This window comes from Drosophila subpulchrella, unplaced genomic scaffold (assembly GCF_014743375.2).
Source record: "Drosophila subpulchrella strain 33 F10 #4 breed RU33 unplaced genomic scaffold, RU_Dsub_v1.1 Primary Assembly Seq25, whole genome shotgun sequence".
NCBI classification, from domain to species: Eukaryota; Metazoa; Arthropoda; class Insecta; order Diptera; family Drosophilidae; genus Drosophila; species Drosophila subpulchrella.
In genome coordinates, this window is record NW_023665555.1 from 1,612,341 (window position 1) to 1,684,429 (window position 72,089).

A 72,089-nucleotide genomic window follows, 5' to 3' on the forward strand; every position below is an offset into this window, starting at 1 on the left:
CAGGTGGGAAAGGAAAGGTCATTTTTTATACACACCATCATACTCAGGTAGCCAATAGGGGACAGTTTGGAAAAAATCATTTCGATTTTGGGAAAAATAAAAGATTTTCATTTGTTGAATTTCGAGAATGCACATTTTTGGGTAAAAGAAGAGGAAAAATCAAAGATTTTCATTTGTTGAATTTCGAGAACGCACATTTTTGGGTAAAAGAAGAAGATGAAAACCTATATAAAATTTCCTTATAAATTGTGTAAGCATATTTAAAAGGGTAAGACGAGATTGTTGACTTAGATAGACAACATGCATTCACTTAAAATAAATAACTTTCTGAATGTATTTGACGGAATTCTGTTCAATGCACACTATGTACGGCTGCAGTTCATACAATCAAAACTCTTTGAGGTAATATGAAAACATCTATTCATGGAAATCATATGGACACCTGCGTGTGGAGCAATGATGCAGCCACCGAGGGAGTTGATACTTGTGTATGCCATCGAATTTCAGATTACAAAAAGGAAGCACTCAACATTATGAATATATACTATAATCTAGAAAAAAGAATGAAAAAGATTAAATAAGATAATAAAACATGTTCTAAATACCAAAATAAATGAATAAATGTATTATTATGCTACAAAATAAACTTCTGACTTTTTATTTCGAGTTAAAATAACAGGTACGGAGAATGGAAAATATTTCCTTGACTAAGATATGTCGGCTACTTGCGAGTTGTTGCGCGGTCGTGATTTCAACCCCTATTATGGGACGTATTAGAGCTAGCAGTCAGCCGTGAGGTCGTTGGCGTGAGGCCCATGATCTTGTCAATGAGCGTGCGCCTTCAGGCTTGTGCATGTGTCCCTTTTATTGCGCTTGTCAATGAGCGTGCGCCTTCAGGCTTGTGCATGTGCCCCTTTTATTGCGGTCAGGTAATGGACAGGTGCGCATGTTCGGGTAGCTCTGGCTTGAATCCCTTCTATGACATGTTTATGACCCATTTGTGGAAAGGAGAGAATCTTAGAGAATTTACCAGTTAAACGTTCTGGAGCGGAAACAAAAATGTGTGTTTGAAAATATTCCCCATCTGAGAATCATGAACTTGTGAGATTTATTTTATTGGGGTTCTTTTGATTTCTAAATTAATTTTACAATCATAGAAAATATTATTCCTCAACATGATCGGACATGTTCCTCTAAGATAACCATCTTTGAATACTTTGGGTGTGCGACCTTTCACACGTGCACAGCAACACCTGTGATAATGAGGCAAAAGGGTACGTGATCACACCTTTCCCCAACGTAATCGGATATGTTTCTGTAAGATAACAACCTTTGGATACTATGGTTGTGCGACCTTTCTCACGTGCACCTTTCTCACCTGACTATTAATTGCACATAATGAGGGGAAGGATACATGGTCAATATTGTCACATGGGGATGTGGGGGCGATGGGGGCAATTAAGTATACTCTTTATAGACATGATCGTGACATTTTTATGAGTTCAAAGTCCATTAAAATCACTTAATTTATTGGATTATGCTAATTGTCCCAGAACCCGCATACGTTAATGAGGGGGGAGGGGGGGCTTGGGGCCATTAATATGCTAATTGTCCCAGAACCCATCTTTCCCAACTACTTAGAAAGGGCTGTGGATTCTTTCTTTAGCCCTATAGTAAGGGGAGAGGAATTAAGAAGCGAAAAAACTAATTTCTCTGCTACCCAATAGACCACTATCAAATATTGATATTATACATTTTGCTAAGAAATATATCCCAAATTTTAGAGGGGTACTTTTGAGACATCTACTCCCAGAAGCACCAAAAAGTCGGGAGTTTGGTATAGTAAACCTAGATAATTCACGATCAAGTGGTACACATTGGGTTGCATATAATAAAAATAAAAATAAAAAGAAGGAAGAACGCTAGAGTCGAGTACCTCGACTATCAGATACCCGTTACTCTGCTAAAGGGACCAAAGGGAAATGGAGATATGCAAGCAGCAAAGCGAGATTAAAATGCGCCACCAACCGGCGGTAGACAGATTTAAGCGTTATGGGCGTTAGAGTGGGCGTGGTAAATTTTTTGATTAATCGATAGGTATTGACGAGACCAATACATTTCAGTTAACATTTTTTATCTAGCATGGAAATAGAGTGGTCGTGGCACTCTGCTGAAACAAACTTGCGCTGCGCAGGAATCTCAGGAATCTGCATGCATAATCCCAGTAATGTAGCTTTTATAGTTTCCGAGATCTCAGCGTTCTACGGACAGACATGGCTAGATCGACTGATCACGAATATATATACTTTCTGGGGTCGGAAACGCTGCCTTCTACCTGTTACATACTTCCCGACGAATCTAGCATACCCTTTTACTCTACGAGTTACGGGTATAATAATACACATTATTTCGATAGTTTTGGAAATCTTTAGCCACCTTGAGAAGTTGTGAAATACTATACAACTACGATAGAGTTCAAGACTTTGATACATACAACTGTGGACACCTGTGCCTTGCCTTTCTACTTTCTTTCGTAGAAGATGTGGAGTCAAAACCGGTATATTTAAATGGCTAATTTACATTTGGGGGGTTGAAAATCAATGTATAGGTACGTGTATGTGTGAACTCTCTATAGTATAAAAAGTGGACCTGCACGCGTTCAAATTCACAGTCTAAGTTTTTACGTCGTCTAGAGGACAAGAATTTTTGACCATTCTTAACAAAAAACTATAACACCTCATAACAGCTCATAAGACCTAGTGACCAGAATGTAAAAACTAGTAAACAACTAGTCAACAGCTACTAAACATATAGTAACCATCGAAAAACAGGTAGTAACAAGCTAAAACACCTAGTAAGCAACTACTAAACAATTACTGAACAACTGCTAAACAGGTAGTAAACATAAAAATACAGCTAAATACAACGTGTAACAACTGTACCAAGTCCAAAATCCTCAACCACCATCATGAATCAGGAAAACCAGATGAATATTGTAATTAAAAAGTTCAATAAATGTAATAAACAGACACTGCTATTGAAGACATTTTTTAGTATAACAAATTTATTTATTTAACGTTGATCAGCCAACTTAATGGCTATAAAACGTTGTCTTCGAAGAGGAAAAATTAACATGGAAACATAACAGAAAAGGAGATTAACAATATTTACAATAATTGAACAATTTCATTGCTGTAGGACTCGAGAGACCTGACGTCCTCTTGTCCAGAGATCACCGGGGTGCCTTCGCTTTAGTCTTCTTCTCGTTGAGATTCGGTTTGCCAGGGATGCTGCTAGGTGGTTCGTGTGGGCTTGTAGACGGTCGTTGTAACGGCTTGAGTGCATGTTAATCTGCTCTCGCACCGAGGGGATGTGAAGGTCGCAAGCCAGGACATCGTTCCTTACGTACCAAGGCGCATCCGCAATCGTACGTAGCGCCCGGTTTTGAATTCTTTGGACCCTCAAGACATTTGAGTCTGAAGCGGTACCCCATATTTGTATGCAATACGTGAATGAAGGAACCACTATCGACCTGTACAGCAACATCTTGTTGCTAAGGCTGAGCTCACTTTTACCTTTAAGCATCCAATTTAGTTTCCGCAGCTTGGAGCGACATGTTGCTGTAATTTTGGTTATGTGCTGCCTCCACGTAAGACGTTTGTCCAAAATCAAGCCCAAGTACTGAGCCTGGGCTGATTGCGGTATGAGTGTGTCATGTAATTTCACTCTGGGGAGAATTTTACTTCTAAGAGAGAAGTTGCAGTGCTGAGACTTATTTCCGTTTATCGAGATGTTCCATCGATTCGTCCATTCGCCATACAAATCCAAAAAGTTTTGTGTGATTTGGGTTGCTTCAATTCGACACGTGGAGTTGGCAATAAAGGCTGTGTCGTCAGCATATGTAGCCAAGAGGGTACCCAGTTCCCTAGGGTATGGCAGGTCAGCGGTATACAGAGTGTATAGTACCGGACCAAGAACGCTACCCTGAGGTACGCCAGCTCGAATGCATCTGATGGACGATCTTTCGCCTCTCACATCTACCATAAAATTTCGTTCTAAGAGATACGATTTTAGGAGAAGATATTGGGCAGTAGGCAGGAGAGTTTTCAACTTATACAGCAAGCCATCGTGCCAAACGCGGTCAAAAGCTTCTTTGACGTCAAGAAAGACTGCTGAGCTGTACTGCTTGTTCTCGAACGCTCCAAGGATGTGCTGCGTTACCCGATGTGCTTGCTCTGGGGTTCCATGGTGACTTCTAAAGCCGAACTGGTGGTCTGGAATGGCGTCCTGCACACTTCTTACTGCCATCATTCTACTAAGGAATATTCTTTCGAATATTTTAGAGAAGGTGGGCAGTAGACTTATTGGTCGGTAGGATGCAACAAGGTTTTCCGGTTTTCCTGGCTTGGGTATCATCGATATCACAGCACACTTCCACTGTGTGGGAAAATGGTGGATACGTAGCATGGAGTTGAAAAGAAGAACTAGGAAAAGTATACCCTTCCTAGGTAAAGCCTTGGCAATTCTGCTGTCGATCCCGTCGAAGCCGGGAGCCTTACTGCGTTGTGGGATAGGTTCAATCGCCGAGGAGGGGGCATTTAGGAATGCTAGGGTATTATCCATGTCTTCAGGCTTAGCAAGATTGAATGGCTGAAAGCGCCCTTCCAATTCCTCAGCAAAGGCCATCGAAATTTCGCTGTCTGATCTGCACCACGTGTTGTCGGCACGCTTTATTGGAATTCGGCGAGGGGGCTGTCGCTTAATATTCCTTGTTGCCCTCCAGAGATTGAAACCATACGGCTTTGTGGGATCAGCATTGCGGAGCATATCAGCAAAGTATTCACTCTTCGTTCTCAGCAAAAGTTTCTTAAGATCGTCCTCAGCACGACGATACTCTCTTTTGTCCGCAGGGTCTCGAGAACGCATAAATCTGCGGCGCAACGTCCTTTTAAGCCTCACCAAATCCAGGACCTCAGGTTTTAAAAGGGCATGAGGTGGATCAGATGGGCTGTTTGGTCTTTGGCCGCAGGTTGATGATTCGGCAGCGATGTGAATATTTCGCACAAACACTTCAGTTGCATCGTCAATGTCATCAGGAGTGTTCAGCTGCATGTTAAGGTTCACTAAGCCGTTAATCGCTTCCTGAAACTGTGGAATATTTGCATTCAGGGGCAGGACGAACGTCTTGCGGGAAAGCTTACAAGCGGAAACTCTGTAGTGTATTATTAGTGGGATGTGATCCGAGCTTAGTTCAACAATTTCAGAGATGCTTAGTGAATCAGAACGAATTCCTTTGTAAATGGCAAAGTCTATGGCTGATGGCATGCGTTGGCTGTACGGGTAATGTGTAGGCCCTCCGGTAGCAAGAACCTGCATATGAGATGCGAGTACAATATCCGCTAGAGTTCTGCCCCGAATTGTGGAGTTACGTGATCCCCAGAGACGATGATGCGCATTCCAGTCCCCTGCAATTATAAAATTTGGCCCAAGCTCACTAAGAAGCTCTTCGTAGTGGTTAGCTGTAAGAGGCGAATTTGGAGGACAATATATAGATGCAATGACGATTTCCCCTTGGTCAGTCCTGACTTTGATCGCAACGCACTGAGCCGTTTGGTGTTCTATACATAAAAATTGGTAGTATTTAAGGCACGATTTTATGATAATTGCGGATCCTCCGCGATGGCGATCAGCAGGATGGTTTGAAAGATGTACGTCATATCCCCTTAGCTGGTAGTATGATCTAGAGCAGAAATGAGTTTCGCTGACCAACATAACGTCGATATGATGTTGTTTTACAAAAAGCTCCATCTCGAGTGACTTGTTGGCCAAGCCGTCGGCGTTCCACACACCGATTTTGAGTCCAATTTGACTCATGGTCGGGCTGTAAAGGCAGAGTGGAGACCAGCGGCTGCTTGAGCAGATCCTGGCGCTATTTGTGGTAAAAGGTTGGTGATAAGGGACATCATTGACATCATCATCTGAAGCATTTTGTCAAACCGAGCAACAAGGTCAGAAAGTTGTTCTTCAGATCGTAGATACATTTGTTCTTGTCGTTTCCATTGCTGATCGTTTTGGAATTGCTCGTGATTTCGTTGATGTTGTTGCTGGAAGGACTGCTGCTGCTGATGGCGGGTCTCTGGGTATTGTTGTTGGTCTGTCGTCTGTATGGTTTGTGTCCGTAACCGAGGGAGGTCATTTGGTTTATGTTGCTGGTTAGGACTCCTATTGCTGGTTCCCAGTGGAGGGAATTGGTTCTGGTGCAGGTTCGCAGGCTGCTGCAACTTGGATCGGCCACCCTGTTGGTTTTGGTGACGAGAATGACCATTAGTGACATTTGCGTACGACAGAGCTCCCACGACATCCGATCGAACAGTAGTCCTTTTGGTAGAGGTTTTTTGGGGAAGAGCGTTACCCTGGGATGAAAGATTTTTTCGGCGTCTTACTGTCTGCTGGTAGACAACACAGCCCTTGTAGTTTGCTGTGTGATTTTCACCACAATTAACACATTTAACAGGATGAATATCACGTTCGCAGGCCTCTATGGAATGTTTCTGACCACATCTCACACAGTTATGATCCAGAAAGCAGTTGTTTTTTGTATGGTGGAAGTCCTGGCAACGATGGCATTGAACGACATCATCCTTTTTGTACGGTTATTCCACTTGAACACGCTGGCGACATAGGGTCTTAACTTCGTGGATTTCCTTGTTGGTTGGAGATGGCTCTAGTTCAACAAACACTAGGTTGACGAACTTTGATTTGTCGAAACGGCTTTTTGGTCTATTGATAAAGCGAACATTATGGCCAAGCAAGGTAAGGCTTTCTCTGATGTGTTCGTCCGGAGTGGAGTGATGAACACCTCGAATAACCACGCGATAAGATCTGTCCTCTTTAAGCTGCCAGGAGTGGAACGGGACCTTTTTTGCAATCAAATATTTACTGATTGCTCTATACGCGTCTGAGTCTGCAGAAAGGATCGAAACAGAATTGTTGGAATGACATTTTACGGAGTATTTAGACGGGTGTACGATTTTATCTATGGATCGAATAAGCCCGTTCAGATTCTCGCAGTTATTGATTACAATCGGCGGTGGCTTGTGATTGGGTGGGTGTCTGTTAGGATCATTTTCGATACTGTTGTTGTTGGATTGACTTCTGTTGCGTTCGACGTTGTTGTTGTTACCGGAGCTGCCGTGGCTTAAGCCTGTGCTGGTGCTGGCCTGATCAGGGTTGTTAACCAACTGGCTGACTGGTTGGTAAGCTTGTAGATATTCTTCGGTTGTGTCCATGTCCGAAAGCTCAGCAAATCGGTTGGCGGACTCTGTGGTTTTGGGACTAGTGGAATTTCTCTGCACTTTATTAGCAGAATTGGGAGACCTGGACTCTGGGCGGCGTTTGTTGGTCCTTGGGGTCCACCAGTCTTCATCGTCGCCGGCTATGGCTTCTAGCTCGGGTTCAATGTCATTAGATGGTAAAGGCTGGGCGTTGATGGAACTGGCTTTATAAATGCTGCTAAATTTTTGTAACGAGGAATTAAGAGCATTAGTCATAGTCTGTTGCGCCTTAACCACTTTTGAATGGATGTCGAGATCGGATTCGGAGTCCGACATTGTAGGCATATTGGAAGCTGTGCCCTGCTTTGTACTGCTTTACCGACTTCTAGTAGACAAACCCACTTAGAGTAGGTTCCACGAAAGCAGTCGTAGCCTAGAGGGCAAGGCGTGCACCTTGCAGCCGGGAGGCACCGAGTTCAGTACGGGGAGCGGATGCCTGTATTTTTGTTAAATTTTATTTTATTGAGATTATGAATAATTTGAATTCGAATTTGAATTCGAAGTAGCGGTGATTTGCCAGATCAACAAACTGCAACTGTTGCCTTTAGGTCTCTGTTTCACTTGTTTTCGCGATTCACCAGAGCTAACGGAGAGTCTGAGCACTGTCACTGCAGCTTTAGCTGCCGGATTTACAAAAACAAATTGATTTGCCACGAAGGTGGACTTGTCCATAGAATCTTCACAAAGAATTTCGCAGCAATGCAAAAACGCATCTGCACTCCACGAAAGCATGATCGAGACTGACTATTGAAGACAAGGATGCCTGAAAATTTAAGTTTTCCGATCCTCAAGGCGGAGCGCAAACAACAAAGATTGGAGAATCTATTGCTCTTAAGTTGGATGAGCACATTCTGTACATGCCGGAAAGGTACACCTCTCTTCAGGATGATATCATCAATGAAATGGTTGATGGAAAATTTAATATTCGTAAAAGTAATGACAACTTTTATTTAGAAATAAGTCAATAATCATTAAAAAAGATTGAGATTTTAAGAATATAACAATAAGTACACTTTTTTAAATTTAATGAAGAAAATGTATCGAATCTTTTTTATTCGATAATGGTATATAAATATTACAGATTATGGCGTTCCCTAAACAGAATTTGTTTAGTAACTGAGGAGTGACTACATGAATTTCGAAAATTTAAAATCTTTAAAGATGAGAAAAAGGAGATGGAAAAGAGTGAGGAAGAAAAGACAATACCTTTACTAATGTATACAGGAGAGGCCGATATGGGTGTGGATGCAGAGCTAGAAGATAATAACACTAGTTATAATAATTATTATAATTATGATTTTAATATCAGTAATTTGACCAGAGAAAATGTGTTGGATAAAGGTTATGGACCTAAAAATCTGCAAGCAATGCATTGACATTGGGAGATAAAGAATTACAAATTAAAGACAAGGGAGAACGCTATAGTCGAGTACCTCGACTATCAGATACCCGTTACTCAGCTTAAGGGACCAAAGGGAAATGGAGATATGCAAGCAGCAAAGCGAGATTTAAATGCGCCACCTACCGGCGGAATACAGATTTAAGCGTTGTGGGCGTTAGCGTTATTCAATAGAATAAGTTAGCCGCGCACTTTGCTCTCTCTGAGCACCGGCAGTGCTTTTTTCTTTGCCGCTTGGTTTGGTCGGCAACTATTTACATACATACACATACACGCGTAAAAACATTTCGCATTGTCTGGCTCTGACGTCATAGCTTTTGGTTTGTGGGCGTTAGAGTGGGCGTGGCAGTCTACTTAAAAAAACTTGCGCAGCGTAAGAAGCTCAGAAATCTGCACGCCAAATCTCAATAGCCTAGCTCATAGTTTCCGAGATCTCAGCGTTCATCCGGACAGACGGACAGACTGACAGACGGACATGGCTAGATCGACTCGGCTAGTGATCCTGATCAAGAATATATATACTTTATGGGGTCGGAAACGCTTCCTTCTGCCTGTTACATACTTTCCGACGAATCTAGTATACCCTTTTACTCTACGAGTAACGGATATAATAATGAAATAACATTTTCTAGTGGAATGAGTTGTGATCTGACTCCTGGACTGTACTCTCTTATTTTTCTTAGTAAACCTGAAAACTATGATGATCAAGATTTAAAAATTTACAAAAAAATTATTTTAGAATCGAATATACATAGGGTAGGCTTTAAACCTAATAACAGAATCAAGGGTGCATGAGCATACAAATATAGCCATATTATTAAGAAGTTGATAGGCAAAAATTTCAGTCCCACAACGTCTACTCCACTTCGCTCAAAAACGGGTTTTGGTTACATGACTCTTCAGAAATCAAATCCAAACTATGTATACTTGAATGATGTAAATGAGTTAGTCGAACAATTGGAAATTTTAGTTGCATCAAAAGGAGAGGGTAACACCAGTCACAATAATGACATTTTTTCAATATTAGAGGGATTCCGTGAGGAAAGGATTATATTTTAATGGGTATAAATAGGAAGGGCAAATAAAACATGTTCTAAATACCAAAATAAATGAATAAATGTATTATTATGCTACAAAATAAACTTCTGACTTTTTATTTCGAGTTAAAATAACAGGTACGGAGAATGGAAAATATTTCCTTGACTAAGATATGTCGGCTACTTGCGAGTTGTTGCGCGGTCGTGATTTCAACCCCTATTATGGGACGTATTAGAGCTAGCAGTCAGCCGTGAGGTTGTTGGCGTGAGGCCCATGATCTTGTCAATGAGCGTGCGCCTTCAGGCTTGTGCATGTGTCCCTTTTATTGCGCTTGTCAATGAGCGTGCGCCTTCAGGCTTGTGCATGTGCCCCTTTTATTGCGGTCAGGTAATGGACAGGTGCGCATGTTCGGGTAGCTCTTGCTTGAATCCCTTCTATGACATGTTTATGATCCATTTGTGGAAAGGAGAGAATCTTAGAGAATTTACCAGTTAAACGTTCTGGGGCGGAAACAAAAATGTGTGTTTGAAAATATTCCCCATCTGAGAATCATTAACTTGTGAGATTTATTTTATTGGGGTTCTTTTGATTTCTAAATTAATTTTACAATCATAGAAAATATTATTCCTCAACATGATCGGACATGTTCCTCTAAGATAACCATCTTTGAATACTTTGGGTGTGCGACCTTTCACACGTGCACAGCAACACCTGTGATAATGAGGCAAAAGGGTACCTGATCACACCTTTCCCTAACATAATCGGATATGTTCCTGTAAGATAACAACCTTTGGATACTATGGTTGTGCGACCTTTCTCACGTGCACCTTCTCACCTGACTATTAATTGCACATAATGAGGGGAAGGATACATGATCAATATTGTCACATGGGGATGTGGGGGCGATGGGGGCAATTAAGTATACTCTTTATAGACATGATCGTGACATTTTTATGAGTTCAAAGTCCATTAAAATCACTTAAAATTATTGGATTATGCTAATTGTCCCAGAACCCGCATACGTTAATGAGTGGGGAGGGGGGCTTGGGGCCATTAATATGCTAATTGTCCCAGATCCCATCTTTCCCAACTACTTAGAAAGGGTTGTGGATTCTTTCTTTAGCCCTATAGTAAGGGGAAAGGAATTAAGAAGCGAAAAAACTAGTTTCTCTGCTACCCAGTAGACCACTATCAAATATTGATATTATACATTTTGCTAAAAAAAATATCCCAAATTTTAGAGGGGTATTTTTGAGACATCTACTCCCAGAAGCACCAAAAAGTCGGGAGTTTGGTATAGTAAACCTAGATAATTCACGATCAAGTGGTACACATTGGGTTGCATATAATAAAAATAAAAATTAAAAGAAGGAAGAACGTTAGAGTCGAGTACCTCGACTATCAGATACCCGTTACTCTGCTAAAGGGACCAAAGGGAAATGGAGATATGCAAGCAGCAAAGCGAGATTAAAATGCGCCACCAACCGGCGGTAGACAGATTTAAGCGTTATGGGCGTTAGAGTGGGCGTGGTAAATTTTTTGATTAATCGATAGGTATTGACGAGACCAATACATTTCAGTTAACATTTTTTATCTAGCTTGGAAATAGAGTGGTCGTGGCACTCTGCTGAAACAAACTTGCGCTGCGCAGGAATCTCAGGAATCTGCATGCATAATCCCAGTAATGTAGCTTTTATAGTTTCCGAGATCTCAGCGTTCTACGGACAGACATTTCAGTCCCACAACGTCTACTCCACTTCGCTCAAAAACAGGTTTTGGTTACATGACTCTTCAGAAATCAAATCCAAACTATGTATACTTGAATGATGTAAATGAGTCGAACAATTGGAAATTTTAGTTGGATCAAAAGGAAAGGGTAACACCAGTCACAATAATGACATTTTTTCAATATTAGAGAGATTCCGTGAGGAAAGGATTATATTTTAATGGGTATAAATAGGAAGGGCAAATAAAACATGTTCTAAATACCAAAATAAATGAATAAATGTATTATTATGCTACAAAATAAACTTCTGACTTTTTATTTCGAGTTAAAATAACAGGTACGGAGAATGGAAAATATTTCCTTGACTAAGATATGTCGGCTACTTGCGAGTTGTTGCGCGGTCGTGATTTCAACCCCTATTATGGGACGTATTAGAGCTAGCAGTCAGCCGTGAGGCCCATGATCTTGTCAATGAGCGTGCGCCTTCAGGCTTGTGCATGTGTCCCTTTTATTGCGCTTGTCAATGAGCGTGCGCCTTCAGGCTTGTGCATGTGCCCCTTTTATTGCGGTCAGGTAATGGACAGGTGCGCATGTTCGGGTAGCTTGAATCCCTTCTGTGACATGTTTATGACCCATTTGTGGAAAGGAGAGAATCTTAGAGAATTTACCAGTTAAACGTTCTGGGGCGGAAACAAAAATGTGTGTTTGAAAATATTCCCCATCTGAGAATCATTAACTTGTGAGATTTATTTTATTGGGGTTCTTTTGATTTCTAAATTAATTTTACAATCATAAAAAATATTATTCCTCAACATGATCGGACATGTTCCTCTAAGATAACCATCTTTGAATACTTTGGGTGTGCGACCTTTCACACGTGCACAGCAACACCTGTGATAATGAGGCAAAAGGGTACCTGATCACACCTTTCCCTAACATAATCGGATATGTTCCTGTAAGATAACAACCTTTGGATACTATGGTTGTGCGACCTTTCTCACGTGCACCTTCTCACCTGACTATTAATTGCACATAATGAGGGGAAGAATACATGATCAATATTGTCACATGGGGATGTGGGGGCGATGGGGGCAATTAAGTATACTCTTTATAGACATGATCGTGACATTTTTATGAGTTCAAAGTCCATTAAAATCACTTAAAATTATTGGATTATGCTAATTGTCCCAGAACCCGCATACGTTAATGAGTGGGGAGGGGGGCTTTGGGCCATTAATATGCTAATTGTCCCAGAACCCATCTTTCCCAACTACTTAGAAAGGGTTGTGGATTCTTTCTTTAGCCCTATAGTAAGGGGAAAGGAATTAAGAAGCGAAAAAACTAATTTCTCTGCTACCCAATAGATATTATACATATTGCTAAGAAATATATCCCAAATTTTAGAGGGGTATTTTTGAGACATCTACTCCCAGAAGCACCAAAAAGTCGGGAGCTTGGTATAGTAAACCTAGATAATTCACGATCAAGTGGTACACATTGGGTTGCATATAATAAAAATAACAAGAAAGGAAGTTAGCTTCGGCAAGCCGAAGCTTATATACCCTTGCAGCTATAATTATTAAACTTAAAAACACAAAAAATGATATTCCCAATAGTATAAGATAATATGTCAAAAAACACCGAAGCTATAATTTGTTTCATATTATTTTCCTACCAATTTTCCGATCGTTCCTATGGCAGCTATATGATATAGTCGTCCGATTTTGATAAAATTAAATTCGAAATTCAGAACTAATTAAAAAATGTTATTTCCAAGCGTAGGAGGTTATATGTTAAAAAACACCGAAGCTATAATTTGTTTCATATTATTTTCCTACCAATTTTGCGATCGTTCCTATGGCAGCTATATGACATAGTCGTCCGATTTTGATTAAATTTAATTCGAAATTCAGAACTAATTAAAAAATTTTATTTCCAAGCGTTGGAGGTTATATGTTGAAAAACACCGAAGCTATAATTTTTTTCATATTATTTTTCCACAAATTTTCCGATCGTTCCTATGGCAGCTATATGATATAGTCGTCCGATTTCGATAAAATTTAATTCAAAATTCAAAATTATTTAAAAATTGTTATTTCCAAGCTTAGGAGTTTGTATGCTAAAAAACACCAAAGATATAATTTTTTTTCATTTTTTTGTCCGATTATTCCTATGGGAGCTATAAGATATAGTTGTCCGATCCGGCTGGTTCCGACTTATATACTACCTGCAAAAGATATAAGACTTTTGGGAAAGTTTCAGCCCGATAGCTTTAAAACTGAGAGACTAGTTTGCGTAGAAACGGACGGACAGACGGACAGACGGACATGGCTAGATCGACTCGTCTAGTCATGCTGATCAAGAATATATATACTTTATGGGGTCGGAAACGTCTCCTTCACTGCGTTGCAAACTTCTGACTGAAATCAATATACCCTCTGCAAGGGTATAAAAAAAAACACCGAAGCTATAATTTGTTTCATATTATTTTCCCACCAATTTTCCGATCGTCCCTATGGCAGCTATATAATATAGTCGTCCGATTTTGATAAAATTAAATTGGAAATTCAGTACTAATTAAAAAATGTTATTTCCAAGCGTAGGAGGTTATATGTTAAGGAACACCGAAGCTATAATTTGTTTCATATTATTTTCCCACCAATTTTACGATCGTTCCTATGGCAGCTATATGATATAGTCGTCCGATTTTGATAAAATTAAATTCGAAATTCAGAATGAATTAAAAAATGTTATTTCCAAGCGTAGGAGGTTATATGTTAAGAAACACCGAAGCTATAATTTGTTTCATATTATTTTCCCACCAATTTTCCGATCGTCCCTATGGCAGCTATATGATATAGTCGTCCGATTTTGATAAAATTATATTCAAATAAAAAAATTCAGAGCTAATTAAACATTTTATTTCCAATTTTACGATCTTTCCTTTGGCAGCTATATGAAATAGTCGTCCGATTTTGATAAAACTAAATTCGAAATTCAGAATGAATTAAAAAATGTTATATACAAGCGTAGGAGGTTATATGTGAAAAAACACAGAAGGTATAATTTGTTTCATATTATTTTCCCACCGATTTTACGATCGTTCCTATGGCAGCTATATGATATAGTCGTCCGATTTTGATAAAATTTAATTCGAAATTCAGAACTAATTAAAAAATGTTATTTCCAAGCGTAGGAGGTTATATGTTAAGGAACACCGAAGCTATAATTTGTTTTATATTATTTTCCCACCAATTTTACGATCGTTCCTATGGCAGCTATATGATATAGTCTTCCGATTTTGATAAAATTTAATTCGAAATTCAAGACTAATTAAAAAATGTTATTCCCAAGGAAAGGAGGTAATATGTTAAAAAACACCAAAGATATAATTTTTTAACATTTTTTTTTCCGATTATTCCTATGGGAGCTATAAGATATAGTTGTCCGATCCGGCTGGTTCCGACTTATATACTACCTGCAAAAGATATAAGACTTTTGGGAAAGTTTCAGCCCGATAGCTTTAAAACTGAGAGACTAGTTTGCGTAGAAACGGACGGACAGACGGACAGACGGACAGACGGACAGACGGACATGGCTAGATCGACTCGTCTTGTGATGCTGATCAAGAATATATATACTTTATGGGGTCGGAAACGTCTCCTTCACTGCGTTGCAAACTTCTGACTGAAATCATTATACCCTCTGCAAGGGTATAAAAATAAAAACAAGGAAGAACGCTAGAGTCGAGTACCTCGACTATCAGATACTTGTTACTCTGCTAAAGGGACCAAAGGGAAATGGAGATATGCAAGCAGCAAAGCGAGATTGAAATGCGCCACCAACCGGCGGTAGACAGATTTCAGCGTTATGGGCGTTAGAGTGGGCGTGGTAAATTTTTTGATTAATCGATAGGTATTGACGAGACCAATACATTTCAGTTAACATTTTGTATCTAGCATGGAAATTGTGGGCGTTAGAGTGGGCGTGGCACTCTGCTGAAACAAACTTGCGCTGCGCAGGAATCTCAAGAATCTGCATGCATAATCCCAGTAATGTAGCTTTAATAGTTTCCGAGATCTCAGCGTTTTACGGACAGACATGGCTAGATCGACTGATCAAGAATATATATACTTTCTGGGGTCGGAAACGCTGCCTTCTACCTGTTACATACTTTCCGGCGAATCTAGCATACCCTTTTACTCTACGTGTTACGGGTATAATAATATACATTATTTCGATAGTTTTGGAAATCTTTAGCCTCCTTGAGAAGTTGTGAAATACTATACATTACGATAGAGTTCAAGACTTTGATGCATACAACTGTGGACACCTGTGCCTTGCCTTTCTACTTTCTTTCGTAGAAGATGTGGAGTCAAAACCGGTATATTTAAATGGTTAATTTACATTTGGGGGGTTGAAAATCAATGTATAGGTACGTGTATGTGTGAACTCTCTATAGTATAAAAAGTGGACCTGCACGCGTTCAAATTCACAGTCTAAGTTTTTACGTCGTCTAGAGGACAAGAATTTTTGATCATTCTTAACAAAAAACTATAACACCTCATAACAGCTCATAAGACCTAGTGACCAACATGTAAAAACTAGTAAACAACTAGTCAACAGCTACTAAACATATAGTAACCATCGAATAACAGGTAGTAACCAGCTAAAGCACCTAGTAAGCAACTACTAAACAATTACTGAACAACTGCTAAACAGGTAGTAAACATAAAAATACAGCTAAATACAACGTGTAACAACTGTACCAAGTCCAAAATCCTCAACCACCATCATGAATCAGGAAAACCAGATGAATATTGTAATTAAAGAGTTCAATAAATTTAATAAACAGACACTGCTATTGAAGACAAGGATGCCTGAAAATTTCCGATCCTCAAGGCGGAGCGCAAACAACAAAGATTGGAGAATCTATTGCTCTTAAGTTGGATGAGCACATTCTGTACATGCCGGAAAGGTACACCTCTCTTCAGGATGATATCATCAATGAAATGGTTGATGGAAAATTTAATATTCGTAAAAGTAATGACAATTTTTATTTAGAAATAAGTCAAGAATCATTAAAAAAGATTGAGATTTTAAGAATATAACAATAAGTACACTTTTTTAAATATAATGAAGAAAATGTATCGAATCTTTTTTATTCGAAAATGGTATATAAATATTACAGATTATGGCGTTCCCTAAACAGTATTTGTTTAGTAACTGAGGAGTGACTACATGAATTTCGGAAATTTAAAATCTTTAAAGATGAGAAAAAGGAGACGGAAAAGAGTGAGGAAGAAAAGACAACACCTTTACTAATGTATACAGGAGAGGCCGATATGGGTGTGGATGCAGAGCTAGAAGATAATAACGCTAGGTATAATAATTATTATAATTATGATTTTAAAATCAGTAATTTGACCAGAGAAAATGGGTTTGGATAAAGGTTATGGACCTAAAAATCTGCAAGCAATGCATTGACATTGGGAGATAAAGAATTACAAATTAAAGACAAGGGAGAACGCTATAGTCGAGTACCTCGACTATCAGATACCCGTTACTCAGCTTAAGGGACCAAAGGGAAATGGAGATATGCAAGCAGCAAAGCGAGATTTAAATGCGCCACCTACCGGCGGAAGACAGATTTAAGCGTTGTGGGCGTTAGCGTAGGCGTGAAAAATTCATTATTCAATAGAATAAGTTAGCAGCGCACTTTGCTCTCTCTGAGCGCCGGCAGTGCTTTTTTCTTTGCCGCTAGGTTCGGTCGGCAACTATTTACATACATACACATACACGCGTAAAAACATTTCGCATTGTCTGGCTCTGACGTCATAGCTTTTGGTTTGTGGGCGTTAGAGTGGGCGTGGCAGTCTCTTAAACAAACTTGCGCAGCGTAAGAAGCTCAGGAATCTGCACGCCAAATCTCAATAGCCTAGCTCTCATAGTTTCCGAGATCTCAGCGTTCATCCGGACTGACAGACTGACAGACGGACTTGGCTATATCGACTCGGCTAGTGATCCTGATCAAGAATATATATACTTTATGGGGTCGGAAACGCTTCCTTCTGCCTGTTACATACTTTCCGACGAATCTAGTATACCCTTTTACTCTACGAGTAACGGATATAATAATGAAATAACATTTTCTAGTGGAATGAGTTGTGATCTGACTCCTGGACTGTACTCTCTTATTTTTCTTAGTAAACCTGAAAACTATGATGATCAAGATTTAAAAATTTACAAAAAAATTATTTTAGAATCGAATATTCATAGGGTAGGCTTTAAACCTAATAACAGAATCAAGGGTGCATGAGCATACAAATATAGCCATATTATTAAGAAGTTGATAGACAAAAATTTCAGTCCCACAACGTCTACTCCACTTCTGACTCTTCAGAAATCAAATCCAAACTATGTATGTAAGATAATTGGATATTATCTGTAGTTTATTAATAAAGTTTAGGAATATAATAGTTTGTACATATAAGAGTTAAATAAGTTTTGATATTGATTAACGCGCCTTTTCAACTGATTTTGCGACTGAAATTACTACTTTTTGACCAACGACTTTGTTTCACAACTTCTCTGTCTTTTGATTCGGCTGATGGTGGTGGACTATCGAATATCATCTTAGAACGCAGCGTGATAAGGACTGCCAACCTATGTCCAATCTACCAGCTCACATTCGGCCATCCTGCAAAACATCTGTCCCAGATGCCTCGTCCTCTTCAGTTGAAAGGTTTTCATCTTCGTCCTCGTTGCTAGCATAGCGCCACAGCTTCATGAAGTCAGCGCTAGTAGACGTCTGTAGTGGACCCTCAAAATCGGCTGCTTTCCTTACATCATACCTGCCGTTGCGTTTAACCTGTATGACTTCTTATGGCCCCATGCCCCCATGCGTCACCTTGATGGCAACCAGATCACCTAAGTGATAACCATGACGTCCTTTTATCTTCTTGTCAAAGTTCTTCTTGTAGATCTCTTGAGCTTTTTCGATTTGGTGACGAGTTTCTTTCCAAATTTCGTTACGTTCTACTTGTTGATTTATTATCATCTCATCTTCAAGGTTCTTAAGGAGTTGTGCACTAGAGTTGTTTCTCATTCGCATCCCAAACATAACTTCGAATGGCGTGAAGCTAGTTGATGCGTGGACATGTACATTTATGGCCTGCTGTACTTGTGATGTGTATTTATACCACTTTGCGGGCTCCGATGCTGACATATTTGAGAGTACTGAAATAATTACTCTGTTGACCCGTTCTGTTTGTCCGTTGCCCCTTGGCACACCAGCTGTAGTCTCAATGTGATCAATATTTTTCGCTGTGCAGAATTCCTTGAAAGAGTGTGATGTAAATGCAGCTCGTTTATCACTGATGATTCTCTGTGGGCTGCCAAATATTGAGACCCAGGACTCCAAGTGTTTGATAACTTCCTCTGCGTTCGTTGACTTAGTGGGAAACAACCAAGTGTATTTAGAAAAGCCATCCACAAGTGCAAAAATGTAGCGGTAGCTTTTTGATGTCATGTCTAATGAGCCCAGATGATCCACATGAAGCGTTGAAAGGGGAGTATCTCCTTTGTTTATAGCGTGCAAGAAGTCGTCCTGCTTCCCCAATTTCTGATTATGTGTGATGCACTCGATACAGTTGGAAATAGTCTGCTTTACTTTCTTCTCAAGGTGGGAAATGTGAAAATCCTGCTGGATTGCATGCATAGTCTTCTGGTTCCCATGTGTCCAAAGTTATGCGAACTTGTTATAATCTCTTTCTCCATGCATTTTGGTACAGCTAAAAGTTCTTGCCCATTTACTTGCTTATATATCAAGTTGTTTTTGATTATATAATCGGCATACGGTCCATGCTTCAAAATTTCCCGAACAGCCATTAAATGTTCATCATTTTGTTGGGCTCTCTTGATCTGCGTGTTAACTTCGGATGACACGATCATTATAGGAAAACGTCTAAGGCTGTCGACATGTTGCATTCTAGTTCCTGCGCGATGCTCCACGTTGAAGGTATAGTCTTGCAAGTACATCAACCACAGCGTAACTTCTCGAGGAACATCTTTTTTTGAGATCGTCTGCTTGAAGGCTGCACAATCCGTTACCAGGTCAAACTCAATACCCAGCAAATAATGGCGAAGTCTCTTTGTTGCTAGGAAAGCTGCCTTTACCTCGAGCACGTAACTGGTGGCTTTTTCTTCTTGTGGTGTGGTTTTCTTACTCCAGTAAAAAACGGGGTGCCACTTCCCAGCATGTTGTTGCAGCAGCGTTCCACCGAAGCCATGTTTTGAAGCATCAACGTGTAATTGAGTTTTGGCGCCTTGACTCCAAACCTTCAGGACTGGTTCCTCTATAAGTGCTGCTTTTAATCGATCAACGGCTTGCTTCTGTTCTCCTTCTATTTTGAAAACAGCATCCTTTTTTAGGAGCTGCGTTAAGCGTTTAGCAATAAAGGCGTAATCCTTAACAAATTTTCGAAAATACCCTGTTAGACCGAGGAATGCCTGTAAACCTCTGATGTTGACCGGCATAGGAAAGTTTTTGACTGCCTTGATTTTCTCTTTTCCTGGCCATATCTGCCCATTTTCTATTTCGTACCCAAGAAAATTGATTGATATCAAGACCGTACTGCTGGGCCTGCTTCAAGACGCGTTCCATGTTGCTTAGACATTCATCGGCTGTTTGTCCAAAAACAACAATGTCATCGATGTACATTTCCATAATACCTGCATTTATCAGCTGTTGAAAGATATAAGTGACATACCTTACAAATACTGCGGGAGAATTGCAATACCCGAATGGTGCTCTGTTGAATTCGAATAGACCCTCTTTGGTCACAAATGCAGTGTATTTTCGGCTGGCTACATCAATTTCGACATGGAAAAATCCATTCTTGAGATCGAAGACTGAAAAATATTTCGCATTTTGCATCTTGTCAAGCACTTCGTCTATGAGTGGAACTGGGAATCGATCTTTAAGAACCTTGGTGTTTAATATACGGTAATCTATGCACAGTCTGTATGTCTTATCCTTCTTCTTGGCCAGCACAACTTTACTAGCAACATCTTAATATGACTCTCTTACAATTCCCAGCTGCAGCCATTCCTCCACCTGTTTGCGAATTATTTCCCTTTCTGCTGCTGAAGATCGGCTTGGATGTTCTCTAAAAGCTATGTTGGTGCAATTAGGGATAATTGTCATCTTTACAGGGCAGGTTAGCTTCACGTCAGACGGCTTGTAGTCATCAACCATTTGCTTGACTGCAGTTTTGTATTCGCCTGGAACGTCTAGCTCTAATTCATGACTCACCACATTGTAAATATTATGGTCATTCTCGGCAACGGTGTCATCTCCTCGTTTGAAAGCGTATTGTTCAGTTGTGACGCCGTGCCGAAAAAAAGCTCTGTACGGCTGTCATTGTAAGAGGGGCTCTTGGGAGTAATTAAACGACTGAAGTTCAAATATAACAGTTTAGACTTTAATTCATTAGCTTATAATGTGTACACTTCACTCTTCTTCATTAATTAACTTTAACAAAATAATGGGTCGCAATGGACAGAAAATAAAAGAAGACAATGTTGTTCCGGTCGCTGAAGCTTGTAGTTCTCACTGCTCTCCTCTCAAGTTCTGTAGGGTTGCCAGATGTCCTGACCTTCGTCTTCAGTTGGCAGGGCTATCAGCTGTGCATACGAACCAAGTACCGTGGGACTGAACATGCCGCCCGCCAATGCGAAATCCGCGTGATACATGTGTTGTTCAGGATTCTGGATCTAAATTCCCTTTTACTCGTAGCGGCTAAGACAAAGAGAAAGAGAAATGACATATGGATGCAATTGATTACCAAGGGAGCGATAGCTGGTTCATATTAGCATGAGATCGGCAGGCGACAAAGCTTGGAGATGGAGCGTTTTTGACTGCCTGATTTTGTTTTCAGTGTTACGACACGAACGAGTGAATCCTCTCCAGGATGGAGACTGGTAATTCTACCGAGCGTCCATTGCGATGGAGGCAGTTGATCGTCCTTGATGAGTACTAATTCGTTGATTTTAAAATTCTCCTTTTCCTGACACCATTTTGGGCGAGTTTGAAGATGGGACAGCCAATCTCGGCTCCATTGCGTCCAAAACTGACGGATCAAATTTTGATGAGATAGAAATTGCTCACGGAACGACGAGTTTTGAGGGCGACACTGGGCAGGTGCGAGCAGGGTGTCACCAATGAGAAAATGTGCCGGCGTGAGAGCTTCTAAGTCGTCTGGATCAGCTGTTAGCGGACAAAGTGGCCGAGAGTTTAGGCAAGCTTCAATCCTGATGAGCACCGTTGCGAGTTCCTCATAAGTTTGCTTGTGACTTCCGACAGTCCTCTTCAGGTGATGCTTGACGGACTTGACCCCAGCCTCCCACAGGCCTCCGAAATTGGGAGAGTATGGCGGAGTAAAATGCCATGTAGGGCACGTAGCGTGGTCGCGATCCGCCTGTTGTGCGCTTGCTAATAACTTGTTGGCGCCAACGAAATTTGTTCCGTTGTCGCTATACATATGTTGAACTGGTCCTCGCCGACCAGTAAAACGAGAAAAAGCTAGTTGGAAGTGTTCCGACGAGAGTCCGATAACTGCTTCTAGGTGAACTGCCTTCGTAGCCAAGCAAACGAAAATAGCAATGTATCCTTTGTAGGTACTTGTCCCACGAAGCCGTGCTGCCTTGATTTCGATTGCCCCGGTATAATCGACGCCGGTCGCAATGAATGGGCGGTTTGGTGGGTTGACTCTGTGCACCGGCAGGTCGCCCATCAATTGACTTCCGATGCTGGGTGACGCGCGGAAGCACGTGATGCATTTTCGAAGGATCGTTCGGACGGCTTGTCTTCCATTTGGAATCCAGAACTTGTACCTCGTGTGGGCTAAAGTAAGATGAGCGCCGCCATGCAGGGTAGCTTGATGGGAGTTCTGAATTACCAGCTCTGTAAAGAAATGACGCTGCGGTAAGATGATTGGATGTTTGCGATCGAAAGAAAGATTGGAATGTTTGAGGCGACCGCGAACGCGTAAGATGCCGTCGTCAAGAAAGGGAGTGAGATGTCTTAGGATGCTCTTCGGAGGCAGAGGATTTTCTGCGAGGATCGCGTGCATGTCGGATTGAAAGGTTTCGGCTTGTACTATTTTCACGACGCAGCGAAGTGCATTGTCCAGTTCCTCTGGCGACAGCTGACTGTAAGATCTGGCTTTCTTCGATTGAGCGTTGTGACGAAAGCGCAGTATGTATGCTATGACTCGAACGAGTTTGATGTAAGTCGAAAACCGCTCAATGATATTAATGTCTACTTGGGTGGTGTGCAAACGAATTTGCCAAGATTTTGCTTCTAGGGATTGCTCATCAAACTTTATGTTCGGTACCTCTGTGTCCGGCCACTCACTGGAGTGTTGCCTCAACCATGATGGTCCTTGCCACCAGAGATCAAAGATGGAGATTTCTGATGGGGATAGTCCTCTCGTGGCGCTGTCTGCTGGATTATCCGCCGTGGGAACATGTCTCCATTGGTTTGAATCGCTGTGGTCCAGAATGTAGGCAACGCGATTGGCAACGAACGTTTTCCATCTAGTGACATCTCCTTTGATCCAGTGGAGAACGATAGTGGCGTCCGTCCAGTATGTAACGGAGATTTGAGCGTTTTTCCAACGATTGTTTGCTACTACACATTTAGTTAGTTTGGTTGCCAGCACAGCGCCGCATAACTCGGTCCTCGGGATCGGGAGGGTTTTCGTTGGAGAGATTTTGGATTTTGCAGTGATGAGAGTGGTATAAAACGATGAATCCGGTTGGGGTATACGCATGTAAACCGCCGCTGCGTAAGCGTGAGTGGACCCGTCGCAGAAAGCGTGCAACTGGATATCATGGCTAAAGTCTGGCGTATACCGTACGCTGCGAGGTATTCGGATTTTGCTGATGTCCTCCAGATTGACACGGAACTTTTTCCATTTGTTAGCGATGGAACTGGGCACTGGGTCGTCCCACCCTAAGTGCTTGCGATCGTTCTCGGAATGGAGGTGTGCCTTTGTGACTTCCTTTAGAATTAATTTTGGTGAAATGAGAATAGGGGCAATTAGTCCTAAGGGATCGAAAAGTTTGGCGATGCTCGAAAGAATTTCTCTTTTGGTTGAACCCGTGGGAATGCTCGCTTGCAATTTGTAGGTGAAACAGTCTTGGTTAGGTAACCAATGCATTCCTAAGGTTTTGACTGTATCAGAGCTGTCCCAGCTTCGTGACGTTTGATTGCATCGGTTTGATGAAGGAATGCTGTCTAGAAGCGCTATGTCGTTACTAGACCATTTTCTCAATTCCATATTTGCGAATTTTAGAGCGTTCTGGATTTGTAAACTCTTGTTTTGTGCTGCTGAGATAGTGTGATCACCAGAAAGAATATCGTCGACGTAGATTTCGTGCTTTAAGACCTCTTCCGCCAGAGGATAGTTTTCGCGTTCATCCTCTGCAAGTTGACGAACGACTCTGATGGCGGTGAATGGTGCAGAAGCGGTACCGAAAGTTACAGTCGACAGGCAATATTCCTTGATGTTTCCATCCGCCGCCCGCCATAAAATCCGCTGGTACTGCGTGTCGTCCGGATGTACGTCTATGCAGCGGTACATGCGCTGGATGTCGGCGGTGAAAACATGCCGGTACTGTCTCCAATTCAGCAACACTGCAGGGAGATCATTTTGTAGAGTGGGTCCTACGGACAATACATCGTTTAGAGATCGGTCGATCGGTCGGTTGGAGGTCTTTGCCGATGCGTCGAATACAATGCGCTGTTTGGTGGTGAGACTGTCTTCTTTATAGTGTAGTATGCACTTATATCGAATATCTACTGTACCAAGAGTACTTGAAACAAACACACTGTAACACTTTGTTGCATTGTTTTTATAAACAAAAGGCTCGGTCAAAAGCCCAAAGTGGCCGAGACATGAGTCGATCGGCGCGCATGAAGAAAGTGCAAGTGTCAGCATTCTGTTGCACACGCCGGCCGCTCAGCCAAACTCAAGTACATACACATGCCCTCGCGCTCCAGTCAAAGAGAGCATAATTAAATACACTTTATATACATAAGATATACATAGCCGTCTCTCTGCCGCCCAACTGTAAGCAGCGCAGCTACGAGAATTAGGCTTACTTAGATCCTAAGGCAAATTGTAAAATCAGAGACAACTTGACGTTGGAAGCGGCATTAACGCTGCTCCTGGATACAAAAACTAACTAAATAAAGAATCTTAAAAAACTACCAAAAGATGTGTTCTCACTAAGTGGGTACGGAATAATAAAACTACCAACACAAGGAGTTTCTCACAACATGGCGACCGTGACTTTGGTCCTAAAGGATCTGGACCTGGATCTGGACATGGATCGGGACTTCGAAAAATAAAACAGCAACCAAGGCGACAGCAGCAATCAACAACAACAAAGACAACAGCAACAACAAAGGCAACAACAGCAAAAACGGCAGCAACAACAAGAACAAGAGAAGAAACGCAGTGAGTAGAGTGTGATGTGTGCCAAAAGAAGTGGCGTGGTCAAAAGATTAAAAGCCAGAAAGGCTCATCTACTGAAGCTGCTCAACAGCGGCAAAGCAATACAGTGGAACGACTCGGTAAAAATACATGCCGAAGTCGAATACCTAAAAAATTTGCTATCAGAACGAAAAAATCAGACCACAGCTACAGCCACATCCACCTACCCTGTAATCCAAAATATTTCAAAAAATAAAAACACATTGCCTCCTCCAGGAAAAGTTGCCATCCCAAAACTAAAGAAGACGTGCCCAGATGACTGCGAGGGACCACTGTGCTCCCCGTTCTGCGAGTACACCTGTGTAGCCAGCACCGGTGCCCCACCATGAAGTACACCTGTGCAGCCAGCACCGGTACCAAGGAAGTGTGAACCGACAGCGCTACCAAGAGCGCATAATTTTTTTATCTTTGCACTGCGTTGCAAAAATTTTTTTAATTGCACTGCGATGCATATTTTTTCATTTATTTTATAAAAACAATTGTAAAAATTGAGCGACATAAAAGTTGCCCGATTAGAGTATGGCCTGAAAACCATACACAAAATAGGCAGGAAATTATATGTAAAATATGATAATAATTGGTCAAAAACAAAAAAAAAAGTAAAATCAAAATTAATAATATTAAACAAGTTGTTTATGAATAACATTAACAACATTTACGAATTGATTCAAAAATCAAAAGAATTTGACAGACCAAGATATATATTAAGAATACCAACCCCAAAGATGGGTTTAATAGATACAAAAACAGTGGATTCCACTGCAAATGTTATTAATAAGGTAGAATCAAACCCCATAGACCTAGAATTAATTCATACATTGCTTATAATAATTGTTGCAATAATGTGCGCTAACTGTTTCTATAAACTTTATAAATTGCACAATAAATGTCTAAAAAAAAAATATATGAGCCAGGCAAATGATCTGGACAAAATTTAAACATTTTGGCACAAACAACATTATTATAAAAATATTGCTGTATTTAAATTTTAAAAAAGTTAAAGAAAATGGAATAAAATACAAATAAATAAATAAAAACAAATTAATTAAAAATGGCTACGCTAAAAGCAATTGCAAACACATTTGATAGGGACATCTATTTTAGAGAAAGAATTCTGCAATTAGTTGCACCAACTTCAGTAAGCATTTACGAGTTAGAAAACTTATATATTGAAACATTTAATTTAGATGCCTCTCCACTTATTCATTGCACAAGCACCCAAAAGGCAATTGTCCTATCAACCATCCCAGGGGTACAGGTTAGATCAGTAGTAGACGAACACCCAATACTAGGTAAAACAATAGTAATGATGGTCTCCAAGAAATAATTCATCTCCACAATATAATGGAATGGAATGAATTATATAAGCAGCTAAATAATATAAAAGTTGACTTTGACAAATCATATAAGTCACTTACTCAAAACAGGCCAATTCAAAAGAATACCATTAAAAAACATGTGGAAATTCTAGTAAAATGCTTTAATGAAGCACGAATACAAATATATGGCCAGAAGGAAAAATTAAATCAAGATCATTGGTCCCAAGTATCAAAATTTTTGATCAGACTACGATATAATTTAATATCAATTAAACAAAAGTTTAAGTTGGACATATCGGTACCAACTATACTTAACACCTCCCTAGCAGTTGAAACTGGTGATGAATCGGAATCAACAAAACAAACTGACAGTGACCAAATAGAATCAGAAGACCTTACAGAAACAAATCCTAAAATAGAAGAGCAAGATTTAAATAATCTTACTATTCCAGCTGTTTTAATGTCAGATCTGGATGATTCTACAGATTCTGATGATAATTCCTTAATAGAAAATAAAATAAGAAACAATATCACAATGGCACAATCTAATATTGATTTCATTAACACAGCATCCAAACTTATACCAGTTTTCGATGGTAAATCTGAAAACTTAACAAGTTTTATGGATGCATTAGAAATAATAGAATCAATAAAAGGCGAACACGAACAATTAGCAGTTTCAATTATAAAAACAAAGCTAAAAGGTGTCGCCAGAAATCTAATCGGAGATGAAACAACAATAGCTGAAGTCATTTCCAGATTAAAAAACAACGTCAAAGGCGAATCTGTAGAAGTGTTGTCAGCAAAACTGATGAGCCTACAACAACGCAATAAAACTGCCAACCAGTACACACAAGAGGTTGAGCAGATGACGAAATCCTTAGAAGGTGCATTTATAACAGATGGCTTATCCTTAGAGTTAGCCAGACGTTATTCCACTCGGCATGCAGTGAAAGCAATGACTAAAAATTGCCAAATAGATAAGGTAAAAACTATAATGCAAGCCGGTACGTTCAATACAATGAATGAAGCCATATCCAAATTTGTAAGCAGTTGCACAGAAGCAACCGGACAGCCAAACACTGTCCTATATTACAAAAATTACCCGCAGCGCGGTGGAAATCGCGGACGAGGTAATAATCGAGGTAATAATCGAGGTAATTATAACAATACCAGATATTATCAGAATAACGGATATAATCAAAACAATGGTTATAACAGAAATAACCAAAATAACAATTATAACAGAAATAACAACCGTGGTGGAAACACCAGCGGCGGAAACAGCCGTGGGGGAAACAACAACCACAATAACAATGTTAGAGTGGCGCAAACAAATTCGGGAAACTACCAAACACCTTTAGATACACGACAGTAAACAACACCAAAATTCACACTTTAAATCTCAGTCAAAATACATTTGTCACTTTCACGAACGTAGCAACAGGAAAAGAATTAGTTCTCCTTCTAGACACAGGTGCGGAAATATCCTTATTGAAGGAAAATTCTGATAATTTTCAAAACATTCAAGATAATCACATCATAAACATACAGGGTATAAGTCAGGAAGTTACAAAATCTAAAGGCTTAACTTCTATTGAAATTCAAACTTCTAAGTACATAATTCAACATGATTTCCATATCGTAAATATGCAATTCGCTATTCCATGTGATGGAATACTAGGAATCGATTTTATCAAAAGATACAACTGTCAATTAGACTTCAAGCCGTCTGAAGACTGGCTTATAATAAGACCAAATAACCTAAAATATCCAATTTATGTTCCAATAGCATACAGTTCTGGCAACAACTCCCTAATTCTGCCAGCAAGATCCCAAGTCGTCCGAAAAATCGAAATAAATTCAGAAGAAGACAGTGTATTAATTCCGAATCAAGAAATTCAGCATGGTATCTATATCGCAAATACCATAGCAACAGTCCAAAATGCATATATAAGATTACTAAATACTACAAACACAGATCAAGTAGTCTATATCAAAAACATTCATCATGAACCACTTTCAAACTACGACATAGTAAAAACGAACTTAGAAGACAGACAAAAAATTGTATTATCCCAACTTGCAAAAAACTTCCCGCCTCAATTCAATAAACAACTTACAGCATTATGCACCCAGTATAGTGATGTGTTCGGACTAGAAACCGAATCGATCACTACCAATAATTTTTATAAACAAAAGCTGAGATTAATTGATGATGAACCCGTATATATAAAAAATTATAGAAATCCTCATAGTCAACAAGACGAAATTCAAAAACAAGTCCAAAAACTCATCAATGATGAAATAGTGGAACCCTCTGTATCACCTTATAATAGCCCACTTCTGTTAGTACCAAAAAAGTCACTTCCAAATACGGAAAATAAAAAATGGCGATTAGTAATTGACTATCGTCAAATTAATAAAAAACTCTTGTCTGATAAATTTCCACTGCCTAGAATCGATGATATTTTAGATCAACTAGGTAGAGCAAAATACTTCTCATGCCTTGACTTAATGTCAGGTTTCCATCAAATTGAACTGGAAAAAAGTTCACGGGATATAACATCCTTTTCAACAAACAATGGTTCGTACCGCTTCACGCGATTACCATTCGGTTTAAAAATAGCGCCAAACTCTTTTCAAAGAATGATGACTATAGCTTTCTCTGGATTAGAACCTTCGCAAGCATTTCTTTATATGGATGACTTAATAGTCATAGGTTGTTCCGAAAAACATATGCTCAAGAACTTAACTGATGTTTTCGAGAAATGTAGGAAACACAACCTGAAGTTACATCCTGAAAAATGTTCATTTTTCATGCATGAAGTCACTTTCTTAGGACATAAATGCACAGATAAAGGAATCTTGCCCGACGACAAAAAATACGACGTCATTCAAAATTATCCAGTCCCACATGATGCGGACGGCGCTAGAAGATTCGTTGCATTTTGCAATTATTACCGACGTTTTATAAAGAATTTTGCTGAATACTCCCGTCACATAACAAGATTATGTAAGAAAGATGTAAAATTCGAATGGACAACACAATGTCAAAACGCCTTCGAACATCTTAAATCAGCATTAATAAATCCTACTCTGTTGCAATATCCAGATTTTAGCAAAGAATTTTGCATAATCACAGATGCTAGCAAATACGCTTGTGGAGCAGTCCTAACTCAAAACAAAAATGGACTACAGCTTCCAGTGGCATACGCATCAAGATCCTTTACGAAAGGTGAAAGCAACAAGAGCACCACAGAACAGGAATTAGCAGCCATTCATTGGGCAATAACACACTTCAGACCATATATTTATGGTAGACACTTCACTGTCAAAACAGACCATAGAGCACTGACATACTTATTTTCAATGGTAAATCCAAGTTCCAAACTAACACGAATGAGACTTGAATTAGAGGAATATAATTTTACGGTAGAGTATCTAAAGGGTAAAGACAACTATGTAGCCGATGCGCTCTCCAGAATAACAATCACAGACCTAACAAATATACAAACAAGTAATAAAATTCTGAAAGTCACTACCAGAAACCAAAGTAGACAGAAATCCTGCGCAGGAAAAGATCAAATAGAATTGCATAAGCAACCTATAGAAAAAGCTTCAAAGCCCAACGTATATGAAGTCATAAACAATGATGAAGTACGTAAAGTAGTGACCTTGCATGTAAATAATAAAATGTGTTTATTTAAGCACGGAAAGAAAATTACAGCAAGTTATGATGTTAGCGATTTGTATACTAATGGAACCATTGACTTAGGTCAATTCTTTCAAAGGCTTGAAAAGCAGGCCGGTATTCACAAAGTCAGCCAACTCAAAGTGGCACCGTGGGAAAATATCTTTGAACTTGTTTCAATTGATAATTTTAAAATTATGGGCAATAAAATATTGAAATCATTGAGAGTAGCGCTACTCAACCCGGTGACCGTAATAAAACATAATAAAGAAAAAGAAGCTATATTGTCTACATTCCATGATGATCCAATACAAGGTGGTCATACAGGCATTACAAAAACCTTGGCCAAGGTCCAGAGACACTATTACTGGAAAAATATGTCCAAAGACATAAAAGAGTACATAAAGAAATGTCCTAAATGCCAAAAGTCGAAAACGACTAAACATACTAAGACCCCACTAACTATAACCGAAACTCCACAACGAGCTTTTGATAGAGTAATTGTAGATACTATTGGTCCACTTCCAAAATCGAATAATGGAAACGAATACGCAGTAACACTCATCTGCGATTTAACCAAATACCTAGTAGCTATACCTATACCAAATAAAAGTGCAAATACAGTAGCAAAAGCTATATTTGAAGATTTTATTCTAAAGTACGGTCCAATGAAGACGTTCATTACGGACATGGGAACAGAATATAAAAATTCAATTATTGAAGATCTATGTAAATACTTACATATTAAAAACATAACTTCAACTGCACACCACCACCAGACAGTAGGTACCGTGGAGCGAAGCCACAGAACACTAAATGAGTTCATTCGTTCATACATCTCAGTTGACAAAACAGATTGGGATGTATGGCTACGATACTTCGTATATTGTTTTAATACAACCCCATCTATGGCACATGACTATTGTCCATATGAGCTAGTTTTCGGTAAAACTTCAAATCTACCAAAACACTTTAATAGCATAGATAAAATAAAACCCCTTTATAATATAGAAGATTATGCTAAGGAATCCAAATTTAGATTAGAACAGGCAATTAAGAGAGCTAGACTAATGCTAGAATCTCATAAGCTAAAACAGAAAATTAGTTACGACAAAACTAGTTTAGATTTCGATTTAAAAATAGGAGATCAGGTTTTATTGAAAAATGAAACGGGACATAAGTTAGATTCAAAATATACAGGTCCTTATAGGGTAGAACAAATAGGAGATAGAGATAACATAACTATAATAAATAACAAAAATAAAAAACAAATAGTACATAAAGATAGATTAAAAATGTTTATTTCATAATTGCATTTAACATGGCCATGTTTAGAAATACTTATGAGTGTAACCATGTTTAGAAATACTTTTACACTCCATGTTTAAAAATACTTCTTCTTTTAATACGTATATTATTCCCAATTCCATTCTCTTTAAAAAAAAAAAAAAAAAAAAATAAATAAGAAATTTAAAAAAAAAGATTAAAAACAAAAAAAAAATAAATATTCCATTAAGTAAAATATATTAACAAAATAACTTCATAGTATTACGTTATTTTTCAAAAGGAGGGAGATGTAGTATGCACTTATATCGAATATCTACTGTACCAAGAGTACTTGAAACAAACACACTGTAACACTTTGTTGCATTGTTTTTATAAACAAAAGGCTCGGTCAAAAGCCCAAAGTGGCCGAGACATGAGTCGATCGGCGCGCATGAAGAAAGTGCAAGTGTCAGCATTCTGTTGCACACGCCGGCCGCTCAGCCAAACTCAAGTACATACACATGCCCTCGCGCTCCAGTCAAAGAGAGCATAATTAAATACACTTTATATACATAAGATATACATAGCCGTCTCTCTGCCGCCCAACTGTAAGCAGCGCAGCTACGAGAATTAGGCTTACTTAGATCCTAAGGCAAATTGTAAAATCAGAGACAACTTGACGTTGGAAGCGGCATTAACGCTGCTCCTGGATACAAAAACTAACTAAATAAAGAATCTTAAAAAACTACCAAAAGATGTGTTCTCACTAAGTGGGTACGGAATAATAAAACTACCAACACAAGGAGTTTCTCACAACAATAGACAGCGTGATGAGGAAGAACACAGGATTCAACCCGACAGGATTTTTTGGAGGTACTGACTGTTGATCTCTCACTAGAGACTGCTGGTGTGATTTGTCCCAATTCAAAATATTCTTCGATGCCCTCCTTGTAGCGAATCCATTTGTCTGAATCCCGTTCATAACGCCGCTCTAATTGAAGAAACCTGTTTAAAGCGACTTGACGCGATTTTCCATTGTGGGATCGAAATGCCATTTGAAAGGTAGTCTTACCATAAAACTACTGTTTGGTTGGCGTGTGTGCGTTTCCTTAAGGAAGGACTCACACCACCGCTCTTCGTCAGATTGAAGTGATCGGCTTGGGACCGATTCTATTTCGCAGAAATTCTTCAAAAGCGATTCCGTATCTAGCGTGGTTTGATGACAGCGAATATTAAGCGTGTGGATTGATTCCTGGAACTTGCCGAGTATCATCCAACCTAAGTGAGAATTTTGTGCAATAGGTTCGTATGGATTTCCGATTCGGGTTCCCGGAAGGATAAGACCCGCCACGAGGTCGGCTCCGATCATGAGATCTATGCGTTTCGAGCGATAGTATAAAGGATCCGAGAGCTGGAGTCCGTTGATGTGTTTCCAGTTTTGAGGCGAAAAGGATTGGTTTGGTAGATGTGAGGTCAGCGAGTTCATAACGTACGCAGAGTCGCCATCTAGATTGAACGTTGGGTTTGGCGACGTTCGGATGCAGCATCTTGCCGTAAAGTTGCACCGTTGACCAGTAGTTTGGCCGACGCCGGCGATCGAAGCGCGGATTCTGCATCGTGGAAGCTGGAGAGCTTGGACGGTATGCTCTGAGATTATTGTAGCTTCCGACCCCTGATCGATGAGGGCAGTTATTGTTGCTTGAGCGCCGCTCTGGGGGTGGCAGACAATAATCCGTGCGGTAGCTAGCAAGATATTCTGTCGCGTTGCATGGGAGGCTGTGGAAGAATAATATTGGAGGTTTGGATTAGCAAGGGGGCTAACTGGTGAGGTGTCGTTGTTCATAATCGAAGCGATATGTGGTTGACTGGATGATACGGTCGGCGAGTAAGGTTGGGGTGCTTGAGTGATGCTTGGCGCCGCGGCCAGATGAAGTAAAGAATGGTGGCGTTGTCCACAGTGGTAGCAATTCTTTACACTTGAACAGCGGGCCAGCATGTGCGACTTGCTCAGGCAGTTGAGGCATAGGTTTGACTTACTCACGACCTCCTTACGTTGGTAGCAATCCAAGCTATATCATCTGACTTCTCCTTGCTCAGGCTTGGCAACTGGTACAACATGTTCATGTGATTGGAAAAGACCACGCGTGGATTGTTATAGCGCTGAATTAGTGTGTCCCATGCCACCGTATAGTTAGCGGCCGTCAAAGGAATTTGACGAATATTGCAATCTCGACCAGCTGGCAGAGATTCCTTGAGGAAATGAAACCGTTGAATATTGTCCAGCCGCTCATTTTGATGAATTAACCGAGTGAAGGCGTCATAATATCCAGGCCAGTCCACACAGTTTCCGCTAAACTTGGGCACTGGCAGTTGTGGCATGTGGACACGTGCGTCGGCAACCGTCGACACGGCGGTGCGTGCCGAGGCTGAGGACGGCGTCACTGGGAACTTTATTCATTGGCCTTCCGCTACAAGGCAATAGGTTTCCATGTACAGATCCTCGAAGCTGACGGCGATTTTCTTGGCGTGATAGTCCGTTTTGACATATCCCTCGGGGCAGATGATTACTTGATGGGTGGTCTCAAAAGCTGCGTTTGAACTCTCGATCTGCTGCAGGCGCTTCATATAATAGCTTTCGGTTTTTCAAGACGCGGAATCCTTCTTATAGTTCTGCTGCAGACGGGTTAGACTTTGAAGACGCTCCTTTTGAAGTGTAATAAAACCTGCTAAGGCCGGATCATCAGCTTCGTGGTCAGACATATTATTAGAATTTCTTACCAATTTATTTTGAACCTAGCTAGCTCTGCTTGATAAATAAAAAAGCAGCCGTACTCACGTGATCTTTCCCCTTTTACTTATGTCTGAGTTTACGTAACGTTGAATGTAGCGGGAGCGCAGGGGCTTGGGCGGTTTGTGGGCGTTAGAATGGGCGTGGCATATTTGCGTAACAAACTTGCGCTGCGTACAAAGCTACGGAATCTAAATCTGAGATCCCAATTCTCTATCCTTGATAGTTTCCGAGATATCCACGTTCATACTTACGATTTTTGGGCGTGGCAAACTTTTTTTTATCAGTCGATAGGTATTGATGAGAACAATACATTTCAGTTAAAATATTTATTCTAGCATCAAAACCGTAGGAGCGACAGTTTTGGGCGGTTTGTGGGCCTTAGAGTGGGCGTGGCACTCTACTGAAACAAACTTGCGCTGCGTAAGAAGCTCAGGAATCTGCACGCCAAATCTCAATAGCCTAGCTCTCATAGTTTCCGAGATCTCAGCGTTCATCCGGACAGACAGACGGACAGACGGTTAGACGGACAGACGGACAGACGGACAGACGGACAGACGGACATGGCTAGATCGACTCGGCTAGTGATCCTGATCAAGAATATACATACTTTATGGGTTCGGAAACGCTTCCTTCTGCCTGTTACATACTTTCCGACGAATCTAGTATACACTTTTACTCTACGAGTAACGGGTATAATAAGGAAAATAATAAGATACTATATGATCAGAAAATAAACAACATAGATATATCAGTAGGTGATCAAGTCCTTTTAAGAAATGAAACAGGTCATAAGATTATCAATATACCGGTCCGTATAAAGTAACGGAAATAGGAGAAAGAAATAACATTATAATAAGGAATAATAAGAACAAAAAACAAACAGTTCATAAGGATAGATTAAAAACGTTTATTTCATAATTGCATTTAGCATGGCCATGCTTTAGAAATACTTCTTCTTGAAATATGAATATTATTCCCAATTCCATTCTCTTTGTATCTAAAAAAAAAAATTTTAAAAAGAAAAAGAATTTTAAAAAAATATAATTATTCCTTTAAGTAAAATGTACTAATAAAATAACTTCATAACATTACGTTACTTTTCAAAAGGAGGGAGATGTAGTCTGCACACATATCGATTAACTACTGTACCTAGAATACTTGAAGCAAACACACTGTAACACTTTGTGTTACCAAACCAAGGCCCGGTCAAAAACCTAAGTGGCCGAAACATGAGTCGATCGGCGCGCTCACAGAAAGTGCAAGTGTCAGCATTCTGTTACACACGCCGGCCGCTCAGCCAAACTCAAGTACATACATATACCCTCGCGCTCCAGCTAAAGAGAGCATAATTAAATACACTAATATATATAAGATATACATAGCCGTCTCTCTGCCGTCCAACTGTAGGCAGCGCAGCTACGAGACTTAGGCTTACTTAGAACCTAAGGAGAATTGTTAAATCAGAAACAACTTGACGTTGGAAGCGGCATTAATGCTGCTCCTGAATACAAAATAAAGAATACAAATAAAGAATATTAAAACTAACAAAGAATGCGTAGTCACTACAATACACATCAAGAATATTAAAACTACCAAAAGATGCGTAGTCACTACATGGCGACCGTGACACACCGTGACGAACACCCAATACTAGGTAGAACAATAGAATTGATGGTCTTTAAGAAATAATTCATCTCTTCACAATATAATGGAATGGAATGAATTGACTTTGATAAATCATATAAGTCACTTACTCAAAACAGGCCAATTCAAAAAAATACCATTAAAAAACATGTGGAAATTCTAGTAAAATGCTTTAATGAAGCACGAATACTAATATATGGCCAGAGGGAAAAATTAAATCAAGATCATTGGTCCCAAGTATCAAAATTTTTGATCAGACTACGATCTAATTTAATATCAATTAAACAAAAGATTAAGTTGGACATATCAGTACCGACTATACTTAACACTTCCCTAGCAGTTGAAACTGGTGATGAATCGGAATCAACAAAACAAACTGACATTGACCAAATAGAATCAGAAGACCTTACAGAAACAAATCCTAAAATAGAAGAGCAAGATTTAAATAATCTTACTATTTAAGCATAATAGAAAATAAAATAGGAAGTAATATCACAATGGCACAATCTAATATTGATTATATTAATACAGCATCCAAGCTTATACCATTTTTCGATGGTAAAGCTGAAAACTTAACAAGTTTTATTGATGCATTACAAATAATCGAATCAATAAAAGGCGAGCACGAACAATTAGCAGTTTCCATAATAAAAACAAAGCTAAAAGGTGTCGCCAGAAATTTAATCGGAAATGAAACAGCAATAACAGAAGTCATTTCAAGACTAAAAATCAACGTCAAAGGCGAAACTGTAGAAGTGTTGTCAGCAAAACTGATGAACCTACAGCAACGCAATAAAACTGCCAACCAGTACACACAAGAGGTTGAGCAGATGACAAAATCTTTAGAAGGTGCGTATATAACAAATGGCCTACCCCTAGAGTTAGCCAGAAGTTATTCCACTCAGCATGCAGTCAAAACAATGACTAAAAATTGTACAATCGATAAGGTTAAACTTATCATGAAAGCTGGTACCTTCAATACTATGAATGATGCCATATCAAAATTTGTAAACAGTTGCACAGAATCAACCGGACAGCCAAACACCGTCCTATATTACAAAAATTACCCGCAGCGCGGCGGAAACCGCGGACGAGGAAATTACAGAGGTAACTTTTGTAGTCGTTATAATAACTACAACAACAATAGTACACAAAACAATACTGGACGAAACCAATATAGAGGAAACTATAGAGGCCGTGGCAACTCGAGTCGAGGCCACAACAATAATAACCAAAACAAGGAAGAACGCTATAGTCGAGTACCTCGACTATCGGATACCCGTTACTCAGCTAAAAGGACCAAAGGAAAATGGAGATATGCAGCAAAGCGAGGTTGAAATGCGCCACCTACCGGCGGTAAACAGATTTAAGCGTTGTGGGCGTTAGAGTGGGCGTGGCAAAGTTTTTTTTGGATCAATCGATAGGTATTGACAAGACCAATACATTTCAGTTAAAATATTGTATCTAGCATGAATATTGTGGGCGCCACAGGCTTGGGCGGTTTGTGGGCGTTAGAGTGGGCGTGGCATATTCGCGTGACAAACCTGCGCTGCGCTCAAGCCTACGGAATCTAAATCTGAATTCCCATTTCTCTATCTTTGATATTTTCCGAGATATCTGCGTTCATATTTACGATTTTTTGAAGTTTGTGGGCGGTTTGTGTGGGCGAAGATCTCAGCGTTCATCCGGACGGACAGACAGACGGACAGACGGACAGACGGACAGACGGACAGACGGACATGGCTAGATCGACTCGGCTAGTGATCCTGATCAAGAATATATATACTTTATGGGGTCGGAAACGCTTCCTTCTGCCTGTTACATACTTTCCGACGAATCTAGTATACCCTTTTACTCTACGAGTAACGGGTATAATAATATCCGAGTAACCAATAGTACATCGGGAAACTCACAAAACCCTTTAGATAGTAGAAAATGCAAAGGTTCATACCGTCAATCTCAGTCAGAACATATTTGTATCATTCAATCATGTGGCTACAGGAAAAGAACTTGTCTTTTTAGTAGACACAGGTGCAGACATTTCAGTAGTTAAAGAAAATTCTGATGTCTTTCATGACATACAAGATAATTATATTATAGACATAAGAGGAATAAGTCAAGAGGTAACCAAATCCAAGAGGATAACTTCTATTGAGATACAGACCACTAAGTACATAATCCAACACGATTTTCATATCGTGGATTTACATTTCGCTATCCCTTGTGATGGCATTTTAGGAATCGATTTTATAAGAAAATACAACTGTCAATTAGACTTCAAGTCATCTGAAGATTGGCTTATAATCAGACCTAATAACTTAAAATTTCAAATTTATGTTCCAATAACATACAGTTCTGGCAACAACTCAATACTTCTGCCAGCAAGATCCCAAGTTATTAGAAAAATTCAACTAAATTCAAAAGAAGACAGTGTATTGATTCCAAATCAAGAAATTAAGCATGGTATTTATATAGCAAGTACCGAAGCAACATCTAAAAACGCTTTCATAAGACTACTCAATACCACAAATAAAGATCAAGTAGTCAGTACAAATAATTTAGCTTATGAATCACTTTCGAACTACGATGTAGTCAAAACTAATCTCGAAAATAGAGAAAAGTCTGTATTATCTCAACTTTCAAAAAACTTTCCTCCACAATTCAAATCACAGCTTTCAAGTATATGCACCCAATATAATGATATATTCGGATTGGAAACCGAACCAATAAGCACAAATAATTTTTATAAACAAAAACTGAGATTGAAGGATGATGAACCAGTGTATATAAAAAATTATAGAAGCCCACACAGTCAGGTGAATGAAATACAGAAACAAGTCGGAAAATTGATCACCGACGGGATTGTTGAACCATCGGTATCTGAATATAATAGCCCTTTGTTACTTGTTCCTAAAAAACCATCTCCAGGTTCAGAACAAAAGAAATGGCGATTAGTGATTGACTATCGTCAAATTAATAAAAAAATACTGTCCGATAAATTCCCACTTCAAGAATTGATGATATTTTAGATCAACTGGGACGAGCAAAATATTTTTCATGCCTTGATTTAATGTCAGGATTTCATCAAATTGAACTCGAAAAAAGTTCAAGGGATAAACGTCATTTTCAACGAGCAATGGCTCGTATCGCTTCACGCGATTACCTTTCGGATTAAAAATAGCGCCTAATTCATTTCAAAGAATGATGACTATTGCATTCTCTGGACTAGAACCTTCACAAGCATTCCTTTATATGGATGACTTAATAGTTATAGGTTGTTCCGAGAAACATATGCTTAAAAACTTAACAGACGTTTTTGAGAAATGCAGGAAATACAATCTAAAGTTACATCCAGAAAAATGTTCATTTTTTATGTATGAAGTGACCTTTCTCGGTCATAAATGCACAGATAAAGGAATACTTCCAGACGACAAGAAATATGACGTCATTATGAATTACCCTGCGCCGCACAATGCTGACAGCGCTACACGATTTGTAGCATTTTGCAATTATAGACGTTTCATAAAAAAATTTCGCCGAATATTCACGGCACGTAACAAGATTATGTAAAAAGAATGTTCCTTTTGAATGGACAGATGAATGCCAAAACGCATTCCAATACTTAAAAACAAAACTCATAGAACCTACTTTGCTACAATATCCCGATTTTAGCAAAGAATTTTGTATAATTACTGATGCAAGTAAACAAGCGTGTGGAGCGGTTTTAAGTCAAAACCATAACGGACTCCAACTTCCCATTGCATATGCATCAAGAGCTTTCACTAAGGGAGAAAGTAATAAGTGTACAACAGAGCAGGAGTTAGCTGCAATTCACCATATATTTATGGAAATCACTTTACAATCAAAACAGATCACAGACCATTAATATATCTATTTTCAATGATAAGTATGAGGCTAGAGTTAGAAGAGTATGATTTCACAGTTGAATACCTAAAGGGAAAAGACAATTATGTAGCTGATGCGTTATCCAGAATAACCATTAAAGATCTACAAAACATTACTGGAAATATAAAGAAAGTCACTACTAGATATCAAAATAGACAGAAATTCCGCGCGGAAAACAAACAAATAGAATTGCCTACGCAATCTATAGAGAAAGCTTCTAAGACCAACGTATATGAAGTCATAAACAATGACGAAGTACGTAAAGTAGTGACCTTGCATGTAAAAGATATGCTATGTTTATTTAAACATGGTAGGAAAATTACTGCAAGATATGATGTTAGCGATTTATATACCAATGGAATCCTAGACTTAGGTCAATTTTTCCAAAGGCTTGAAATGCAAGCCGGTATAAACAAAATCAGCCATCTCAAAATGGCACCGTGGGAAAATATCTTTGAACATGTATCAATAGATAATTTTAAACAAATGGGCAACAAGATATTGAATACCTTAAGAGTAGCGCTACTCAACCCGGTGACCCTTATAGAAAAACAAAATTACATGATGATGCAATACAAGGAGGTCATACTGGCATTACAATAACCTTGGCCAAGGTCAAAAGACATTATTTTTGGAAAGGTATGACTCGAGATATTACTGAATACATACGAAAATGTCAGAAATGTCAAAAAGCTAAAATAACAAAGCACAATAAGACTCCATTGATAATAACTGATACGCCTATAAATGCTTTCGACAGAGTGATAGTGGACACTATTGGTCCATTACCAAAATCAGAAAATGGCAATGAGTATGCAATCACTCTAATATGTGACCTGACTAAATATTTAGTTGCCATACCAGTTCCAAATAAAAACGCGAACACTGTCGCTAAAGCAATTTTTGAATCATTTATTCTGAAGTACGGTCCAATGAAGACGTTCATTACGGACATGGGTACCGAATATAAGAATTCAATTATAAATGACCTGTGCAAATACTTAAAAATTGAAAATATAACATCTACGGCACACCAACACCAGACAGTAGGAACAATAGAACGAAGTCATAGAACTTTCAATGAATACATACGCTCATATATATCGGTTGATAAAACTGATTGGGACGTATGGCTTCAATATTTCGTTTTTTGTTTCAACACGACCCCTTCAATGGCACATAATTATTGCCCATGCGAGCTAGTATTTGGTAAAACAAATAGTTTACCAAAACAATTTAATAGTATAGAAAATATAGAACCTATATATAATATTAATGACTATGCTAAGGAAAGTAAATATAGATTAGAAGTAGCATACAAAAGAGCTAGAATAAAGATAGAAAAAAATAAGGAAAATAATAAGATACTATATGATCAGAAAATAAACAACATAGATATATCAGTAGGTGATCAAGTCCTTTTAAGAAATGAACAGGTCATAAGTTACATTATCAATAAGAATAAGAACAAAAAACAAACAGTTCATATGGATAGATTAAAAACGTTTATTTCATAATTGCATTTAGCATGGCATGCTTTAGAAATACTTCTTCTTTAAATATGAATATTATTCCCAATTCCATTCTTTTTGTATCTAAAAAAAAAATAAATAAAAATTTAAAAAAGAAATAGATTTAAAAAAAAAAATAATTATATACTTCATAATATTACGTAATTTTTCAAAAGGAGGGAGATGTAGTATGCACATATATCGAATAACTACTGTACCTAGAATACTTTAAGCAAATACACTGTAACACTATGTTGCAGTGTTTACATAAACCAAGGCCCGGTCAAAAACCTAAGTGGCCGAAACATGAGTCGATCGGCGCGCTCACAGAAAGTGCAAGTGTCAGCATTCTGTTACACACGCCGGCCGCTCAGCCAAACTCAAGTACATACATATACCCTCGCGCTCCAGCTAAAGAGAGCATAATTAAATACACTAATATATATAAGATATACATAGACGTCTCTCTGCCGTCCAACTGTAGGCAGCGCAGCTACGAGACTTAGGCTTACTTAGAACCTAAGGAGAATTGTTAAATCAGAAACAACTTGACGTTGGAAGCGGCATTAATGCTGCTCCTGAATACAAAATAAAGAATACAAATAAAGAATATTAAAACTAACAAAGAATGCGTAGTCACTACAGTCCACGCTTCCTACAGCTGACGGTAGGCGATCGCCTAGCCTATATCCAAAGGAAGCACTTGTGCTCCAATTGCTTTGCAAGCAGCCATCAATTCCGGGATTGCACAAGCGCTCACAACTGTCTACATCTCGCGCGCTCGCACTGCCATCCACTCTCCATCTCTCCCCTAAGTCTCCGCTCCGCACTGGAGCGCTTAAGTTAAGTTAGGCTTAACAAGTTTTTATTTTAAAGTGTACGAATAAACACCTATGCCCGTCGCGCAAAAAACCCCAAACTTCCCCCGTGTTTTTTTGGTTACCCTTAGTTCTTGGGACTTCAACTATTTCAGCGATAAAGACACCCCGCCCCATCAGTATACATAAATGATTCAATATCCATATAATTTAAGAGTAACTTTTCCTGAAACTTTGGCTTCATATATTGATAGTGAAAATCATACATTTTCCATTTCGATAAGTCTAATACTGCAAATCCTAAATACATTGGCTTATTTAATAGAACGGACAATCTTTTCATTTAAATTGCATATAAATTATCATTTATTTATAAAAAATAACAATTTGGCACAATGTGGTGGTCTTGTCGATAAGCTAATCAATACATTACCGTTTGTAGCCCATATTCCGGGATATAATTTTTGTGGACCGGGTACAAAGTGACAGAAACGGTTGGATCGCGTTGATCAAGGAATAAACCCATTGGATGAAGCTTGCAAAGAGCACGATATTGCATATTCTCAAAACAAGGCATTGAGTGAACGACATAGGGCAGACTCTATATAAATTGACAAAGTCCGGTCTGTGTGAATGCACCAGATAGCAGTCTTGGTGAAAAAGCAGCAGCATACTTTGTTACAAGTGGCAATGGGATTGAATAAAACGGAAACGAAAGGGAGGAAAAAGATAATGAAGAATAAAATGAAGAAGACAAACTTTTCGACTGTTATTTATGTTGCTACTAAGACATTAAAAAAACAAAAACCATTAGACATTATGAGTGCAATTAAAGTTGCACTTAAATCAATTCATCATTCAATGGGTTCTAAGAAAAATGTTAAAGTACCTCGTGTAATTAATGTACCCAAAATTGGAGGTTTTCTACGAATCGTGCCGATCTTGACAGCCCTCAGATTATATCTCAAGCCGTATAGAAAGTGTTATGGTTTCTTTCTTAAGTCCTATAGTAAAGGGAAAGGAATTAAGAAGCGAAAAAACTAATTTCTCTGCTACCCAATAGACCACTATCAAATATTGACATTATACATTTTGCTAAGAAACATATCCCACATTTTAGAGGGTTATTTATGAGAGATCTACTCCCAGAAGCACCAAAAACTCGGGAGTTTGGTATAGTAAACCCAGGTAATTCACGATCAAGTGGTACACATTGGGTTGCATATAATAAAAATAAAAACAAGGAAGAACGCTAGAGTCGAGTACCTGGACTATCAGATACCCGTTACTCTGATTTAAAAAATAGTTATTTTTCAATATGTTCCTTTTGAAATTTAAGGCTATCTAATGAATCTCCATCGTTCACATAATTATTTTGTATCATCTCACCCAAGCAAAATGAATTTGATTCTAGCCATTTAACATTTTCTAAAATATCTTTTTCGATAAATCTCTGATGTTTTATTTATGTCGTACCATGGTCTTCATTACTATATTTGTTGAACGTTGATGCACTAAGAGCAGTGCAAACAAGTGGCCCAAACGACACCAAGCACGTGCTTGTTACGCGCGGTCCCATTTTTATTTCGGGCAAATACGGTTCGCGAGGAAGGTACATAGAACAAACAAAGACAGGACAAAACATAGATCAACAAGACTAAAGCAAATGAGCTAAGATTTTAGTTTTTAATACAGGGATAGAAGTTGAGGAACAAATTAAATGATATAGGTTGTTATAATTATTACAAAGAACGCGAAAAGGCTCATGCTGACTAAAATTAGATGAACATCGTGGCAAGTTGATAGGATAGTAGTCTAACAGGAACATTGAAAGTAAGGCGGCTTACCAAATCTACAGAATTAATATCGCCTCTGATAAGATTATTCATAAAAATAGTACCAAGCATAGCCGTAGAAGGCTTACTAGACTAGGCAAATGAATTAATAGCAATCTACTCGAGTAAGAAGGCAACCTGACGTTTTGATACCAGTTCAAACCACGTAAGGCAAAAAGAAGAAAAATTTTTTTTTTTTTGTACCGTTTTTAATAACATGTGCTGAAACTTGTGTTTTTAATAGGAAATAAGTATATGTGCAAATTGAGATTATTTTGTTATTGATAGCGAGTAAGCTAAGAAGTGTGATCTAAAAATATTTTTTAATCAGCGGAACGTAAGTAAAATATATTGTTTATCCTTGTAGAATAAAATAATTAATATTAAGTTTGATTTTACGGTAGAATGCCACGTGGTATACATTTGTCAGAGGAAGATCGCGGCATGATCAAAGGACTGGCTGAATCTGGCCAGACCATTTCTTATATTGCTGCCAGATTAAATAGGCACAGGAATACAATAAGTAACTTCCTTAAAAATCCGGAAAGTTATGGAAAAATAAAGCGAAGCGGCAGGCCCACTGAAATCGACGAGCGGTGCAAGAGACAAATTCGGCGTCTAGCTGTTCAAGACAACAAGTCTTGCATGGAGATAAAAGGTCAACTGAATCTTGACGTATCCAAAAGACGTATAAACCAAATTTTGAACCAGAACAAAATGGTTACATATGGTTCACGCGACGCTGTACCAAGGCTATTAAAGCGTCACATAACCGCTCGTCTACAATTTGCTGAGCAATACAAATTTTGGTCGGAGGAGTTTAAAAAAGTTATATTTTCGGACGAAAAAAAATTTAATTTAGACGGTCCTGACTCCTGTCAAAAGTATTGGCGCGACAAAAGGCAACCACGACAGATCTGCCATAAACGAAATCACGGTGCAGGATCATTAATGGTTTGGGCCGGATTTGGGTATGCTGGGAAGTCTCCACTTTGTTTTATACCGACTAGAACAAATGCAGAAATTTATATAGAGTTACTGGAAACTGTGCTCATCGAATTTGCTGGAGACCATTATGGGGATGAGTGGATATTCCAGCAAGACAACGCGCCAATCCACACAGCTCGTAAAACTAAAGACTTTCTGGCAGCTAGAAAAATACCGCTATTGCAATGGCCAGCGATCAGCCCAGACCTAAACCCAATAGAAGATCTTTGGGGAATACTTTCTAATAAAGTTTACAAGAATGGCCGCCAGTTCGACACAGTTAATGACCTCAAAAAGGCTTTGATCAAGGAATGGGATCAAATAAATCCGACAACTCTGCAAAACTTGGCAACTTCAATGCCCAATCGGATTAATCAAATTTTTATTAAGAAAGGAAAGCATATAAATTATTAAGAAGTATATTTAAAATTGTTAAAAAATTGTTCAACTTGTATTTCGAATTTTCTTGCAGTATGCACATATACTTATTTCATATGAAAATAAAGTTCTTTATTTAATTTAAAGTTAATCTTAACGTTTACGAAAAATATATTGTTATTTTTTTGTTAATATGTTCTCAAGCAATATAAAAAAAATTTAATCAAAAACCTAATATAATTATTTTATGATTTTTTTTAAAAAAATATCAATGCACATATACTTCTTTCCCTGAGGTAGTTATTTTGTGTGCTTTTGATCTAAGCATGGTTTTATTACCATATAGTGAGGTCGCAGTGTAGTATGCACACATATAAAATATATATCGACCACCCACTGTACCAAGAGTACTAAAAGGGCACGCACTTAACACTTTGTTGCAGTGTTTATACAATTCAGGGTCTCGGTCATCAACCTAAGTGCCCGAAATACGAACCGCTCGCTGTGCCTTGGCTCACACGCTGAAAGTGCATGTGTCAGCATAAGTGCAACACGAGCGGACCTCATGTATGTGCATATACCTCCGCGCTCCAGACTAAGTGAGCATAGCTATATACTTAAGAATATATAGGCCGTCTCTCCGATGCCGCTGTTGGCAGCGCCGCTACGAGACTTAGACCTCTTTAGCTCCTAAGTAAATAAGGCTTGGGAAGAAACTCTTTTGAGCTCAGAGCGGCAACAACGGCTGCTCTGCTCCAAATATAAATTAAATAAGAATCATTAATAAAGAATTCCAAAAAGAAACCAAATCGGACTCGTATTATTGGAGGAACAAGAAATTCAGCAATTAAACCTATTACATGGCGACCGGGACACTGGTCCTGGAGGACCTAGGAAGGAACAACTGCAAGAAAGGAAAATTTGCAGCTACAAATGTGGATACCAAACAACCAGAAACGCAGCGGCGATAAGTACCAGTTATAAAATTTCATAGAGTGACTTGGTGGAGCGGACACATTTACGGACAGAGGACCAGGATATTGATGACGACTTCATACAAACAAATTAGCAGCAGACAACGAAAAAATAAAGATCGCAGTGAGTAGAGTGTGATGTGTGCTAAACGCAGTGGTGTGGTCAAAAGATTAAAAGCCAGAAGGGCTGAATTACTGAAGCTACTAAATAGCGGAAGTATATTAAATTGGAACAATTCGGTAAAACTACATGCCGAACTTGAAAATATAAAAATTTGACTAAGTGAAAGAAAAAATCAAACCACAGCCACACACATATCCACCTACCCTGCAATTAAAAGTCTCGCTTAAGCTATATCAAATTACCTCCGCCACAGAAGAAGGAAATACCCAAATTAATGAAGAAGTGCCCAAACGACTGCGAGGGACCACTGTGCTCGCCCCATTGCGAGTACACCTGTGCAGCCAGCACCGGTGCCCCAACATAGGAGACCGTCGAGGAAGTTCAGCCTGTGCAGCCAGCACCGGTGCCCCAACATAGAAGACCGTCGAGGAAGTTCAGCCTGTGCAGCCAGCACCGGCCACGTCTTGCCAACCAAGCGAGACCAAGGAGAAGTGAGCCGACAGCGCTTCATAGAGCGCATATTTTTTTTACCATGCACTGCGTTGCATAATTTTTTTTTTCATTGCACTGTGATGCATATTTTTTTTTATATTATATAAAAAATTAATGTAAAATTGAGCGACATTAAGGTTGCCCAATTAGCGTGTGGCCTGAAAACCATACAAAAACTAGGCAGGCAAATAAATTTTTCTCACAATTATATAGAGTGTTAAAACCAGATTAAAAAAAAAAACCTATGGCCCAATAAGGCAAATTTTTTACTACATGAGCCAAACTAAATGGCAAATAAATTATAAATTAAATTACACGCTTAACATAAAAAATCATATAGCAGCTCACAGAAAAACACCCAAAATGGGTTTAGTAGACGTGAATGAAGTGGACTCCACAGCAAACGTCATAAATAAAATCGAGTCCAAAACTATGAATGCAGATTTAACGAACATTTTATTATCAATCATTGTCTTTATTATGAGCGCATTTATTTTGTACAAGGCATATATGTTTCATAATAAATGTATATCAAAGAGAGCCATAAATAAAAGCCAGGCTAATGATCTGGACAAAATGAAAAATACATAAAGCGCCAACAATAATTATAAAAAGATGTTCAAAATAAAAAAAAAAAACAAAACAGCAAGCAATATAAATATGTATATCCATATATTGATATATTGAATATACATAGATGTTATATTATCCAATAATCTCATCTAATGTACAATGAAAATAAATAAATAAAAAAAAAAATAATAAATATAAAATGTGAATACTACAGAGTGTATTAGAATTACTCTTGATGGGGAACCCAACTTTCAGAACAGGGTATTATCAATAATCGAAAAAGGAGCTGAGCCTCTACTAATCAATGAATTCGAATATGAGTACATGAATAGGTACAACTTAGGCTTTTCTCCCTTGATACATTGCTCAAGTACCCAAAAGGCGATAGTATTGAGCACCGTCCCGACCCTAAAAATTAAATCAGTTATTAACAATAACAAGATACTTGGAAGACATCTTTCATTGATGGTTTCAAGAATCTAGAAAATATTCCATTAAATGATGGAATGGGACGAATTATATAAAGAACTAAATAATATAAAAATTGATTTTGACAGATCTTATAAGTCACTATCAAGACCCCGGCCAGCACAGCAAAACACTGTGAACAAGCATGCCGAAATATTAGTAACCCTCTTCAATACAGCGCATATACTAATACACGATCAGAGAGACAGGCTAAACAAAGCTCATTGGTTTCAGGTATCAAAATATTTAAACAAATTACGGGATAACCTTATAGTTATAAAGCAAAGGTACGACTTAACAATTTCAGTACCAACTATCCAAAACACACCGTTGAAGATAGAAGCTAAAGAAGAGTCAGAATCATCAGATCCACCAGTACAAGCTGAGGCTGACGACCCTATCTCTACAGATCCCGATATAGAAGGAAAAGATATAAACAACCTCACTATTCCGGCAGTCCTTATTCAATCTGAATTATCAGACCAGGAAGCGACCGACTCGGATTCTCACAGCAGCACTGTAGAAATAAATCCAACCACAATGGCTGAGGAGATAATTGCCTAAAGGGCATACATTAAAGAAATATCGATTGCCATCCCGGAGTTTAACGGGCAAAGATTACACCTTCAGAGATTCATAACAGCTTTGAAGTTGGTTAACCTTACGAAAGGTACAATCGAGGTTATGGCTGTAGACGTCATCAAATGCAAAATAATTGGATCGACATTATACACAGTCCAAAACGAAACCACAATAGAAGCTATAATTAAAAATCTGCAAGATACTATAGTCGGAGAAACATCCGACGTAGTTAAAGCCAAAATGGCAAAAATAAGCCAAAAAGGTAAAACTGCAGAAAAATTCACCACAGAAATTGACAACCTACGAAAGCTTCAAGAAGCTTCGTATATTGATGAAGGCCTATCGGCCGAACACGCTGACAAATTCAGCACCAAGTCAGCCATCACCACAATGGTCAAAAATTGTGAGCATGGCCGCCTCAAAACAATATTGGAAGCAGGCAATTTTGCAACCATGAACAAAGACGTCGCCAAGTACATACAATGTTGTACCGAAATGACAGGCAATGCCAATTCCATATTGTACACCCAACGTGGAAATAATTATCGCGGTAATAATTATAAAAACAATTATCGCGGTAGAGGTAATAGTCGAGGTAATTATAACAATACCATATATTATCAGATTAAATTATCAGAACAACGGATATAATCAAAAAAACAATGGTTATAACAGAAATAACAATAACCAAAATAACAATTATTACAGAAACAACATTGGTGGTGGAAACAACAGCGGCGGAAACAGCCGTGGGGAAAACAACAACAACGTTAGGGTAGCACAAACAAATTCGGGAAACTCCCAACCACCTTTAGATACACGACAGTAAACAACATCAAAATTCACCCTGTAAATCTCAGTCAAAATACATTAGTCACTTTCATGAACGTAGCAACAGGAAAAGAATTAGTTTTCCTACGAGACACAGGTGCGGAAATATACATATTGAAGGAAAATTCCGATAATTTTCAAAACATTCAAGATAATCACATCATAAACATACAGGGTATAAGTCAGGAAGTTACCAAATCAAAAGGCTGAACTTCTATTGAAATTCAAACGTTTAAGTACATAATTCCACATGATTTCCATATCGTAAATATGCAATTCGCTATTCCATGTGATGGAATACTAGGAATCGATTTTATCCTAAGATACAACTGTCAATTAGACTTCAAGCCGTCGTAAGACAGGCTTATAATAAGACCAAATAACCTAAAATGCCCAATTTACGTTCCAATAGCATACAGTTCTGGCAACAACTCCCTTATTCTGCCAGCAAGATGCCAAGTCGTCCGAAAAATCGAAATAAATTCAGAAGAAGACAGTCTAATAATTCCGAATCAAGAAATTCAGCATCGTATCTATATCGCAAATACCATAGCAACAGTCCAAAATGCATATATAAGATTACTAAATACTACAAACACAGATCAAGTAGTTTATATCAAAAACATTCATCATGAACCACTTTCAAACTACGAAGTAGTAAAAACGGACTTAGAAAGCAGACAAAAAATTGTATTATCCCAACTTGCAAAAAACTTCCCGCCTCAATTCAATGAACAACTCACAGCATTATGCACCCAGTATAGTGATGTATTCGGACTAGAAACCAATAATTTTTATAAACATAAGCTAAGATTACTTGATGATGAACCCGTATATATAAAAAATTATAGAAATCCTCATAGTCAACAAGACGAAATTAAAAAACAAGTCCAAAAACTCATCAATGATGAAATAGTGGAACCCTCTGTATCACCTTATAATAGCCCACTTTTGTTAGTACCAAAAAAGACACTCCCAAATTCGGAAAATAAAAAATGGAGATTAGTAATTGACTATCGTCAAATTAATAAAAAACTCTTGTCTGATAAATTTTCACTCCCTAGAATCGATGATATTTTAGATCAACTAGGTAGAGCAAATTATTTCTCAGGCCTTGACTTAATGTCAGGTTTTCATCAAATTGAACTGGAAAAAAGTTCACAGGATATAACCTCCTTCTCAACAAACAATGGTTCGTATCGCTTCACGCGATTACCATTCGGCTTAAAAATAGCGCCAAACTCTTTTCAGAGAATGATGACTATAGCTTTCTCTGGATTAGAACCTTCGCAAGCATTTCTTTATATGGATGACTTAATAGTCATAGGTTGTTCCGAAAAACATTTGCTCAAGAACTTAACTGATGTTTTCGAGAAATGTAGGAAACACAACCTAAAGTTACATCCTGAAAAATGTTTATTTTTCATGCATGAAGTCACTTTCTTAGGACATAAATTAACAGATAAAGGAATCTTGCCCGACGACAAAAAAAAACGACGTAATTCAAAATTATCTAGTCCCACATGATGCGGACAGCGCTAGAAGATTCAATGCATTTTGCAATTATTACAGACGTTTTATAAAGAATTTTGCTGAATACTCCCGTCACATAACAAGATTATGTAAGAAAGATGTAAAATTCGAATGGACAACACAATGTCAAAACGCCTTCGAACATCTTAAATCAGCATTAATAAATCGTACTCTGTTGGAATACCCAGATTTTAGCAAAGAATTTTGCATAATCACAGATGCTAGCAAATACGCTTGTGGAGCAGTCCTAACTCAAAACAAAAATGGACTACAGCTTCCAGTGGCATACGCATCAAGATCCTTTACGAAGGTGAAATTAACAAGAGCACTACAGAACAAGAATAAGCATCCATTCATTGGGCAATAACACACTTCAGACCATATTTTTATGGTAGACTCTTCACTGTCAAAACAGACCATAGAGCACTTACCTACTTATTTTTAATGGTAAATCCCAGTTCCAAACTAACACGAATGAGACTTGAATTGGAGGAATATAATTTTACGGTAGAGTATCAAAAGGGTAAAGATTACTATGTAGCCGATGCGCTCTCTAGAATAACCATCACAGACTTAAAAAATATACAAACAAACAATACAATTCTGAAAGTCACTACCAGAAACCAAAGTAGACAAAAATCCTGCGCAGAAATAGAACAAATAGAATTGCATAAGCAATCTATAAAAAAAGCTTCAAAGCCCAACGTACTTGTATATGAAGTCATGAATAATGATGAAGTACCTAAAGTAGTGACCTTGCATGTAAATAATTAAATGTGTTTATTTAAGCACGGTAAGAAAATTACAGCAAGATATGATGCTAGCGATTTGTATACTAACTTACTAACTTAACTTAACTTGACTTAGGTCAATTCTTTCAAAGGCTTGAAAAGCAGGCCGGTATTCACAAAGTCAGCCAACTCAAAGTGGCACCGTGGGAAAATATCTTTGAACATGTTTCAATTGATAATTTTAAAATTATGGGCAATAATATATTGAAATCATTGAGAGTAGCGCTTCTCAACCCGGTGACCGTAATAAAAAATAATAAAGAAAAAGAAGCTATGTTGTCTACATTCCATGATGATCCAATACAAGGTGGTCATACAGGCATTACAAAAACCTTGGCCAAGGTCCAGAGACACTATTACTGGAAAAATATGTCCAAAGACATAAAAGAGTACATAAAGTAATGCCCTAAATGACAAAAGTCGAAAACGACTCAACATACTAAGACCCCACTAACTACCACCAGACTGTAGGTACCGTGGAGCGAAGCCACAGAACACTCAATGAGTTCATTCGTTCATACATCTCAGTTGACAAAACAGATTGGGATGTATGGCTACGATACTTCGTCTATTGTTTTAATACAACCCCATCTATGGCACATGACTTTTGTCCATATGAGCTAGTTTTTGGTAAAATTTCAAATCTACCAAAACATTTTAATAGCATAGATAAAATAAAACCCCTTTATAATATAAAAGATTATGCTAAAGAATCCAAATTTAGATTAGAACAGGCATTTAAGAGAGCTAGACTAATGCTAGAATCTCATAAGTTAAAACAGAAAATTAGTTACGACAAAACTAGTTTAGATTTCGATTTAAAAATAGGAGATCAGGTTTTATTGAAAAATGAAACAGGACATAAGTTAGATTTGAATTATACAGGTCCTTATAAAGTAGAACAAATAGGAGATAGAGATAACATAACTATAATAAATAATAAAAATAAAAAACAAATAGTACATAAAGATAGATTAAAACTCTTTATTTCATAATCAATTTTTATTTCATAAATATATCACGTATGGCCATACATAAAATAAGAGCATATAGGATAACCATATCTATAAAAAAAAATAAATAATAAATAATAAATAAAAATAAATAAATAAATAAAAATAAAAAAAATAAAAATATATATATATAAAAACAAATTAAAAAAAAGAAAACTTTTAATCTTCTTGCTTAAATAATATTAATTTTCTCAAAGTTTTCTCAAAGAAAATAACTCCATTATATTACGTTATTTTTCAAAAGGAGGGAGATGTAGTATGCAAATTAAATTCGTCGTTAGTAGATGATTTAAAAAAATTTATATTTTATTTTTAAAACTCGGCTGATAAACCTTTATTCTTAAACATAATTAATACAAAACACTTTTGAAACTGTGAACCGATCGCGGTCTCGGATAAAATAGGACTGCCTCTTAATTCTAAAAAATTATCCAATGAACCTCGGCCAGAAGCTTTTCTTTTCTTAAGCTTCCAGAACTTTAATTTTTGTTTAAAATAAAAGCTTATGCTGAAACTGTCGCATCTCGTTGTGAAATGAAATTATGCTGACCGATGCGATTTGATTGAAAATCGGAACGCAATACTGTGGGCTTCGAACGGAAAAGTTTGGAATTCGAACGGAAGCTTTTGTTTACTTTACGATTGGTTTATTTATCTTAGCAGGACGGTCAAGCGCGGTCCTCGAAGTAGATGGCAAAGGCAAAATCTTAAACAAAGGCAAAGGCAATGTCGCTGAAGGCAAGGGTAACATAGCTGAGATTGAATTCAAAAATTTGTTTATAAATTCCATAAGTGGAACCGTTTCACGGGTTGGATAACTCTCCCCCTTCTAAAATGGATCGTCCCGATTCAATATGAAATCCATTTAATTGATCTTTTAATTCTGTTAAAAAAATGTTCTTGGTCAATAGGTTCTTCTGGTTCTGGCCTTTGTTTTTTGGTTACAAATAATATGGCATTTTTGTATTTTATAATAAGTACAAAAATCAAATATATAATGACTAAAATTAATAATATAAAGGTAAGTGATATTTTAGTATTATTAATTTTAATGAAAGGATTTAAAATGTTTATATTATCTAAAGAAAGTTCTGAGTTATTTGATAATATGTAATCGGATATTTCATAATTTTTGAAGTGGTTCGTAGTTAAGTAGTTAAGAATTTTGTTTTCCAAATTGGTATATGAAATACCAAGTACCATTAAATGTTATCAAAAGTGAACCGTTTAAATGGGAGTTGTTCACAATATTGTTACCATTTATGAGAATGGCACCATCTTGTATGATGTCTATTTTTTTATTTTTCTCTCTTATTTTTTTACAAGTGGATTTCTCGCCATTTAATAAGCGGGTAAACAAAGTTTTTTAATTATTTAATGTGCAATAATTATTAAAAAGTTCGTTCTTAAAGTTAGACATTTCATAAAACATATTTGCGCATTTTGCGACTTGATTGCTTAATTTTCCAATCGATTTGGGAAATCGCTCTAGCGTGATATATTTCGCATCTGTTTTTTATTTTTGGGAATTTTATATAAATTATTACAAGTTCAAGGTATATCTCGATCAATAAAAACATTTTTAAAATCATCAGAAAGAGATTCTATTTCTTTAAACAGTTTGGAATTGATAATAAATTGCTTATTGTTGTTTTCAATTAATTCATCGATTTTATTCTGTATTTTAATAAAATCATCATGATCCGGAGTTCCAGCTAACCATTGCCACACAGTGCCTATCTCATTTATCCCCCCTTTTTGATCTAGTTGATATTAATTGTGATAAAATTAATTCGATTACTTCTATGTCATAATTAATTTCCCATTGTGACCTTTTATTAGTATCCATTTTTATATTATCTGATTCCAATCTTATTATTTCTTTATAAAAACTTAAGTTAGTTACGTGGAGTAATTCTGCGTATGAATCGTACGTCAATACGTCTTTATTGTCCTTGAATAAAAGATACTAGTGACATGTATAGTCAATTATTTCTGATATTGTTAATAAAATAAGGTGTAGTATGAGCACCTGATAAAACATTTTCTGGAAAAGGAAAAAAAAAGTAAAATATAAATTTTTAGAATTTTATATTATCTTTGTGAATAATTCTATTTCTGTTGTTGATTATTATTTTGTTAGGTAAATTTTCTTTAACTACTTGTTTTTTATATCTAGTTTTAAGTTTATTTCTTTCCCCGTGTTTCTTTTCATAAACTACCTGTCCTACATGATATACTTTTTCTTTTCTGTTTTCATTATGTGTTTCTAACATTTTCTCTTGTGTATTTTTTAAAATTTGAGGAATGTTATCGTGCTCTATTTTATTATATAGTACGTCAAAAGGTTTTTGGTTCGTTGTAGAATGAATGCTCTGATTATATTCTTGAGCGGCTCTTATTACTATTTCGGAATAGTCGGTTAAATTAAATTCTTCTTTAATGCATCGAGCTAATTCTGTTAATGTAGAATGTGCCCTTTCAACTTGTCCGTTTGAGGTACTGTGCCTCGGATCTGCGTAATGTAAAGTTAAACCGCACCTGTGTGCAATAGATTTAAATTGGGCCGAGGTAAAGCTTGGTTCATTATCGGTCATTATTACTTTGGCTTGTGGAAATTGTTGAAGAAGTTCCATTACTTTGTATTCGATATTTAATTTATTTTGGATTTCTTTTACTACTAAAATTTTTGAGTAAGCGTCAATACAAGTTATGAAAGTAAGACTTTGCGGGAAGTATATGTCGATGTGTAAATTTTCGCCTTCTTTACTCGGGATTGGGGCTTCTCCAATTGGAATTTTAATGGGGTGTCTGTTATATTTGTTTTCATTGCAATTTATACAATTTTTTATAAATTCTTTTAATTTTGTAAGTAAGTTTGGCCAATAATACAATCTACTGATTTGTTTATAATTTTCGTCAAGTCCCCTGTGTGCTCTGCAACGTGTTTGTTCGATTATAAGTGCTCTGTCCTCAGAAGTTTCTACATCTTGGACAAATATTTTTGTATACAAAAATTTATTCACAAAATTATCTTTAAGTGGTTTTTGAATTTTATAAAAGTCCTCTAAAGTACAATGAATACCTACCGTTAAATTAGGAGGAATATATTCTCTTAAGATTGATATCAAATTTTCGGGAGTGTCAAATTATATTATATGTCTGGTATTTTCGAATATATTAATCGACTCATGTATTGTATACCTCCCCGTTGCTAATAGCAATTGTTGCTTAAACTGGTTTAAGGGTTTACGGGTTTCTTGTATAACATTCTCAAAACTACTCTCTGCTGAATGCTGAGTGTTTTGATCTGAGACCGATTCGTTACTGTCAGTTAAGTTGTTGATCTGAATTCTTGATAAGGCGTCTGCAACTACATTAGTTGTACCTGGCTTATAAATGACTTTAGGAGTGAAACCATTTATGAAGGAGTACCAGCGTTTCATTTCACTATTAGGATTTTTATCAGAGATTGCGAAAGATAATGGTTGATGATCGGTTTGGATTTCAATTACAATCACTCCGTATAAGTAGTTTCTTAGATTTTTAAGAGCCCATACTATGGCTAAAAGTTCCTTCTTATTAGTTGCATAAACTTGTTCCGTTTAAGTCAAGGTTTTTGAAATAAATTAATTGGTTTACCTTCTTGAGATAATATTGCACCAATTGCGACGTCCGAAGCGTCGGTGGTCAGTGTACATTTTTTATTATAATCCGGTTGAACTAATTATACTTTAGCAATGAGATTTTCTTTCAGCTAGTTAAAAGCTTTAATAGCTGGGTCATCCAGCTGAATTAACATTTTTGTTGACATTCTTCTTGAAATTTTGCCATTATGACCTCCAAGATATTTTGTTAGAGGTTTGGCTATAGAGGCGTAATTTAAAACAAATTTTCTATAATAGCCCGTAAGACCTAAGAAACTTCTTAGTTCCCGAATATTTTTTGGAAGCGGATATTTAATAATGGTGTCAATTTTTTCTGGGTCTGTCTTGATGACGTTATAAGATACAATGTATACTAGAAAACTGGTTTCGCGTTTAAAAAACTTTGATTTTTCTAAAGAGACTTTCATGTTTGCCTTTAATAATATATTTATAATTTTGTTTAAGTCTTTATAATGTTGTTCAATCGAGTTTGAGAATATTATAATTTCGTCCATGTAGACATGACATGTTTTCCCTATTTATTCTCTTAGGATGTCGTCCATTGCTCTCTGAAAAATTCTTGGTGCATTTGTTAGTCCGAATGGCATTCTTAAAAGTTCGTATTTTCCATTATTTATTGAAAAGAATGTTTTTTCTACATCAGATTCTTTCATTAATATCTGATGAAAACCTGATTCTAAGTCCATTGTTGAAAAATTTCTTGCTTTTCCCAAATTAGATAGAATTACTGATGGGTCTTGCATCGGGTACCTGTCAGGTATGGTACTTTCATATAATTTTTTATTGTCAATAACGAGTCTTAATTTACGGCTTCCGTCTTGATTTTCTCCTTTCTTTGGTACTACCGGAACTGGTGAATTATAAGGGCTTCGACTAGGCCTTATAATTTCCTCTGCTAACATTCTACTGATTTCGCTGTTCACGAAGTCGGTGACAGAAAAAGCGTACGGATATTGTTTCCTTATTGGCCTGTCGTGAATAAGATTTATTTCCTTCTTTATGTCTGTTCTAAAAGGAATTTGCATATTTATCTTTGAAGGCTCTTTTTCAATATAGAGAACTATTTTTTCCTTTAGTCCGTCTAATTGATCAGTACCTATATTGTTTATTTGTTGTTTGTCGGATAACTCAACGACGGCTGGCTTGAAATTTTTACATTTCAAACGATTTTTATTTATTCGATTTTTGACGGTAATTACTTCGTCGGCACTCTCAGGATTTTGAATTCCCGTGATATTTGTATTTTTTATTGACGGTATTTACTTCGTCGGCACTCTCAGGATTTTGAATTCCCAAGATAATTATATTTTTATTGACGGTATTGACTTCGTCGGCACTCTCAGGATTTTGAATTCCCAAGATATCGGTATTTTTATTGACGGTATTAACTTCGTCGGCACTCTCAGGATTTTGAATTCACTATTTTCCACAAATAATGAATCTGTGTTTTCCTTTTTTTTATAATAAATTCTTTTAACGGAAGAATATTATTTTCATCAATTAAATTTATTTCATTTTTTTCCTCATTATCATAATATTTTAACTTTTCTGTTTTCCCTTTATATTCCAAGACTCCCTTTTCTATATTTATTATAGCTCCAATTTTTCTTAATAAATTAAATCCTTCGATTTCATAAAATAATTGTCTTGTTTCAAATATATTTATAATATGGTAATACCTAATAATTCAATACCCATGAACTGTAGTTATATTGATAACTAATTATACCCGTTACTCGTAGAGTAAAAGGGTATACTAGATTCGTCGGAAAGTATGTAACAGGCAGAAGGAAGCATTTCCGACCCCATAAAGTATATATATTCTTTATCAGGATCACTAGCCATGTCCGTCTGTCCGTCTGTCCGTATGAACGCTGAGATCTCGGAAACTATAAGAGCTACAATACTGAGATTAGGCATGCAGATTTCTGAGATTCCTGCGCAGCGCAAGTTTGTTTCAGAAGAGTGCCACGCCCACTCTAACGCCCACAAACCGCCCAAAACTGTGGCTTCTACAGTTTTGATGCTAGAACAAAAATTTTAACTGAAATGTATTGTTCTTATCAAGACCTACCGATTGACCTAAAAAAACTTTGCCACGCCCACTCTAACGCCCACAACGCTTAAATCTGTCTACCGCCGGTAGGTGGCGCATTTGCTGCTTGCATATCTCCACTTTCCCTTGGTCCCTTTAGCTGAGTAACGGGTATCTGATAGTCGAGGTACTCGACTATAGCGTTCTTCCTTGTTTTTATTTTTGAAAATTCCCTTTTTTATATAACAAGCAGTGGCTCCTGTATCTATTAAAATCTTTATCTGCTTCTTGGTTTTTCGGTCTGCCCTATTTAAATAAGGCATTCCCCTGTAGGGTCTGGTCTAAAAAATGATCTTCGTTGATATTGTTTAATCTGGTTACTTTATTAGCTGGCTGACTTACTGTTCCATCTGGTTCCCTTTTTTGAGCTTGAGTTTGCTCTTTATTTTGATTAGCGCGATAGTAATTTGATCGATTATTATTTTGATAATAATTATTATTGTATCTAACTCGATTATTATTTGCCTGCGAATTATTATTCGGCTGCCGATTGTAACTAGGTTTATTCTGGAGTTGAATCAATGGATCAACATCCATTGGCTCGACGGCTTGTTGCTTTTGATTGTTATTATGATTATCGTTTTGCCAAAAATTTTCCTTTTGTGGCCAATTACAGTTCTGGTTATTACTCCAATTATTTCCCATTTTATTGGTATTATTGTTCTGTCGTTTTTGATCAAATCGTAAATTGTTTCCCTGATATTTATTTTCATTTTTAAATCCATTAAGCCTGTTTGCAAATTGAGCACGGAAATTGTTTGATTCTAATTCTTGGACCTTTGCCAAAGCATTGGGTAAATCTGGTGGATTTAATGAGAAAAGAGTTTCTGAGATAAATCCATTTAGCCCAGATTAAAAATTCGTAAAGCATTGCTCCTTATTGTTTTGTTTGTTTCTTTCGCAATTACGCTGTCCTTTCCGTATGTCATTATGGTTTTGTTTATTAGTAGTGTCATTTTTTTATTGACTTCATTATAGTATTCTGTAACTGTCATTCGTCCCTGCCTTAGGATACTTGACTCGAGAATATGTATTGGTCGTTTATCGCTATATATAAAGTCCAATCTAGATAAGATTGCTCGAAAGTTTAAAACGGTGCCATGACTGGTAAGAGCATCATGGGCAGCTCCCAAAATTTTATTTCGTAAAATTGTTAAGGCGATAAAATATTGTTCACTTTGAATTTTATAGAGACTTATTACAGTTTCTGCTGCTTCCCTCCAACCTACATATTGTGTTGGTTCCCCCGTGAATTTTGGTAAAGATTTTACCACTTCAAGTGTTGTATCGCATTTTATAGTTGGGTCGATTATTTGTATATTATAATCCTCCACAGTGTTTGCATCTGTGGCTAACTTTCCTTCTAAACCTTCTATTTTTCTGCTCACTTCATTTAATTGAACATTTATCAATCTATTTATTAATTCCACTGTTAAGCCGCCTGCTGTGGCTATACTACCTGCAGAAAAATTTGGTGCTGAACCTCCGGTTGCCATTGTTAAGTTTATTTCACCAAAGCTATTTATTAAGTCTTCCAGATTGTTTCTCGATATTTTTTATTAAATCGCGAATCTATCTTACTTTTTATCACTGCTTAAGTCTTATATTATTTTTTCTTAAATTCCCTGATCTTAGATTATAATCTTTAAATCTTTTATTATTGAAAATTAATTTCTCACGAGACTGTCCCGATGGGGTCTTCCTTCTGTAAGGTTGTGGGTTGATCTTCCTTCCTGGATTCAGTAGAAATTATTGGCGATAGAATGCCCTTCCTTCCTTCTTTAATTTTTCCTGTTTCAGCGTGTTGTGATTTTGTTGTTGTTGTTGTAAGAGCTGGTTTGATTAACTGTTTTTGCTTAGTGCGTTTCTGGCTTTCTTTATTTTGTGTTCTTGTATTTTTATACTCGTTACTCGTAGAGTAAAAGGGTATACTAGATTCGTCGGAAAGTATGTAACAGGCAGAAGGAAGCGTTTCTGACCCCATAAAGTATATATATTCTTGATCAGGATCACTAGCCGAGTCGATCTAGCCATGTCCGTCTGTCCGTCTGTCCGTCTGTCCGTATGAACGCTGAGATCTCGGAAACTATAAGAGCTACAATACTGAGATTAGGCATGCAGATTCCTGAGATTCCTGCGCAGCGCAAGTTTGTTTCAGAAGAGTGCCACGCCCACTCTAACGCCCACAAGCCGCCCAAAACTGTGGCTCCTACAGTTTTGATGCTAGAACAAAAATTTTAACTGAAATGTATTGTTCTCATCAAGACCTACCGATTGACCTAAAAAAAGTTTGCCACGCCCAAGCTTATGCTGAAACTGTCGCATCTCGTTGTGAAATGAAATTATGCTGACCGATGCAATTTGATTGAAAATCGGAACGCAATATTTTCTGAACTTAGAACGCAATACTGCACCCAAAAAAAAATCTTCGAGTGTCAATTTGATAAGTGTGGGTGAAAATGACACTACACCTAGGATCAAATTATTGGGATCAATTTGATCCTAAAAAAGTATCAAAAGTATACTACATTGTATGAAAAATCATATTTGACCCTAAATAGTGTCATTTTGACAACAACCGTGGATACGTCGATACCGATAAAAGTTTTTTTTGATTGTTCGGGTTTCAATTATCGGTTATCATGGGATTTGAACTAACCATCCGTGGGAAACGCTGTGCGATAGACCAATGGGTAAGGTGTCTGTCTCTGGTGCGAAAGGTCCCCGGTTCAAGTGCGCGCCGATGCTGTACGATTTTTAAGAATAATATCTAACATTTCTCTATCAATTGTAATAAAAAAGTTATATTTAAAACGTTTCCAGATTTCAATTAAAAAAAGAAAATAAAGTTTGTCATGAGCGGGACGCGAACCACTAACCCTCTGTCCCGTGCATCAAAAACAATGCGCTAGCAGTCTGAGCCACGCCTGTATTTTTTTATCAAGCGGCAAAATGATTTTTTGTGACAAAAAAGCTTTTTTGTAGAAAACTTTTTCAAGTGGCATAGTGATCCTATATTAGGGTCAATTTGATGTGCTTCGTATGAAAGACGCTTCGAACGGAAGCTTGTGTTTACTTTACGATTGGTTTATTTATCTTAGCAGGACGGTCAAGCGCGGCCCTCGAAGAAGATGGCAAAGGCAAAATCTTAAACAAAGGCAAAGGCAATATCGCTGAAGGCAAGGGTAACATAGCTAAGATTGAATTCAAAAATTTGTTTATAAATTCCATAAGTTGAACCGTTTCACGGGTTGGATAACTTGCACACATATAAAATATATATATCGACCACCCACTGAACCAAGAGTACTAAAAGGGCACGCACTGTGACACCTTGTCGCAGTGTTTATACATTTCAGGGTCTCGGTCATTAACCTAAGTGACGGAAATACGAACCGCTCGCTGTGCCTTGGCTCACACGCTGAAAGTGCATGTGTCAGCATAGGTGCAACACGAGCGGACCTGTATGTGCATATACCTCCGCGCTCCAGACTAAGTGAGCATAGCTATATACTTAAGAATATATAGGCCGTCTTTCCGCTGCCGCTGTTGGCAGCGCCGCTACGAGACCTAGACCTCTTTAGCTCCATAGTAAATTAGGCTTGGGAAGAAAATCTTTTGAGCTCAGAGCGGCAACAAAGGCTGCTCTGCTCCAAATATAAATTTAATAAAAATCATTAATAAAGAATATCAAAAAGAAACCAAATCGGACTCGTATTGTTGGAGGAACAAGAAATTCAGCAATTTAACCTATTACAGCAGATAATAAAACGTTTTTATAGTGTTCAATTGTAATATTTCGTGAACTTTTCTATAACAATAAGCCTTTAAGCTCAGACCTACAAATTTTGTTATAAGATTACATTTAAGCTCATCTTTAGAAAACCCTAAGCTTTTTTTGTTAACTCTTTTGAAGTTATACAGATTAATTCTTTCATCTGAATAGTCTGATGTATCAAATTTTGCTTCAAGATAATTTTGAATATCTATATAAAAATCCTCATTTTGCTTACGTCAAAAGGGCGTTTAATTTCAAGAGGCTGCGTCGAGCGGCAGTTTTATCCAGATGTCTACATCTCGCGCGCTCGCACTGCCATCCACTCTCCCTCTCCATCTCTCCCCTAAGTCTCCGCTCCGCACTGGAGCGCTTAAGTTTAGTTAGGCTTAACGACTTCTTATTTCAAAGTGTACGAATAAACACCTACGCCCGCGCGCAAAAAACTCCAAACGACCCCCGTGTTTTTTTGCTTACCCTTTTCAAAATCTTTGGATTTTCCTCTCCTGGAGTTTCTTTTGATTTTTCCCAGCAGGCTTGAACCGCTCCAGATAAGTTCCACTTACTATATTTTGCCGGTCATACAGCCACTTTTTCGAACCCTATTTCGACTAACTTTCTTTATGATATATTGTCTAAATCCAAAAGTGATTAATCCGACGCTACGGCAATGAATATATGTATTTCCAGTTACCTTTGCCCACAATTGTACACTTGAAACAATTCCAGTAGATATTTCAGTGCTACTATTCAACTAAAATATTTCTTAAATATATTTTCAATTCCAATTGTGTTTAAAATATAACTGAGCCACAGTAAAAAATTCACGATCATAAAATTTTTCCTTAAGATTTGCACTCCTTATTTTATACTGTGTTCCAGCTGCGTGTGTATACTTACATAAATATTCTAATACAGTCCACTCTCACTACTTTTTCTAACACAGTCCAATCCAACTACTTCTCTCGACCTACAAATACGGCTAAATTTTTTCTAAAATTAAAAACAAAGTTACAATATCCACAAATTAACTCCAGCAATTCGCCTGCAATTTAGTTGTGCAGGTGACAAACAAACGCACCGACAAACAAACATAAGCGAAGTCTTTACAATTCCCGCAACGTTATTGCGCTACTCGCACCCCACATATGTACATATGTACAGTTTACATACATACGTACATATATCGATATTATCGCCAGTGCACAGTGGGTCAAAAGCTCACAATAAATGTTCCTTCCAAACAAACAAAATTAAAGTCCGTAATTCTTTACATAAGTCCGACCATTCGATATAATAAATATTTATTGACTCTGCCTATCCGACAGTGTGACCGTATATATTTACAATCTTGATTGGTTCCTAAATTCCTTCTGAATTAAAATTCTAAATTATTTTACGTCATGGCAACATCAGTAAAATCCTTGTGGCAAACGGTAAAGGCAGCATACGACATTTGCTCCGACTGCATTGTGGCTGCAGGCGAAAGCGCCGCAGACACGAAATCCATACTAAAATCCAAGTATTACCAAATGTACTCCACTTATGAAATGTTTGCCGCGCAGCTCATGGAACAAATCCAAAAAGGCTCATCCCAAATACCTCAAGCTCCAGTAACTCCGTCCCAAAATTCCACGTCTTATGGCTATCGGCTCCCTCCTATCAACACAGAGGTTTTCTCTGGCGATTATCTTCGCAATATACATAGACAATCCGAGTCTAACGCCCGTTGAAAAATTATTCCACTTTAATTCAAAAACAAGTGGCGAAGCTCATTCCATAGTTTCGAGATCCCCACTCACCAATGATGGCTTTCGCTCAGCCTGGAAAAACCTAACTGAGCGTTTCGAAAATAAGCGATTGCAGGTGAACAGTCACCTGAAAACACTTTTCCATGTGCAATCCATAGCACTTGCTTAACTTTCTTAAAATTTTCCGGTGTCAATATTGAGAATTGGAACCCTATCCTGGTTTATATGTGCTCAACAAAACTACCAAAGCTCACCCTCTAATTATGGGAGAAATCCATCCAAAATAAAGCCGAAATTCCTACGTGGCTTGAGCTTGATTCCTATTTGACGGAGCGCCATCGAACTCTTGAGGCCGTCGATAGTTTCCGATCTGCCTCCACGTCCAGTCCAAAGACACAAATCGAATGGCAGAATTACCAAAAATAAATTCCATCAACACAAGGTTAGTTCCGATACCAAAGGCCGCGATCTGTGTTCGAAGAAGAACCACCACGTGCGTATATGTCCACGCTTCCTTCAGCTGACGGTAGACGATCGCCTAGCCTATATCTAATAGAACCAGTTGTGCTTCAATTACTTTGCAAGTAGCCATTAGTTCCGGGATTGCACAAGCGCGTACAACCGTCTCACTTGCCAAGATCGGCATCATACATTGGTGTATCGAAACAGCGGGCCTTCTACTCCGCCGATTCCATCCGACCCTCCAAGGCCAGTATCCGCCTCAATTCCACACACCATTTCGTCCTTTTCTACTCAAGTTTCCGTACAAAAAGTCCCTCCTAAGAGTACTCCATCCGAATATTGGGTTCCATACCCCGTCTTGGATGGCAGACGTACTCGAGGTATTAAATCCTACCAATACCGAGTCTGGCGGGGCGGGGAAAATGTTTACGTCAAAAGGGCAGTGTCGAGCGGCAGTTTTATCCAGATGTCTACATCTCGCGCGCTCGCACTGCCATCCACTCTCCCTTTCCATCTCTCCCCTAAGTCTCCGCTCCGCACTGGAGCGCTTAAGTTAAGTTAGGCTTAAAGAGTTTTTATTTCAAAGTGTACGAAGTGTACTATGCCCGTCGCGCAAAAAAACCCCAAACTACCCCCGTGTTTTTTTGGTTACCCTTCGATCAGGCCACCCCACCCCAACAGTATACATAAATGATTCAATATCCATATAATTTAAGAGTAACTTTTCCTGAAACTTTGGCTTCATATATTGATAATGAAAATAATACATTTTCCATTTCGATAAGTCTAATACTGCAAATCCTAAATACATTGGCTTATTAAATAGAACGGACAATCTTTTCATTTATATTGCATATAAATTATCATTTATTTATAAAAAATAACGTTTGGGCACAATGTGGTGGTCTTGTCGATAAGCTAATCAATACATTACCGTTTGAAGCCCACATTCCGGGATATAATTTTTGTGGACCGGGTACAAAGTTACAGAAACGGTTGGAACGCGTTGATCAAGGAATAAACCCATTGGATGAAGCTTGCAAAGAGCACGATATTGCATATTCTCAAAACAAGGCATTGAGTGACCGACATAGGGCAGACTCCATATAAATTGACAAAGTCCGGTCGGTGTGAAGGCACCAGATAGCAGTCTTGGTGAAAAAGCAGCAGCATACTTTGTTACAAATAGCAATGGGATTAAATAAAAAGGAAAAGAAAGAGAGGAAAAAGATAATATAGAATAAAATAAAGAAACCAAACTTTTCGACTGTTATTAATGTTGCTACTAAGAAATTACAAAAAAAAAACCGTTAGACATTATGAGTGCAATTAAAGTTGCACTTAAATCAATTCATCATTCAATGGGTTCTAAGCAAAATGTTAAGGTACTTAGTGTAATTAATGTACCCAAAATTGGAGGTTTTCTACGAATCGTGCCGATCTTGACAGCCCTCAGCGCTTTTGGTAGTTAAGCAAGTGGTAGTGCAGCAATTGCAAAAACAATTAACAATGCGATAACGGCTAAAGAAGATATGGAGGGGAAGAAACGTCACAACAGGAAAATTGAAAGTGTTGCTGTATGAGAAGGATTATATCTCAAGCCCTATAGAAAGTGTTATGGTTTCTTTCTTAAGCCATATAGTAAGAGGAAAGGAATTAAGAAGCGAAAAAACTAATTTCTCTGCTACCCAATAGACCACTATAAAATATCGATATTATACATTTTGCTATATCCGAAATTTTAGAGAGGTATTTATGAGAGATCTACTCCCAGAAGCACCAAAAAGTACACCTTGGGTTGCATATAATAAAAATAAAAATAAAAACAAGGAAGAACGCTAGAGTCGAGTACCTCGACTATCAGATACCCGTTACTCTGCTAAAGGGACCAAAGGGAAATGGAGATATGCAAGCAGCAAAGCGAGATTGAAATGCGCCACCTACCGGCGGTAGACAGACTTAAGCGTTATGGCGTTAGAGTGGGCAAATTTTTTGGATCAATCGATAGGTATTGACGAGACCAATACATTTCAGTTAAAATTTTTTATCTAGCATGAAAATTGTGGGCGTTAGAGTGGGCGTGGCACTCGGCTGAAAAAAACATGCGCTGCGCAGGAATCTCAGGAATCTGCATGCCTAATTCCAGTATTGTAGCTTTTATAGTTTCTTTAGCGTTCTACGGACAGACATGGCTTGATCGACGATTTTTTGATGTTTGTGGGCGGCTTATGGTCGTTAGAGTGCGCGTGGCACCCTGCTGAAACAAACTTGCGCTGCGCAAAAATCTTAGGAATCTGCATGCCAAATCCCAATAGCCTAGCACCTATAGTTTCCGAGATCTCAGCGTTCATTCGGACAGACGGACATGGCTAGATCGACTCGGCTAGTGATCCTGATTAAGAATATATACAATTTATGGGGTCGGAAACGCTTCCTTCTGCCTGTTACATACTTTCCGACGAATCTAGTATACCCTTTTACTCTACTAGTTACGGGTATAAAAATATACATTATTCGATAGTTTTGGAAATACTTAGCCACCTCGAGATCTTGTGAAATACTATACAATTACGATAGAGTTCAAGACTTTGATACATACAACTGTGGACACCTGTGCCTTGCCTTTCTACTTTCTTTCGTAGAAGATGTGGAGTCAAAACCGGTATATTTTTATATTTGCAAAAAATCGAAAATTTTTTTTTTTGCTTTATCTTAAAGAACAACTCCTTGAGAACATTTACCCAAATTTTCATAGAGATTCGAGCAGTAGAAAAAAAGTTACAGCGCTCCCAACCGCGCGCCTCGTCGCGCGCATAAACTGAAGCTGAAACTTTAAACGCGAATATCTCGAAATGGTGCTTCTTGAAAAATGACTTTGCGGTGATATGGATTGGCGGAAAACTACTGAACCGATTAACTTCAAATTTTTTTTTCAAATGTTCGTAATGAAATTTTTCTGTGCTTGAACGATCGACTTTTCACGCACAAACTTTTTTTTCCCCGAAATGAATTTTTAGTGAAATTTCTAGCGACCATTTTTAGCATAAAACGTTCCCGCATGCACAAAAAAATAAAAAATCTTAAAAACGATCGTTCAAGCACAAGGAATTACACTAAACTAATGAATTTTTTTTACTTTTATGGTTTCAGTTGACCTGTTCGACCTGGGGAAGTATCACCGCAAGGCTCTTCAAAAAAAGTCCTCTAAGGGAAACAGCCACCCCTTAAAAACTATTTAATATTTTTCCACGAAATTTTGCACAAACATTGTTTATAAAGTGTTCTATCAAAAAATTAAAACATTCGTGTAATGAAATAATTGCTACATACCTTAAAAAAAATCCAAACTTTCCTCTTTTTCTTCGACAAAGATGGTATATAACCCCTTAAATGGTAAATTCTTGGGGGGTTGAAAATCAATGTGTAGGTACGTGTATGTGTGAACTCTGTATAGTGAAAAAAGTGGACCTGCACGCGTTCAAATTCACATTCTAAATTTTTACGTCGTCTAGAGGACAAGAATTTTTGATCAAAAAACTATAACACCTAATAACAGCTTATAAGAGCTAGTGACCAGCATGAAAAAACTAGTAAGCAACTAGTCAACAGCTACTAAGCAGATAGTACCCTGCAAGCATTTTCTATCGCGGAAGGCACTATTAAGTGACTTCTAGAAGATGAAAACGATCGTCCGCGATATCGCATTCGGATTGCGGAAGTGACTCCCGTCGGGAAGAAATGTGCCACTTCGGCGACACTTCTCAAAGTCACTTCTGCGTTACTTCTGGAAGTGTCGCCGAAGTCACTTCTACAAGTGTCGCCGAAGTGGCACATTTCTTCCCGACGGGAGTCACTTCCGCGATCCGAATGCGATATCGCCGAAGTCACTTCTGGAAGTGTCGCCGAAGTGACTCCTAGAAGTGTCGCCGAAGTGGCACATTTCTTCCCGACGGGAGTCACTTCCGCGATCCGAATGCGATATCGCCGAAGTCACTTCTGGAAGTGTCGCCGAAGTGACTCCTAGAAGTGTCGCCGAAGTGGCACATTTCTTCCCGACGGGAGTCACTTCCGCGATGCGAATGCGATATCGCCGAAGTAACTTCTGGAAGTGTCGCCGTAGTCACTTATGGAAGTCACTCAAAAGTGACTTTACATATGCTTGTAGAAGATACCTAGAAGAGTCTTTCCCAATTGGAAAATCTTGAATACAAACATATTTTTTTTACATTTAATATTTTGCATTTATTTTTTGTATACGTGCTTTGTCCGCTTGTATAAACGGTCCCTGGCATGTAGGAAATTTTGCTGAACAATGTTATTTAGGTCCAGCTCCGTCGACATAAGAAATATATTAATAACCATTTCTAAAAGAAACAGAAACAAAAATTGTTCTTGTTCAGTCAAAGTAAAAAAAAAGTAAAATACATTACCTTTTACAATGAAATATGTTGAGAATCGTTGGATGCTGGGTATCTCCGCAGTTACACACCAAGTAATGTCCACAGCTAGCTTGTCCGTAAAAAGGTTTAAATAATCGTACATCTCACGATAAGCACGTAATTTCGCACGCTTTGTTGGGGGTACATTTAAATCTGTTAAGCAATTAAAAACATTAAGAAAAAAACAAAGCTATATTTTTAAAAAGCACAAATTTTATACAAAACTGCACTGTCCACAGACAAATCACGCAACGAAATGACGCTCGGGCGAAAAATAACGGCGTGGATCAAAAGGAAGACCCAAAAAATTTTCAGAAAAAAAGGGGTAACGGAAAATTACCGCGACCTCTTTTTATCGCGTGTTTTACTCACTACTATCGTCTTTCTATCGCGCAGAAGTGTCTCAGAAGTTACTTCATCGTGATCCCCGACCCTTTTTGTTTTTGTAAAATCTGTACTATCGGCTTTCTATCGCGCAGAAGTGTCTCAGAAGTTACTTCTTCACGATCCCGACCCTTTTTGTTTTTGTAAAATGTGTACTATCGTCTTTCTATCGTCCAGAAGTGACTCAGAAGTTACTTCTTCGCGATACATGTATATTTTGTTTTTGTAAAATCTGTACTATCGCCTTTCTTTCGCGCAGAAGTGTCTCAGAAGTTACTTCTTCGCGATCCCGACCCTTTTTGTTTTTGTAAAATGTGTACTATCGTCTTTCTATCGTCCAGCAGTGACTTGGAAGTTACTTCTTCGCGATACATGTATATTTTGTTTTTGTAAAATGTGTTCTATCGCGTATCTATCGCGCAGAAGTTACTAAGAAGTGACTTCTGGACGACAGGCGATAGAAATATCGCCCTTTTGCTTGCAGGGTAACCATCGAATAACAGGTAGTAACCAGCTAAAAACACCTTGTAAGCAACTACTAAGCAATTACTGAACAACTGCTAAACAGGTAGTAAACATCAAAATACAGCTAAATACAACGTGTAACAACTGTACCAAGTCCAAAAGCCTCAACCACCATCATGAATCAGGAAAACCAGATGAATATTGTAAATAAAGAGTTCAATAAATTTAATAAACAGACACTGCTATTGACGACAAGGATGCCTGAAAATTTAAGATTTCCAATCCTCAAGGCGGAGCGCAAACAACAATGATTGGAAAATCTATTGCTCTCAAGTTGGATGAGCACATTCTGTACATGCCGGAAAGGTACACCTCTCTTCAGGATGATATCATCAATGAAATGGTTGATAGAAAATGTAATATTCGTAAAAGTAATGACAATTTGTATTTAGAAATAAGTCAATAATCATATAAAAAGATTGAGATTTTAAGAATATAACAATAAGTACACTTTTTTATATATAATGAAGAAAATGTATCGAATCTTTTTTATTCGGTAATGGTATATAAATATTACAGATTATGGCGTTCCCTAAACAGTATTTGTTTAGTAACTGAGGAGTGACTACATGAATTTCGAAAATTTAAAATCTTTCACCTATAAACTTTGTAAAATATACTACAATGAATATTTTGTCACAGTTAACCAAAGCTAGATTTGCTTTGAAGCGAAAATTCGATGATCTCAAACAAGTCAATAATCATAGGAACTTACAATTGGAGGAAACTTTTAAGCCCATTACTGAACCCTTAAATTAACTTGTTAAGGAAAATAAAAAACAAAAGATATCTAATGTAAAATATAGTATAAAAATAAAGCGTGAATTGAAGCAAATTAAAAACAAGGGACAACGCTATAGTCGAGCTTATGGTCGTTAGAGTGCGCGTGGCACCCTGCTGAAACAAACTTGCGCTGCGCAAAAATCTTAGGAATCTGCATGCCAAATCCCAATAGCCTAGCACCTATAGTTTCCGAGATCTCAGCGTTCATTCGGACAGACGGACATGGCTAGATCGACTCGGCTAGTGATCCTGATTAAGAATATATACAATTTATGGGGTCGGAAACGCTTCCTTCTGCCTGTTACATACTTTCCGACGAATCTAGTATACCCTTTTACTCTACTAGTTACGGGTATAAAAATATACATTATTCGATAGTTTTGGAAATACTTAGCCACCTCGAGATCTTGTGAAATACTATACAATTACGATAGAGTTCAAGACTTTGATACATACAACTGTGGACACCTGTGCCTTGCCTTTCTACTTTCTTTCGTAGAAGATGTGGAGTCAAAACCGGTATATTTTTATATTTGCAAAAAATCGAAAATTTTTTTTTTTTTTTATCTTAAAGAACAACTCCTTGAGAACATTTACCCAAATTTTCATAGAGATTCGAGCAGTAGAAAAAAAGTTACAGCGCTCCCAACCGCGCGCCTCGTCGCGCGCATAAACTGAACCTGAAACTTTAAACGCGAATATCTCGAAATGGTGCTTCTTGAAAAATGACTTTGCGGTGATATGGATTGGCGGAAAACTACTGAACCGATTAACTTCAAATTTTTTTTTCAAATGTTCGTAATGAAATTTTTCTGTGCTTGAACGATCGACTTTTCACGCACAAACTTTTTTTTCCCCGAAATGAATTTTTAGTGAAATTTCTAGCGACCATTTTTAGCATAAAACGTTCCCGCATGCACAAAAAAATAAAAAATCTTAAAAACGATCGTTCAAGCACAAGGAATTACACTAAACTAATGAATTTTTTTTACTTTTATGGTTTCAGTTGACCTGTTCGACCTGGGGAAGTATCACCGCAAGGCTCTTCAAAAAAAGTCCTCTAAGGGAAACAGCCACCCCTTAAAAACAATTTAATATTTTTCCACGAAATTTTGCACAAACATTGTTTATAAAGTGTTCTATCAAAAAATTAAAACATTCGTGTAATGAAATAATTGCTACATACCTTAAAAAAAATCCAAACTTTCCTCTTTTTCTTCGACAAAGATGGTATATAACCCCTTAAATGGTAAATTCTTGGGGGGTTGAAAATCAATGTGTAGGTACGTGTATGTGTGAACTCTGTATAGTGAAAAAAGTGGACCTGCACGCGTTCAAATTCACATTCTAAATTTTTACGTCGTCTAGAGGACAAGAATTTTTGATCAAAAAACTATAACACCTAATAACAGCTTATAAGAGCTAGTGACCAGCATGAAAAAACTAGTAAGCAACTAGTCAACAGCTACTAAGCAGATAGTACCCTGCAAGCATTTTCTATCGCGGAAGGCACTATTAAGTGACTTCTAGAAGATGAAAACGATCGTCCGCGATATCGCATTCGGATTGCGGAAGTGACTCCCGTCGGGAAGAAATGTGCCACTTCGGCGACACT